This window comes from Marmota marmota, unplaced genomic scaffold (assembly GCF_001458135.2).
Source record: "Marmota marmota marmota unplaced genomic scaffold, marMar, whole genome shotgun sequence".
Taxonomy (NCBI): Eukaryota; Metazoa; Chordata; class Mammalia; order Rodentia; family Sciuridae; genus Marmota; species Marmota marmota.
Window position 1 is genome coordinate 7261029 of NW_025999983.1, and position 70223 is coordinate 7331251.

At 51.8% G+C, this 70223-nt stretch overlaps 2 protein-coding genes across 4 annotated transcripts in view; both read right to left on the reverse strand.

Annotated features, from left to right (window-relative positions):
• Positions 1–21672: 21672 nt before the first annotated feature.
• LOC107153111 (solute carrier family 22 member 1-like) lies at positions 21673–46385 on the reverse strand. Of its 3 annotated transcripts, XM_015498618.2 has the most exons (11): positions 45774–46381; positions 40824–40927; positions 40280–40434; positions 37821–37989; positions 36425–36539; positions 36179–36285; positions 33580–33794; positions 31854–31962; positions 27122–27234; positions 25660–25759; positions 21673–23023 (listed from the first exon to the last, which is right to left on the reverse strand). In XM_015498618.2, the coding sequence occupies exons 1-11, from the start codon at positions 46182–46184 to the stop codon at positions 22957–22959; spliced, it is 1665 nt and encodes a 554-aa protein (XP_015354104.1). In that variant the 5' UTR covers positions 46185–46381; the 3' UTR covers positions 21673–22956. The 3 variants fall into 3 exon arrangements, 2 of the variants coding, with proteins under 2 accessions (XP_015354104.1, XP_015354105.1); XR_007348684.1 differs by lacking the exons at positions 21673–23023; positions 25660–25759; positions 27122–27234 and adding exons at positions 28506–29396; positions 29526–29785 and having other exon boundaries at positions 45774–46385; XM_015498619.2 differs by lacking the exons at positions 21673–23023; positions 25660–25759; positions 27122–27234 and adding an exon at positions 28506–29785 and having other exon boundaries at positions 45774–46385.
• A 10404-nt stretch (positions 46386–56789) lies between these two features.
• The window catches only part of Igf2r (insulin like growth factor 2 receptor), a 96185-nt gene continuing 82751 nt past the window's right edge, over positions 56790–70223 (reverse strand). The window contains exons 42-48 of the mRNA XM_015498684.2: positions 68405–68519; positions 67155–67301; positions 66304–66491; positions 63900–64086; positions 60063–60215; positions 59244–59313; positions 56790–58508 (exon numbers count right to left, since the gene is read on the reverse strand). Coding sequence (XP_015354170.2) covers positions 58092–58508; positions 59244–59313; positions 60063–60215; positions 63900–64086; positions 66304–66491; positions 67155–67301; positions 68405–68519 — 1277 coding nt within the window. The 3' untranslated portion in view covers positions 56790–58091. The remainder of the gene's footprint in view (positions 58509–59243; positions 59314–60062; positions 60216–63899; positions 64087–66303; positions 66492–67154; positions 67302–68404; positions 68520–70223) is intronic.

Consider the following 70223-nt stretch of genomic DNA (forward strand, 5'->3'; position numbering starts at 1 on the left):
AGGGCGTATCCTGCTGCCTGAGTTCCCCTTGAGTTCTCACGGGATTCGGACAGTATTTTTTGGGAGATAGAAGCCCAGTGGAGGTGGATTTGGGCAGAGAACGTGGATTTGGGCAGAGAACGTGGATTTCCCCAGAACGTGTTGGTAGACGGCTGGTGTGAGTTCTGGAATAAAGAGTTGCTGTTTGAATCTACAAGCTGTGTGGTGGCTCGTGATTGTGTGCCCAGCCAGACTGTGGCAGCTTAACACCAGCATCCAGGAGGAGAAGCAATGTCACTCAGACCTGAGCTTGTAGAGGAGCCATTCAGGAGGACTTCCTGGAGGAAGCTGTGTCTCTGCAGATACGTGCAGGATGAACACAAGTTCACCAGCTGGAAGTCAGGTATTTGGAAAACAACCTGTCTTGCCTATTATTTCAGATTATTTTGCCAGGTATGGAGAAAACTCACCAGAGCCCAGGGTGGCATTTAGCTCATACTTTTTAAAATTGCCAACACACCATAACATTGGCCACCTTAACCATTTTGAAGTGCACAGTTCCGTAGCATTGAGTACGTTCAGACTCTCGTGCAATGGTCCTTGTCATCCGTCTCCAGAGCTCTCTTCAGCTTGCAAAGCTGAAACTCTGCCCATTAAGTCCTATCTCTCCATCCTCCCCTCTCCTGCCCACCTGGCACACACCACTGATGTCACAGCTCTGTAAATCTGTCAACACTAGGAACCTCTTGGAAGTGAACTCATACAGTATGGGTGTCTTTGTGGCTGGCTTATTTCACTGTGATGTCCCCGAGGTCCATCCATGATGTCAGAGTCTCCCTCCTTTCTCAGGCAACGGTCCACCATGTGGATGGACCGTGCTTCCTTCCTCACTCACCGTCTGGGCTGCTTCCAGCCTCTGGCTCTTGTGAACAGTGCTGCTGTGATCACGGGTGTGCACATGTCTCTTTGAGACCCACCTCCCATTCTTCAGGGTATGTACCCGAAGCTGAACTACTATATCACACAGTAGTTTTATTTTTATTTTTCTGAGGTGTCTCTCTGCTGTTTTCTGCAGTGACGGCTACGCTCGAACAGTAGCACAAGAGGATTCCAGTTTCTAGCTGGACCATTTGTGTATATGTGACTATATCGGTGGCCTTTCCAGGAAAGAGCCCCAGGCCTCCCAGAAAACCGCCATGTCTCCTCAAGAATCACACTCCAGAAAAAGCAGAGACTTTCATTTTTAAAAATTTAATAAATCACATTTTCTTCGGTTTCCTATTCATACCCATCGAAGCCACAAACATGTTTTCTCCGATTTTGTTTGACAATATTCATTTGTGCAAATTGTATTTCACAATGACTCATGCACAGAAGCCATTTAGTCTCTGACCACCAACCATGGGACATGACTATGATATTGACTTGTCTCAGAGGTGGCTGTCACCAGGGGAGATTCCCCATGTCCCAGTATGCCTGGCTGGGGTCCTCCAGCCAGGACCAACCTGGCAAGACAGAGTTCCAGCAGACCTGCCGCCTCCACAGGCTCTTCCTTGAGAGCCCTTAAGAACACAGGTGGGTACAAAGTGCACAGAGATGTGTTCTCACCACCAGAAACACGGACAAGTGTGGTTTGGGGCCATAGAGAAGAAGGTTCAGTTTTCTGAATGTCTGTGTCGCCCTCAAATTCATGTGCTGACACCTTAGGAGGCAGGCCTTTGAGAGGTGATCAGGCCGAGGGGGAGCCTCCTGAATGGGGCTAGGGCCCTGGCAAAGAGGCCAGGGGGCCTTTGTCCTGCCATCCTGTGAGCCGAGAGCCCTCGCCTGCCAGGGCCGCGTCTGCTGGTGCCTTGATCTTAGACTTCCCAGTCTCCAGACCTTGAGCAATACATATCTGATGTTTACGAAATTAACTGGTATTTTGTTTTAGCCGCTTTAAGGGAATAAGGCAGAAGGTCGGGGAAATGTCCATGTCTGGCTTTTCAAGGAAAACCAACCACTGGTGCCTCCAGGGGACTCCTCCAAAGCCTAAGCTGGCTGTTTCTGTCTTTCCTCATTGGGAAATGAGCCGGCCAAGGTCAGACTCCACCACGTCATGATCTCAGCTCAAGCACCTCTTAAAATAAAGTGCCTCTGCTCTAGGCACTGCTCTCTGTGGAGTGACCCAGGGAGTAATTCCCTTGAAAGGGACACTCCAGAGAAGGGCTCCTCTCTGCCTCCTTTGAAGCTGGGCCTCAGGGAACCCTGCCAACCTCCACCAGTAGAGCCACTCTGCTAGGCAGCCCAGGAGAGGGGGAGTTGAGAAAAGCTGGGCCCTAATTAAATGCAGCCCCAGGCATGGTGGAGCAAGGGCCCTGAAGCAGAACTAACAAAAGTCACTGTGTTTTGTGAATAAGGAAGAGGGACTTGAGTGGCCCTTGGCTCCAGCTTTGTACCTTCCCTTGCACCCACTGTTGAGCAGTAGAGAGAGGTGCTCAGAGCACAGTGTTGTGGAAATTAGAGGCTGTCCCTCCCACTAGCTGTGTCTGCACATTTTAAGGCTTTTGCTGTGTACACCAGATTGTCCTTCAGAGTGTGCTGCCAACTAATTGCACTGTGGAGAGCAGGCTGGGCAGTCCCCACGTCACTCCATGTGGCGTAGTACAGCGGAGCCCAGAGTCACTCCGTTTTGAAAAGCAGCTGTTTGCCATGAGCTACTGCATTTTGAATGCAAGTACTGAGGCAGAATGACTTGGGAACTTATCTGGGCAGGAAGATAATCACCAGATGTTGGATGTACAAAGAACTTATCCAAAAGAATAATCCAGGCAGGCCCGGTGAGGCACACCGGTAATTCTATGTCTCAGGACGCTGAGCAGGAGGACATGAGTTCAAAACCAGCCTCAGCAAAAGCAAGGCACTGAGCAACTCAGTGAGATCTGTCTCTAAATAAAATGCAAAAAAAAAAAAAAAAAGTAGTGCTGGGAATGTGGCTCAGTGGTCAAGTACCCCTGAGTTCAAACCCCAGTACCAAAAAAAGAATAACCCCCTGCTGTGCAGCATAATCATGTGGAACAAAGTACGCTAATCGTGTTACTAATCAAAGATTGCCAGCTATAGAATTATTGGATTAAGTCAGAAGCACATGAACATATGGGCATATCGACTCCATATCAAGAACATGAGGCTGGTGAGCTTATCAGACACATCAGGCCACCAAATGATGCAAAGCCCTCACCTGCAACATGCAGCGGTATGGTGGCACACACAGGCCCATCATCTCATCAGAATCCCTGGGAAATGCAGCTCACTCCCAACTCTGTCCCCGGGCTTCAGTTCAGCTCCATCTCTCTGCTCTGCGAGGCCCTCCTTGTAACTGCCTGCCGTCTGGACCCTCTCCCGGGACAAGCCTCTTGACTCTTGAAACCCTGTGACTACCCTAACACCTCTTAGCTGTTCTGTGGCCTATCCATCATTGGGTAAATTGTGACTTGAGTGTTACCGAGATTAGTAATTGAGACTGGAATGGAATAAAAGAAAATGGTGTCTTACTCATGGCTACCAAGTGAACCATGAGTACTTGGTGAATTAAAACAATGAAAGTTATGCAACTTGTGGATTTGTTGTTATTCAATAAATTCTGACATGGTGGAAGGACACAAACATGTCCCAGCCATGTCAATGGCAAGACTCACTCATAACCTCCACCAGAGAAGGTGGCTTTTCCATACTGTCATCTCCATGCAGAGTGCATGCTGTCCTGACCCCCTTCTCTCTCTCTCTCTCTCTCCCCCACACACCCACACAAGCACACGTACACACAAACACAAAATCAAAATTAGCATCTCATAGCTGTCTCGTCTGCATTTCTGAGTAGGGATGTTGAACACACTTCTGTGTTTATTGCTAATTTCCTTTTTATTATGGAGTGACCTCTGTCCCCTTCCTTTGGGGATATTCCATTTTCTTTATTAATAGGTAAGAGTCTTTTGCGTATTATTAACTCTTGGAATGACATGTTATCTTCAAATTATTTATTGAAGTTGGTCAATGGCCTTTTTGAGTTTTGTTGGGTATTTTTTAATGTATAGAAATGTAAAAAATAATTAAGTGGACAAATCTAAACTTCTTTTCATAAAGAGTTTCCTAATGCATCTTAGGCTTAGAAGGATTTGCCCAAACTGAATGATGTGCATTGGACCTCTGTGGAATTCTAGTGTTCAAGTGGTTCTATTTTCCATGAATGATTCAGATGCATTTTGATGCTGACTGGAAGGTACTGATGGAATACTTCAGTCTCTGGGGGGTGCCCAAGTCTGCCCCCAGGCTTGAGGGTAACTTTGGTTAAATTAGGTGTCGTGGGTCTTGAACTCTGGAGATCAGCATGGATGCGTCCCCCTGTGCCCGGCCCCTTCCCTCCCAGCCTCCCTGGGACCACCCTGCTCCTGTGGGGTCGGGCTCCATCTGGAGCATGGGGACAAATCAGACGGAAGCGCAGTTCCACGTTTCCCTCCTCCGTCTGTGCACTGGTGCCTACTGCTTCTGCTCTCCCCCATCCATCCATCTTTGCCTCCTTCCTCCGAGTTCTAGCAGAACTCCTCGAGCTTATCTCCCAAGTCCATAATTTTGTTTCCATTATTTTCAGCCCATTCTTTTTTCCTCTGTTGCCTTTCCAGATTTTTTTCCTCTAAAAGCAGTATATTCATCAGCAAATTCGTCTCTTTCTATGACTTCCTTGTCTTCTAGAATCTTGGTGAAAACATGAGTTAGAGATTTTTCTAAGGATTTCTCCTCTCTTCCATTTTTAGAAGGAACCACTTGCTATGACATCTCAGGTTTGTCACTTTGTCTTGAACCCTTGAAATTTTATTAATATTTGATTATTTTTTCTCTGCTTATTTCCTTTTTTGCAGGTATGTGGATGGATGGATAGATAAACAGATAGATGGATATCTATTATTTCAGAATTAGGAGATGCGATGGTTTTCTGGAGCATTTCTTGATGACACACAATGCTGCCATACAAGACTCATGGGCTATTAAGTGGACGACCTTTTGGACACAGACCTGAGGCCAATAGAAAAGTTTAGATCTGCTGCAGTTTTCCTTTCCCACGTGTTTTGAGGCCCACTACTAGTTGGGCTTGACACCCATCTCTGGGCCAGAGAGCTCTTTGACTCTCTTGCTCACAATAAATGGAAATATCAGCTGAGCACAGTGGCTCATGCCTGTAATCCCAGCATCTCAGGAGACTGAAGCAGGAAGATCACAAGTTCAAACCATCCTCAGCAAAAGCCAGGTGCTAAGCAACTCAGTGAGACCCTGTCTCTAAGTAAAGTATAAAACAGGGCTGGGGATGTGGCTCAGTGGTTGAATGCCCCTGGGTTCAATCCCCAGTCCAAAAAAAAAAAAAAAAAGATGGAGATGTCATGGTATCAAGAGGCTGATCCTGATTAAAGAATTCCATTTGCTTGGGTTTTTTTTTTTTTTTTTCCAGATTAAATGAAATGCCCAAACAATATCTCCATGTGACTTGCTCTTCTTTCAGCCTTTGCTTGGGGATTGGAACCTCTGAGCAGGTCTGAGTGCCGTTTCTGCTAGAGACAAAAAAAATGAAAAAGGTCGATATTTAAGAATTCAGGACCCACTCCAGCAGCTGAGATTACAGAGGCATAAACTCTGGCTTGATACAGAAATTAACTCACAGACTCCCTAAGATTTGATGTCAGTGAACCTCACTAGGCAAGGGCTGAGGCTTACAGTCACTAACCTCTCCCTAAACAGTTTGGGGAATCAGAGCGGTCCCTAAGAAAAAAACTTCAAATTAATGATTAGAAAGTTCCTTCCTTCCTCATTAGAAAAGGGGCATCGTGTATTTGTTCATGAGATAAACGTATCAATATTCTCTATTAAAGGAAAAGAGGGACATGGTTACACCATTACTTTAAATTAGCCACTGGGGGTGGACGTGGGGGGGAGGTGGTCAATTGTTTGTCTCCTGTCAACACGTGGCCTGGGGTGCCAGCCTTTGTCTCCTTTGTCCTAGAAATCTCCCTTCCAAAGAGAGCAGCCTGAGGTTTGGGCCCTGGAATGCCAGAGGCCTTGTGGTACCCAGAGGTCCCAGAACCAATTCTCCGTGGCTGTTGTGGGACCACTGGAATTACGGTTGGGAGTGTGATCCAGAGGGTGATGAGTTGAGATGTCTAGTAAATCCCAAGCTTTCAGAATGGGCTAAGCAGTTGTATCACTTTAAATACTATTTCCAAACTTCTAGAGTAATAAACAGCTCTGTGACTATTTCTGCCCAAGGCACAATTTGGTGACTGGCTGGGCAACAGCTGAATGTGGACATGAGAGTCATCGTTGGGTGACACTCGGGGCTCTGGGACCCCTCTCTCTGCCATCTCCCCTTCCCCCATGTGGACCCAGCAGATCTGTGTTCCAAATTCTAATCTGTCATCTTCCATTCAGACTGAGTTCCTGAAAGATTTGGCCTTGGTTTCTAGTTCATCTTAATTCTGGTGGCTGATATATTTTCATGTGAAATGATCAAGCCATAGACATTGATATTTGAAGTTCTCATCATTTTCTCTCTTCATCTGTTTGCTCTGGATGACGATCAACTTTGGTTTTAAGCTGCTCTTGAGCGGAGAACTCACTGCGTTGTGTTGAATTAACAAAACGGCTCATAAACTTTACTGCAACCCCTTGTGTGCTTTTCCTTGGCACACATGCTGTTCCTTATTCCTTTGAGTATTGTGGACTTGTGACCCTTTTTATAGGCTCGGCTTGTTCCAAATGGCCATTATTATTTCTTTATGATGTGGAATGGTCTCTGCTCAGCTGCCAGGAACCCGCCAACCTCCTCCATATTTATGCATCGGTGTCGTCTCAACACCACCCTGGACATCTAGGCGTTCGCTCTGCCAAAACATTTGCTTGCCTTCCTGAACTTTGCCTTTTCTCTTCCCAAGGCCTAATCACAGCTTCGCTTCTTGTCATCTTAATTTTTCTTTCTTTTTCTTTTTCAGTAAACTATGCATTAGAAACTTAAATCTGGGAGCACACAGGCTCTGGAGTAGAAAGAGCCTTATCAGAGGCAGCCACAGCTGGGTGGGAGGGTGCTGGGAATCTTCAAAGTCATGAGCACGGCCGGCATATCCATTAGATCCAGTTACCTGAACTGTCAACTTTTCTTCTCATCCAAGTCATTCTCTTATACAAAAGAGCCCTTTTTATTAATTTTGTTTCATTTCCTACCACCAATCCACGTCTGACTTAAAATATTATCAAAAGCTTTATAAATCTTCATTTTAAATTTATTTTTTAATAAAAGGCTATCATTCAGCAATCTTAAAACATCCAAGGAAGACAAAGACCATGTATAAAGTCCTTGCTTAGCATCTGGATGGCCATCTTAAGTGACAGCCACCATTTTAAGGAAAAAGTTTCAGTTTCTTGCCCAAGGGAAAACTCACCACTCCCTCATACCAACCCAACCCCTAATCGCCTGCTTTAGGACCCACCCAGCTCTGATTCATGAGCCTGCCCCATAAAAGTCCCAGAACCCAAGCCTGTGTTGCCTCTCTCTCCTATAGAGAGATGGCCTTTATTTGTCACCTCTGACAAACTCTCGTGTGTATCTCTCCCTGGTCTCCATCTTTCATTTCTTGCTCACTCGTCTCTCGTTCCTTGCTTTCCCTTCATTTTGGTGCTGAAACCCGGGGTTGGGTTCCCTGGTGTGCCCACTCCACTCTTCAAGGGTCACTGAGCATCCCGGAGCCCCCATCTGAATTCCATCGAGGAACCAGGCCCTCCATTCTGCCTAAAGCCCTCTCTGCACCGACCCCCAGACATTCCAGGTAAGACCCCTGTCTCTGGTTGACCTAAACGACCTAGAGGTCCCAGAAAGTGACCGTCAATCGTCCAGTACTCCCAGGGTTACCGTGTGGTCACAGCTTTCACAGCTACAGCTGATCACTATTATCGACCAGGTCTATAGGGGGTCTTTTATTTGGGTCCTGGGTTTTGAGAAAAGCCACTGAGGGTGATGGGGAGTTATTCCTGGTGAGACCTCTTGGCCTTGGCTAATCCCTACAGCTTCTGCTCCTACATAGTCCTGACTGGGTGCCCAAGTGCCTCTGTGGGCCCTGCCCCCAAAGCTTACCCAGCGGTTGTGACAAGCCCCTGAGCGTAACCGTCCTCTGGACTAGGTGATACCAGAAACTGGGGGATGCCCCACCTCTAAACTCACCTCCCATGTCTCACCATGGGCGATTCCTCATCCATTCCCTCCCATAGTCCCCTAGGCTGCCTCCTGGCTAAACCAGGGTCTCTCTCTCACACCCCAGACCTAAATCCTCAAAAACTTATTCACTTATACAATCAGTTCTGGCCTCAATATCCTTTGGATAATGACTCCAAATGTCCACTTAATGGCACTCTGAATCCCAATGTTATCAGGGATTTTTTCAACTATTGTGAGCGTTCAGAAAAATGAGATATCATACATTCGGGATTTCTCCTCCTCTCCATGTTCTAAGCCCTCTCTCTGCAACTCTTGCTCTCCTGTACAGGTCTCTTAGCTCTCGCCTCCCCTATGCCTGCTTCCAAAGGGACAGAAGCTCCTACCCAGGACTCCTCCTCCTTCCACCCAGCGGATGAGCCCCCACCATACCACGATTCTCTTTTTGATGAAGCTGCCACAGCAACTGTCCCCTTGGCCCCTCTGCCCTTCTCTCCTCCCACCACACGCTCAAGGGCTGCTGCTGCCCAGCCCACAACTCTTGTCCTCTATGCGAGGTGGCTGGGGTAGATGGTGTAATCCGGGTTCATGTGCCTTTCTCTTTGTCAGATCTTTCACAGATAGAAAAGTGGCTTGGGTCCTGTACTTCAAGTCCCACCACATTTATCAAAGAGTTTCAATATCTGACTCAATCGTATGATTTGACCTTCCACGATGTCCATATGATCATGTCTAACACCCTCCTGCCCGAGGAGTGCAGGCGAGTTTGGGAGCAAGCTAGAAATTATGCTGATGAGGTTCACCAGACCTCTCCTGCCCATCCGATTGGCACGGAAGTGGTCCCTGATTGGGACCCCAATTGGGGTTATAATTCGCCTAGAAGAGTAACTAGTAGAAACCAATTTACTTACTTCATGGCAGGACTTAGACAGGCAGCCCATAAGGCTATCAATTATGAAAGGCTCCAGGAAATCTTCCAAGTTAAGAATGACAACGCTTCGACACTTTAGACCACCTGACCAAGGCTTTATTACAGTATACTGATCTGGACCCTGAGACTCCAGGTGGGAGGCAAATACTAACAACCTACTTTTTCTCCCATTGTTTCCCCAATATTAAGTCCAAATTAAGGTGCCTCGAGAGGGGACCCCTAATTCCCCAAGTTGAGGTTCTGGGAGTGGCCTTTAAGGTGTATGACGAGAAGGCCTTGAAGCAGAAATATCAGATGCTCGCTCAAGCCATCTGTCTGGCCTCAGCATCTAGCCCTGTTTCCACTGGCCGCAGAAGGGTCCCTCAGGACTTCCCGGACCCTATTTTAAATGTGGTCAGACGGGTCACTGAGCTCATACATGTCCCAAGCCTCACAAGTCTCTGAGCCTTTGTCCTAAATGCCATCAGGAGGGACACTGGGCGGTTGACTGTCCCCAAGCCCATAGTGGCCCTGGCCGTCTGGCCCTTCTGGTTCCCCTTTCTAACTCTTAGGACTGGCTGCAGAGGACTGACGCGGCCCAGGTCCCCTTCACCCGACCACTACCATCACTTACCCATCAGTTACCCGGGGTAACTCTGCGTATTTCAGGTAGGCCTGTCTCCTTCCTCCTAGACACTGGGGCTACGTACTCAGTCCTCCAGGAGTTCTGAGGGCTACCACTGGTTCTGTGACCTCTGTTGTGGGGTAGAGGGCAAACCTCTACCAACCCTTACAGACATCTAGCCTTCTTTGCGCTTTTGGCTCTCTAATTTTTACTCTTCTATTCTGGTCATTCCACAGTGCCCTGGTCCCCTATGAGAAGGACGTCCTCACAAAGTTGGAGGCTACCCTTTCCTCCTCCCCTCATATACACTTCCATCCAGACTTACCTGCCCCTCCCCTGATCCTCACCCCAACCTTAGGACCATCTCCTATTCCACCTGCCAGTGCCTCCCATTTCCCCCTTCCAAGGTGGACCCTACTGTCTGGGATGTTCCAAGTCCTCTATCGTCTCACACCACGAGCCCATTCACATCCATCTCAAAGACCCCCTCCATTTTCTGGCCCAATCACAATACCCGCTCTCCTGACAAAAACCCCCGGGCTTGCAGCCTATCATCCAAGACCTCTTGCAAAAGGGATTCCTTAGGCCTACTCACTCCCCTTATAAACCCTCATTTTGGCAGTAAAAAAGCCTAATGGTTCCTATGGCTTGGTCCAAGACCACCATTCCGTCGACTCTGCAGTCATCCCAAGCCATCCCCGTGGTAACCAACCCTTATACCCCTCTCTCCACCATTCCTTCTGGGACCTCTTATTTCTCAGTACTAGACCTGAAAGATGCCTTCTTCTCTACTCCCCTTCATTCTGATTCTAAAGACATTTTTACCTTCCCATGGACAGACCCTGAGTCTTATAACTCCACTCAGCTGACGGGGACAGTTCCCCCCCAGGGTTTCCCAGCAGCCCTCATACCTTCAGACAGGCCTTGGCTAAGGACCTAGCGTCCACACATCTCACTCAGCCTGTGGTGCTACAGTATGTTGATGACCTCCTTCTTTGCAGTCCCTCCCTTGAGGTCAGCCATCAGGACACCTGTAAACTTCTTCACTTCCTTTCTGCCCATGGCTATAGGGTTTCTCCATCCTAGATACAGCTTTCCTTGGCAACGGTAACAGACCTAGACCTCCTCCTGACCCTACACACAGCCATGACGGTTGACAGAAAGGGCCTCATCACTAATATACCAACGCCCTCTACTAAGGAAGAAATTCTCTCCTTTCTGGGTGAGGCAGGATTCCTCAGAACTTGGATTCCTAACTACTCTCTATTGGCTATGCCTCTATATGATGTGGCCCAGGGCCCCTCTCTGAACCCCTATTGTCTCTGTTACAGAGCCCCTCACCAGGCTCCAGCAGACCCTCCTCCAGGCCCTGCCCTCCCTCTCCCTGAGCTCACATGCCCATTTCACCTTTAGGTGGCTGAAAAGCAGGGATTTGCTCTAGGGGTCCTTGGACACACGCTGGGGCCAACCTTTGCCCCTGTGGCTTATCTATTGAAGGGTCTTGACCCTACTCTTCAGGGATGGGCCCCTTGCCTATGAACGTTGCCACAGCCTCTCTACTCATTAACAAGCCAAAGAAACTCACCTTTGGGGCCCACTCACCATCCTGGCTCCCCATCACCTAAAGGATCTCCTCACCTACAGGGGCTTACATTCCTTACCCACTGTGGCCTTTTATCTCTACAGGTTCCTCTGGTGGAAGACCATTACCAGGAGTTACCATTCCAATTTCTAGAAGATTTACAGCAACTTGCACAAGCCATACTAATCATATAGTCCCAGCTTGATTCTTTAGCAGAATCGAAGGGGCCATCTTTTTATGGCTGAAAAAGGTGGACTTTGTCTGTCCCTACAGGAGGAATGCTATTTTTATGTCAATCAATCTGGTATACTAAAGGACAAGATAAAACAACTCCAACAGGACCCGGAACATCAGAAACAACAGCTCTCCTCTGCTGAAGGATGGCAGCTAAGTCACCCCCTTCTCCAGTGGCCACTTCCTTTCCTGACCCCGCTCCTTGTCATAGCCTTCTGTTAATGATTGCCCCCTGCTTCATTAGATTGGTTCAAAACCAGATCCAAAAATCCTCTAATCAAACTATAAACCAGCTCTCTAGTCCAGAACCCACGCCTGTGTTGCCTCTCTCTCCTATAGAGAGACGGCCTTTATCTGTCAGCTCTGACAAATAGACTCTCGTGTGTGTCTCTGCCTGGTCTCTGCCTTTCATTTCTCACTTACCTGTCTCTCATGCCTCGCTTCCTTTCACCATGAACAATTTGACGAGTACAGGGGCGTCACCTCACTAAGTACTGGCCATCGTGCAGAGGAATAGGAGAGCAATTTTAAAGACATTCTATATTTCTATCAGGATATTATTTAAACTGACAGCACGCTTGGCACACAAATATGAGAAAGTGAGGAGGTCAAGAAACACTAGCTGTAACTGTTTCAAAATTTTCCTCTCTTGGGAGTGAAGTAGAAATTCCCTTTTTTGTATATAAACATGAGAAGTAAAAGAAAATAAATATCCCCTGCCCCATCTCCCCCAAAGAGACAAGAGACCTGCCAGGGTGTGCTGCAATCCCTGACCTGCTGATCAGAACTGAGCCTTCCCAAGAGCCAGGCGCATTTTCTACTAGATTTTCCGGTTGGAATGGGGCAGTGAATACCTCTTTTTTCCAGTAGCCACCAAGTGAGCACTGCCGGCTCTGGAGGGTTCCCAGATCTTCTTTATGAAGGTCCCTATTCTTTCTCCCATGCTGGGATTTTTCTGAACCCTAATCTCTTCTCCTTCCTGGTGGCTCCTCCTCCTCCTGTCTCCTGTGGCCATCTAATGCTGCTCCCCGACCCAGAGCTGATCTCCGAGGCTGCAGAGCCAACTTCCCACTGTTCATCCCTACCCAGGCAGCTTGGGAGTGGCTCAGACTCAGGAGCTCCCGACAAAACACAGCACTCTTCCTCCCCAGACCTAGCAACAGCACTGTGAAGCTCCCCTCTTTTATTCTTGTCCCCAAGGCCTGTCATTTTCTAAAGACAATGTCATTTACATACTGTGCTCTTATCTGTCTCCCCACTAGAGAGGCAGAAGTGTGTGTTTGCCTTGGTTTTAAATTCATGGTTGCATCCCCATTAGCTAAGAAACGCCTGGCACAAGCAGAGGGGTTTCATGCTTGGGTTTAGGGAGAGAGTTTGGAATAGCTGTTTGTGAGGCGTAAACTGCCAGGGACCCCTGAGGGTCACAGACACAAGCAAAAACAAGGCTCCTCTCCCTCCTGTGCTGGAAGGGTCCCCTCCAGTCCACATTCCTCTGGTCTTTAAGGGACCAGATGGGGGTGAATTGAGCATCCCCGGTCTGAAATACTCAGGATCAGAAATATAGTTTTTATGTTTCATCTTCTTTTTTTGGATTTGGGAATATTTGCATATATGTAATGAGCTGTCTTGGAAATCTTCCACTGTGGCATGATGTTTGCACTACAAAAGTTTCTGGTTTGGAGCATTTCCGACTTGGGAATTTCAGATTAGAGATATCCAACTTATAGTTTGAAGACATTTGGCTAAAAGCTCTACTAAGGACTGAGACTAAAATGAAGTCACAGAGCCTTAGAGTCCACTTTCAAAAGTTTGAAGAGCTTCTTTTACTGAAGAGCCATTCTAGATTTTACTAATAACAGTAATGGCTGGGACTATAAGAACAGATAGAAACAAAACATTCTTTGACAGTTTGACAAGCTGTCACTCGATGGCAGAGGCTGGTTTTGAGAGAGCTCCGTGTTTAGGGTCAGAAAGGAAGTACCATCAGCTCTTGACAGAGAAGTGGTGGGGACGGGAAATGAGGGGCATCAAGTGACATTCTAGATCAGGAAGGGGGACAGGCTTAGTCCCAGTATCACAGCTAGAGGGTTCCTTCAGGATAGATAAAAACTGAAAGGGCCTCTCTAAACCAGCAAAGCTGCCTGACCAAGCACAATCCTCTGGATAGTCCAGACCCTCCGTCCAGGGCCAGATGGGGACACAAAGAGAATCCCTCATGAAGAGGAGGGGACTGGGCCTCCCACTACCAACTTCTTGTCTCAGCTGCTCTTCCACAAACGTGGAACATCCATCATTCCTCCTTCTGGGATGAAGCAAAGACTCAGTACGATGTCACCTGCCAGGAGTTGTGACAGCCACGAAAACAAGCTGTAAATTTCTTTTGCACCATTTGACCTTGAAATCTCTTGTTTGCCAAGGACATCTAGACCCTGAGATCAACTATGTGCCTTCCAAGCGGACAGCAGCAACGGAGGCAGTAAGGGTCCCCACCAGTCCACATTCCTCAAGGACTGGAAGGTAAAAGGAGAGTGCTTGCCTGAGAGGACTCACTCTTGGAGTTTGTTTGGACAGAGGACCTGTTGAATGATTTAAAATGCAGTCTTGCCTGTTCAGGATCATGTTACATACAGTGCAGTATGCCGTGTAACACGGAACGTGTAATAGGTTTGCATGGTGAGATAGCAGGATTGGGTAGAACAAGAAAAATGTACTTTGTGCACAAAATATTTGGAGGCACGGAGGAAGATTCTCTACAATTTTGACTTTGATGAACACAAGAAAGCACAAGGTGCTAAGATGGAGAATGGAAGGGTCTGGTGGAGGGGGACACACTTAGGGACATCCTGGGCCACCAAACAGTGCCCCAGTGGTGGTCTCTGCAGTGGGGCCAGCACCATAAGCATGTACCACACCTGGGATCCTTGCCCGTCTGCCCTCGTCCTGTTGGAGTGAGGAGGGCGCTGCCGCAGGAAGGAAAGCCCAGGCTGGGAGGTGGTGCATACCCTGTCTTGGTGCAGCAGAACTGGACAGTGAGTAAGGGGATGGCCACATCCCTGGCTGTCCCTAAGTCTGCCGCGCGACCAGCACGCTAGCTTCATACTAGAGGTCCTAAGCATAGAAGTTAACTAGTGAGATCAAAATAAAGACACATAACTCAATTTACCTTTTTTCTTGACCAGTTCAGAGACGGCCCTTCCCGGCTCCTGCCTCGAGCCACCTGGTGGGGTAGCGAGATTTACACAAGAGACCAGCAGGAGAGAGGAAGGAGCACGCCAGAGAGTGGTCTTTTATTGGGGAACAAGAAATTCAGGGAAAAATTCCATCCAATGAAGGTCGAGGGGGACAGCATTCCAAGGTCAGGGTCAGTGATTGGTCTCAAGGTCAATGGTCAGTCACACCCCCACACGGACGGGCTCTCGCACCTAAAAAGGGTGGGGATAAGTTCGGACACAGCCTGGCCAGAGTGCCTCACACCCAGTCAGGGAGGTGCCCAATCACGTGTGAGAACAGCTTCCCACACCTAAGGAGGAACGATGTGGCAAACAGAAGTGGGAGGGTCAAGCAAACCCATCGTCTATGTTCAAGTGAAGGAGGACACGTTCCAGGAAGAGAGAATAGGAAGAGTTAAATGAGCACTGGCACTTAATGTGTTTCTCTGTGGTCACAGCAAACAATCAGATCCTCGCACACTGAGACGGAAAGAACAACAACAAAAAAAAAACTAAATAAAAAACAGGCAGAGGAATATGCATGGCACAGCTCCTTGAATTCTCAGACTGCAAAATTAAATGTGCAAAAGATGTAACCTCGTAAAAAAATGTTTAATTGACACATAATAATCGCACATACTCCTGGGATACACCTTGATATTTTGATCCTTGTATATAATGTGTAATGATCAAATCAAAGTAATTAACATCTTCGTCATCTCAAACATTTGTTTCTTCATGTTCAAAACCCTCCCTTCTAGCTATTTCTAAATATACAATAAATTATTCACCACAGTCACCCTGCTGTGCCATAGAACGTTAGAACGTACCTACCCACAGCACTTCTCTGCCCCGCCCCCCGCCCCTGCGGCTCTGGTAACCACTGCCCCACTCTCTACTTCCATGAGACCAACATTGCCAGCTTCCACACGGGCATGGGATCAGGCAGTATTTGTCTTTCAGTACCTGGCCTACTTCACTTTATGTTCTCCAGTTCCGCGCATGATGCTGTAAATGACAGGATTTCATTCTTTTTATGTCTGGATACATTCCACTGTGTATATACACCCCATTGTGTTTGTGCGCTCATCCATCAGGGACACCCAGGTTGATTCCACACCTTGCTATGGTGAGCAGTGCCATGATAAACGTGGGAGTGTGGACATCTTTCAGCCTACCAGTGTCAGTCCTTTGGAGGAATACCCAGTAGTGGGGTTTCTGGGTCAGATAGTACTTCCACTTTTAGTTTTTTGTGGAACTACCATATTTCTGTCTATAATGGCTAAACTAAGTGATATTCCCACCAACAGAGTTAGGAATTCTCTATTTTCTGCATCCTCATCACGTTTGTTAATTTTTTTTTGTCTTATGGTGATAGATATTCTAATAGGAGGGAGATGATGTCTCATGGTGGTTTTGATTTGCATTTCCCTGATGAAGATGTTCAGCTCCTTTCATAAACCATTGGCCATCTGTGCATCTTCTTTTGAGAAAGTTCAATCAGATGATTTGCTGATGTTATTGGATTCTTTTCTGGTGAGTGGTTTGAGTTTCTTGTATGTTGTGAATATTAACCCCTGGTCATAGAGTTTTCAAATGCTTTCTCCTGTTTTGCAGGTTGTCACTCAGTCTGTTGATTGATCTCTTCACTGTGCAGAAACTTTGTATTTTACTTAAGTTCTGTTTGTCTATTCTTGCAACGTAGGTTGTCTATGCTTTTGAGATCTTATCCAAAAACCTTTTCTCAGAACAATGTCCTGAGGTGTTTTGTCTATATTTTCTTCTGGTAGTTTCATGGTTTTAGTCTTACATTTGAGTTGATTTTTGTATATGGTGTGTGAGAGAGGTATACAGCTTCATTCTTTTGCATGTGGATATCCAGTTTTCCCAATACTGTTTATTGAAGAGATTATATTTTCTCCAACGTATGTTATTGGCACTTTTGTTGAAAATTAATTAGCTGTAAATATGTGGATTTGTTTCCTAGTTCTCTGTGCTGTTCCATTGATCTTTGTGTCTGTTTTTATGCCAGTACCATACAGTTTGGGTTACTATTGTTTTGTAATAGGTTTTGAAGTCAGGTGTTGTGATGCCTCTAACTTTGTTCTTTTGCTCAAGATTCCTTTGACTATTTGTGGTTCCATATGAATTTTGGGATTAGATCTTTCTATTTATTTGGAGAATGCAATTGGAATTTTGATAGGGATTGCATTGGATCTGTGGATCACTTAGGGGTAGTTTGTACATTTTACCAACATTAAATCTTCCAACCCATGGACATGGGATGTCTTTTGTGTGTGTGTGTGTGTGTGTGTGTGTGTGCCTGTGTGTGTGTGTTCTTTGTGATCATCACTTTCTTTCATCAGAATTTCTATGTTTTCATCTCTTTGGTTAAATTTATTCCTATGTGTTTTCTTCTATTTAATTTTTGTAGTTATGTAAATGGGATTCCTCTCTTCTTCAGCTAGTTCAATATTGGTGATAGAAATGCTACTCGTTTTTTAGCTGATTTTGCATCTTGCAATTTGACTGAATTTATCAGTTGTAACAGTTTGTTGGTGGGGTCTTTAGGTTTCTCTGCATATAAGATCAATTTAGCCAGAACAAGTTGACTTTCTCCTTTCAAATTGGTTACCCATTATTTTTTTTCCTCTTGTTGAATTGCTTGCCTTGAATTTGCAGTACAAAGTTAAATAAAAGTGAAAGTGTGCATCCTTGTCTTGTTCCAGATCTTAGAGGAAAAACTTTCTACTTTTCCCTGTTCTGTATGATATTAACTGTGGTTTTCTCATATATAATTGTCATTGTGTTGAGGTACATTCCTTCAATGATTAATTTTTCAGAGTTTTTAATCTTGAAGGGATGGAAAATTTTATCAAATGCTTTTTCTGTGTCTATTGAGATGATCATGTGGTTTTGCCCTTCATTCTCTTGATGTCATGTAGTGTGGTTATCGACTTGCATAGGTTGAACCATTCTTGCAGCTCTTGGAAAAATCCCATTCTTTTTGAGGTGCTGTTGGATTTGGTTTACTAGTAATTTGCTGAGAATTTTTGCATCTATATTTATCAAGGATATTGGCCTATAGTTTTCTTTTCTGCTTTCTTGCTTTCTCTTCCCTCCCTCCCTCCCACCCTCCCTCCCTCTCTCCCTCCCTCCCTCCCTCTCTCCCTCCCTCCCTCCACCCCTCCCCTCCTTCCTGTTTCTTCCTTGTCTGTTTTAGTATCAGGGTAATGTCAGCCCATAGAATGAGTTTGGGAGAGTTTCTTCCTTTCCATCTTTTAGAGTGATTTTTAAAGAATTAGTATTAGTTCTTTGAATACAGCAGTGAAGTCAGTTAATCTAAACTTTTCTTTGAAGGGAACTTTTTATTACTCAATCTCTTTAGTCATTATTGGTCTGTTTAGATTTCTATTTCTTCTTGATTTAGTCTTGCTAGGTTGTATGCATCTAGGAATTTCTCCATTTCTTCTAGGCTTTCCAAATTGTTGGCATATAATTGCTCAGTAGTTTCTAGAGGTCTTTCACACTCAAAATTCCACATTCGTATTTTGTGGTATCCCTCGTAATCTCTCCTTTCTCATCTTTGATTTTATCTGAGTCTTTCTGTTTTTCTTAGCCTCGCAAACGTTTTGTTGATATTTTTCAAAGAAACAACTTTTCATTTCATTCATCTTCTGGTTTTTGTTTTGTCTCTCATTTGTTTCCATTCTGGTCTTTATTTCTTTCCTTTTATGAATTTTAGGTTTAGCTTTTTCTTGCTTTTGTAGTTCCTCGAGGTAGATCATTCTGGAGAGTTTGATTATTCTTAGGCAAATTTAACCCAGAGTCCCACCCCCTTGGGCGCTGGTGCTGGGTCAAGGGTCAGCAGAGCTGAGAGCCGACCAGTTCCACTGGTCTCTTTCTCAGAGACCAGCACCGAGTCCTCAGTCCCTCTCTCCAGGCTTCTGCTGTCTTCCCACCCAGAGCAGCTGGTCTCCTCCTGTTCTGAACCTCTGTCGGGCCCCAACTGCAACCTTGCCAGGAGTCTGCCCGCATTGTTCTCTGGTTCTCCTGTGACAGCTCAGCTCCAAGCCACGGCTGCTGGTGTAGTGGCCAGAGGTGGCAGGGGACAGTGTGGGGACTACACACATCCCTGGTGTCCCCAAACTCCATCCCACATGCTCCACCTGGACAGAGGGAGGGGCAGCTCCCGCACTGTCCATGCGACTCCCTGGGGGCCAGGCTTAGGGCAGTGCGGTGACTCTCATTCTCCTATAGGACCTTCCTAGGTGCTACTTTTACTTTTTTGTATGTTTCTTGGAATTTTTAACTTTTTAAAAAGAAGTAGGAATCAAAAAACTGCCATTTAAGAATAATCGTGGAGAACTCTGCACAGTGCCAGTTTCAGAGAGCCGCCTGATGACCACGGCTCTGAAGAGAACAGGCCTCCAAGATCACCCACAGCCACCTCAGAACCTCCCGCTCGGGCCAGCCCTGAGAGGGCTTTCTGGTTCTCGGGAGAAGAGTGCTTTGGTTTGGACTTGTTTTTTGGCTATTGCTCATAAGGCTGCTTGCTTGGACCTCAGGAGGAAGCACAGCTTCTTGGCTAAAAATGGACTTGGAGGGCACACAGGTCTCCTGCTTACTACCTGGTGACACGGGGTGAGCCACGTGGCCTCTGCACCTCAGGTGCCTTTTCTCTCCAATTAGGTGATGCTACCAACATCACCAGGGGGGTGGAATAAGGCGCTTAGGACGGCCTCCTGTTCTGAGTGAATCTGCACGGTTATGGTTTTAGGTTGCTGTCTTGCCATTTCTCCACTCCCCGGCAACCAGAGTCTCAGATTTATTTTAATTAAACTGTGAGGTGAGTCGAGAAAGCAGGCTTTGCCCTCTCGGGAGGAGTGTGGGGTTAATTCAATACCTGCATCAACAGTGAAGGGAGTTATAACCTTCTCTTTCCAGAGGTCTGGTAATGTGAGTCTCTAGAATTAACTGGCAATGGACAGATTAACTGGCGGAAAGGGATAGGACGTCACTACGCGCACACTCACGGGAGCCTCACAAGGAGGACTTGAAGAAGGGCCAGATGGTCCGAGTTTTACAGTGCCCTAAGCAAAGGAACAGAATCGGGGAAATGCCTGGACATGGAAGGTGGGGACAAAGACTGTCTTGTTAGGCAGATAGTCCCCCAGGGGAACCCTTAGAGAGGGAGGTAGGGGCTGAGCTCAAGTCTCCTTTCCTGTGATTCCAGTTACTCTTCTCTGTCGATGGGATTCCAGGGAGGGGTTCGTGATGTTGCCCTCCACGGCAACATCAAGGGTCAGATGAGGGAAAGTCAGAGAAAGCCCCTTCATGCTCCAGGGGAGAAGCGCTGAGAGGCAGAAAGGCAGGAGAAGGTCAGAGAGAACTCGGTTTTTCTTTAAAACAAAACCAAAGAAAACACTATGCTTTGGGGTACTCTTTTCTGAGCCCTGACACCACCAGCCTTATGCATGTGGCTGCGTATGGTCTGTGGCATGTGTGGATGTGTAGGTAGCTCAAAAGTACACGCACGTCCCTTTAAGAATGGCACAGAAAGTTCAAATACTTATTTCTCAGACATGAGCCTAAAATAGGACAGGCGCCTCCCTTCCAGGCTGAAGAGCACGCTTTGCAAGCCAGCACAGGGTGCCCAGACGCCAGGGCTCAGGATGGAATCTCTGAACACCACCCAGGTGATTTAGATCCCGTCTGTCCTCCTCAGTGCCCACGGCCTGGGCAGGGGACACAGTCGGGAATGCTGGGAGCTGGGAACTCACTCTTGGAGCAGGTTCCTGCCCCCTCCTTCCTGTTTTGTTTCCAAACTTACATTTCTCCTGTGTTCTGGTCCAGGAGACCTAAATTTGAGGCCCATGATTGAGTCTGATCTCTACCTAGGACCGCAGGACAAGGCTGGAAGGACGGCTTCCTCTGTGGGCCACCGCCCCCCGGCATTAAGACATGTAGGCGTCCTGGACCTCCAGACTCCTGCTGAGGCCCTGTTCTGCCCTCAGCTGACCGGTGGTCCACAAACCCGTTGCTTGATGACCAAGGTAGGCTTGACTCTGTCCACCACAGTGGGGAGGCTTCGAGGCCCACAGAGAAACTGCTGAAGGCTGAGCTCCAGGCACTGAAGGAAAGGTCTGGGGCAGGACCGGGGAAGGGACAGTGGACCCTGCACTCCTTCCACCCACTTTTAGAGGTGGTTGTCTGCTCCTGGTGCTTGTCACCCCCATCCCTGGCTGCCCTCTGTGCCCCTCAGTGACTGTGACCTTGGCTGCCCTCTGGGCCCCTCAGTGACTATGAGGTCCCCCCCCACACACAGTTTGCCGCGCTTGCTGTAGATGGGCTTCTTGGAGACCAGGTGAGGAGCCCAGGCTGTTGGGTAACACGCTTACCAGGAGCTTTTGATGTCTCCTGGTGCCTGAGTCACAGAGCCAGGCTCTCCGAGTGTTCCACACCATCCGTCCCCCTGACCAACACTTTTGGGCCTCCAGATGACCCCTCTTCCACCCACCTTTATCTAGGTTGACTTTGGCCGGAGGGCAGTGACGGTGAGAAGGCAAGGAGAGGCGGGTCCCCAATGCCCTCTCTGTGCACAAGTCGGTCCCTGGAATGACCCTCTGTCCCCCCCTACCCCAGAGAGCATGGACAGAGACACCAGGAGGAAGTCACCTCCGCAGACACACTTCACTCTTCCGACAAATCTTGCCGTGCCCCAGCTGCCTGCCCTCTAAGTCGGTCCTGCTGGGCCTCATCTCCAAGAACAGCCCACGCCCTAGACAGTCCCACAGGTCTAGAGGGCAGCAGGAAGTCAGGGTGGGGGTGTGGGGGTGTCATTGTTTTTAATGAAGACACTTCTGTGTGTAAAGTCTTCCTCCAGGTGTTGCCAAGAGGATTCCAAGACACATTAGACGGATGCTTTTAATACACATTTGAAAAATATTATGAGAAGCCTACGATTTACACACTTGTTACCAGTGAACCACATCATCTTGAGGGTTGGAAAGTGCTGACACAGCGAGGCCTTGCTGGAGGGAGGCTGGGATGAAGCACTGTGTTCTGTACGTTCTCTTCACCCAAAACTAGGAAGACGGGCCTTTTTTGGCCAAGGGCAAAGCTGTAGATTTCCATTCTCCCCTCTATCCTACATACTTTTTCCCCTGCACCGAGGACAAGACCCAGGGCTCACCCACACCAGGCAAGTGCTCCACCACTGAGCTACGCCTCAGCCTTGTCCATCCTCAACAGCCAGCCAGCGTGCTCACGCTTGGTCCAGTTCCCCTGGTCTCTCGGCCTGCAGCCTGTGGCCATGGCTTATCTCAGCTGGATCAGACTGTGAATGTTTTTCATACAACCACCTGCATTTCTTCAGACCTCCAGGTCCCAGGAGGAACTTTCCTGGGGACTGGCTTATACGTTGTCTTTTGGGTTGTCTCACAGGTCAATAAAATTTAAATGGAAGTTTTTGTGTCCTCCACTCCAAGATCACTCACTGCACAGCATCGAGGAGCACAAAACCTGTGGTAAGGTGAGCTCTTTTTGGTGGGTTCACTAAGCTATCTCACAGAGGCAATTTGGTTCACCTTCTAGAATCACCAACAAAAACCCAAACCTAGAGTATCTTGGAGTCACGTGTTCCTGGAATACAGGAGACAGAAATGTCTTCCTAATGTGGTCACAGTGCTTCTGGACTCCACAAGACGATCATGTTCTCCTCCATCACACATATTTAAGCATAACTGGGATACAATTTGCTGGAAGAGCCGCCATGTTTAAAATCCAGTTCCTGCCAAATAATCTACACTGAAATGCTCTTGCCCACATGGAAACCCACAATTGCCAAGGCATTTTCTTCCAGAGTGTGAATAAAGCAATAGTTATTCTAGAAAAAAAATGCTACAGAGGTCTTTTAATAGCAATATTTAAATTCTCTTGGATCTTCAAATACTTTAGGTGATTAAGTGCTTGATACCCACTGAACCAGCAGTTCTCACTAGAAATGGATGAATAGGTAAAAGATAACCAGGGCTTCACAGGGTTAAAAAAGCAAGACAAAGTATGGCAGAGCCCACTCAGACCATTCTATAGGATTGATATTAATTGGGGGGCAGCAAGTCTGAGGGAAAATACAGAGAAGTCAAGACCTTTGAGACACGTCTGCCTTTTCTTCTCAGAGCCAGCTCCCTCTCAGGTGCCCTTGAGTTCCGACGCTTGGACCTGAAGGTAAATTGTGTTTTCTTTGGGTTTCGCTTTCCTGTGGCAACCAGAAATGAAAATTAAAAGTCAAAATTAAGAAGCAGTCAACATCTCCATTAGGGTTGCAAAGCTGTGTGCAGAGTATCTCAAACATACAGAGAGACCCAGGAGAGCAAGCGACGAGGAAAATGGGTTGACAAAGGAGCCAGGGCCAGGTCTGGCTTGTGGCCTGCTTGTGTCAGGTTTGTGAGTGGAGGTTTCTTATTATTATTATGTTTAAATTGGTGGAAAAAATCAAAATGAAAATATTTTGTGGCACTTGTAAATGAAATTCAAATTTCCACGTCCATAGATAAACCTGTATTAGAAACCAGACTCACCCACTTAGGTAGGTGTTGTCTAGGCTGCTTTCTGCTATGGGGACAGAACTGAGTCACAGCAATAGATGCCCAGGCCTGCGGGATTCACCTGCCCGTTCAGGGGAATTTGGCAGCCCCCTGGGGTGGACGCCCATGGAGCTGCTGCCTACCACAGGCACCTAATAGTCAACACTCCATCTTGGATCTGGAGGCTTTGGGTCGGGGGGGGCTGTCATTAATCCTTCATCTGTAGAAGGAGTCTGCAAAAAACAGCAGGTGCTGAGCAGGGCTTGGGAGGATGAGGAGGACGCACCAAGTGCTTCCACTGAGCTGGGCAGGCAGTAGCACTCCACAAAGGTCAGTTAGGGCCACCACTGCACTCATCCCTGATGTCTCCCCAAAGCAGGGACATAGGAGTCACAGAAGTGATCACTCTGCCAATGGATTGGAACTTCGTATGGAGTTATATAGAGGAGAAGACAAACAATGAAATGGGGTATTATGAAACGGGAAGAGCACTGTGGCGAGCAGAGGAGGTGTGGATGGGGGCTCGGGCCAGAGCACCTGGTCTCCCTGGAGGGCAGGTGTAACCATGGCAATGGAGTGAGTATTGAACACAGCACCCTAGGAGAGGACCAGGGGCCTGTCAACAAGATAGAAAGCAATACAGTAAACCCGACAATACAACATTCCTACCACCTGGACCCCAGAGAAGGACATCATCGGCCACTGGAGGAAGCGTGTGTTGGTTCAGAGAGCACCTGTCTGCGCGGGCATCACCGGCAGAGCTTATTCAAACAGCTGCCAGGGCCCCATTTTCATTACCTAAGTCAAGACCAAGGAATCTGCATGTTTGCAACTTCCCTTGTGATTCTTCTGCATCCAGAGTTTTGAGAATCATTGAAGAAATCATACAATTTGCAAGAAAAGTGGAGAAAATCTGAGATGTAATGAACATCCAGTAAGATAAGGCAATAGATCAATCACAGTCACTGACCTCAGCTACTGAATTTCCACAGCAGCCCTGTAAGTTAGGGACGGACGATGTGATATATTACAGGGAAGGAAATTCAGGCTCTGAAGGGCTCAGTGACATTCCCAAAGTCTCAGGACCATGTCGGATTTAGGCCCAGGTCCTTATGACTCCAGGGGCCACTCTCTACTGCACAGGGACCGTGTCTGGCTACAACATCCTTGGAACTGAGCCTGGAAATGGGCCTGAGAGATTGACTGCTTCACTGGGGACTTTTGCTTTCTTTTCCTTCTCTCCTTCCTTCTTTTCTTTCTTTCTTTTTTTGAAGAGCTTTAAGAATAGAATCTGAAACTCTACGAAAGCACACTCCATTACGAGAATCAAGACTTCAAGCCATTTTTTTGTATGAGAATTCACACCCTATATGAGTCAAATGTATGATATGTCAAGATCATTGTATTATCTTGAGCAACTAATGAAAAAAAAAAGAAAAATCACTAAAGAATCTGAACCAGATGCTGGGGTTGTGGCTCAGGGGTAGAGCACTCGCCTAGGACATGTGAGGCCCTGGGTTCGATCCTCAGCACCACATAAAAATAAATAAATTAAATAAAGGCATTGTGTCCATCTACAACTAAAAAAAATATTTAAAAAAAGAAAGAAAGAAAACTAGGGATGGAACCACCATTTGACCCAGCTATCTCTCTCCTCTGTCTATATCCAAAGGACTTAAAAACAGCATAGTATAGTAACGAAGCCACCTCAATTTCATAGCAGCTCAATTCATAGTAGCTAAACTGTGGAAGCAACTTAGATACCCTCCAATAGATGAATGGATAAAGAAACTGTGGTATATTTTCAGAATGGAATATTGCTTGGCATTAAAAGAGAATAAAATCATGGCATTTGCAGGTAAATGGATGAATATCATGCTGAGTGTATTAAGCTAATCCCCAAATCCAAAAGCCGAATGTTCTCTCTGACAAGTGGATGTGATCCATAATGGGGTGGGGGTGGGGAGAATGGAGGAATTTGATCCGGCCAAGGGGAGGGCGGGAAGGGGAGAGGGCACGGAGGTAGGAAAGACAGTGGAATGAGGCAGACATCATCACCCTAGGTCCATCTCTGACTGCACATGTGCTGCGATTCTACATGGTGTACAACCAGAGAAATGAATAGTTAGTTGTGCTCCGTTTGTGCACAGCAAATCAAAAAGCTTTCTGCTGTCATGTGTAACTGATTAGAGCTAATAAAAAATAAATTTTAAAGAAAAGATGGAAGAAAGAGAGTGTGTGGAGTGATACCGTGACCCTTCTAGAGGGCAGGGCTAACATCTCCCCACCCCAGCACCCCGGACTTCACCTCTGGAGGTTCTCAGCATCTTGGATGGTCTCAGGCAAAGCAACGCCCTTGGTCTCGGGAAGAAGCAGCGTCACGCCTCCGGCCGTCAGGCCCAACACCCCTTCAATGAGACAGATCGCAAGAGGAGGGTTAGAGCACAGACATCTCCACCTCCAGAAAGGTTCACAGCCAACCAAAGAGACGTCTAGGCAATGGGGAGAGGAGGGGAGAGACCCGGCTTATTGTCAAAACCTTGTCAGGGACATTTAGGAAAGAAAAGGATGGGGTAGTGGGGGAAGGCAAGAGGAAGGAAAGGAAAGGTGCCTGTGTACCTCCACAAAAGAGGGGAGCTCCATAGTAACTGATGTCAAGGGTTAGCGGGGAATGTTGAGCCGCGTGTCTCAAGAAGAATGTGAGACTCAATGCTGACGGCTGTGATAGAAGATAGAGAGATAGATAGATCTATAGATAGATAGATAGAGAAATAGATAGATCTACAGATATATAGATAGATCTATAGATAGAGAGATAGATAGATAGATAGATAGATAGATAGATCTATAGATAGAGAAATAGATCTATATATAGATAGATAGATCTATAGACAGATAGATCTATAGATAGATAGATCTATAGACAGATAGATCTATAGATAGATAGATCTATAGATAGATAGATAGATAGATAGATAGATAGATAGATAGACCTATAGATAGATAGATAGATAGATAGATAGATAGATACACCTATAGATAGATAGATAGATCTATAGATAGATAGAGAGATAGATAGATGATAGATAGATAGATAGATAGATAGATAGATCTGTAGATAGATAGGTATGGGTATAGAGCATAACACACATATGTATAATTACTTTCTCCTCCCTCCCCTCCTCTCTCCCCCTTCCTCTCCCTTCTATCCTCCCTCCCCCTCTCCTCCTCCCACCCCTCCTCTCCCCCTTGCTATCACCTGTGCATGGCAGGTCTCTGCCCAAGAACAGCCGTTTTGCTGTCTACCAACCAGGTAAGCAGGTCTTGGAGGGCCCAAGCTCAAGGCTGGGGGAAGAAGGAGTAGCTCCCTCCTCTTTCACTATCCAACTTTATCAGCAGTAAAGCCGATATGGCACTTTGATTCCCACTTGTCTCACGTCCTGTCTCCATTTCTTAGCTCCAGAAGGAGAAGGGGGTGAGTTCAGCACCTTCAGACCTCCCGCGCTCACAGTAAATGCAGCCAGTTAGCCACTGAAGGCACAGGAAGCAGGAGGCTGTTCAAAGGCCAGTTGAATCTTGCCCTGGAATGAATGACTGGATTTGGGAGCCATTGGATATAAATCTCTGGCCATTTCCTAGAAATTGTATCTTCTCTTTCCCCAGAGACAGCTGAAGAGGGTGCTCCATCCTCACAGGGTCAGGGAGCAGTCGAGGACCACACTGTGCCCCGCAGGCTGCAAAGGAGGGGGCGCAGGCTCATGAGGTCTTACCAAACAGAACAAGGGGCAGGGCTTGCCAAATCTCCATCAGCCTGAAGACCATGAAGGGGGTGAAGATCCCACCCACGTCACACAGGGCGGAGCACACCATCACCCCAAGGTTCCTGAGGAAGCAGAGAATCCAGAGATCACATCCTGTGATTTGGTTTTCCAAGATCCTGTCTTTCTTATCCTAGAGCCAACGGAAGTGCCAACTCCTGTGGCCGCCCGGACAGCGCGCAGCACACCTCGGGCCAACTGCGAGGACCAGGAGGAGCCTGTGGACCACCACGTCAGACTGAGGGGGGTGGGTGTCAGACCAGGGTGGAAAGGGGGAGGGCCATGCCCTGCCTGCCGGCCTCTTCTCAGTTCCACACCAGACACCAGCTCTCAGGCGCGTCACCCGTGAAGAATCGATCGAGGCCTGATGAAGGTCACGAGCCCATGTGCTCCCTGCTCCGACCCTCAGTTCGACACCCTCCTGTCCAGGACCAAGACCTGTTGTCACTGGGAGGTGAAGACACATCTGTGGGTGACTAGGTCTAAAGGATTTAGGCTCATGTCAGCCCTGGTGCCTGGGAGTGGCGCACATTGGTTAGGAGTGTGTGTGTGTGTGTGTGTGTGTGTGTCTGTGTGTGTGTGTGTGTCTGTGTGTGTGTCTGTGTGTGTCTGTGTCTGTGTGTGTCTGTGTGTGTGTGTGTCTGTGTGTCTGTGTGTCTGTCTGTGTGTGTGTGTCTGTGTGTGTCTGTGTGTGTGTGTCTGTGTGTGTGTCTGTGTGTCTGTGTGTGTGTGTGTCTGTGTGTGTGTGTGTCTGTGTGTCTGTCTGTGTGTGTGTGTCTGTGTGTGTGTGTCTGTGTGTGTTTGTGTGTCTGTGTGTGTGTTTGTGTGTCTGTGTGTGTGTGTCTGTGTCTGTGTGTGTGTGTGTCTCTGTGTCTGTGTGTGTGTGTGAACACATATTAACGTGTGTTAATATCAAAAACATTAACTTGTATAAGCACTAGGCCTTCTGAATTCTGCACGTTTTCATTGTATTCTGTAACTCTGCGTGCGTCTTGTCCTCCTGTATCTATTCTCCTTTGTGCTGCTGTCAAGCTGGCTTTCATTTATTAAATGCTCTAATTTTTTCATTTCTTTCCTCTCTGAGTGGCTTCAGTGTCTTCTGTTATCTTGCCATCTAATCTCCCAGGAATGTACACATTTGCTTTAAGCTCTTACTTTATAGAGATGACTGACTCATTATTATTTTGCATTTTATGGTAGCAGATCTGTTTACAATTTTCATCTGCTTTGTGACAATATTCTTTTGGCCACACTCTGGGATAGGAGAGATTTTCTTTTTGATCAGGCTTGTATCTGAAACCTCTGAAACTGTGAGCCAAATAAACCTTTTCTCTTATTAAGTTGATTATCTCAGGTATTTTATTACAGTAACACAAAGCTGACTGATACAGCATTTTTGACAGATTATATTCTGACTCAATCCCCTGGGACTGGTGGCCATAACAATGGAATTATTTGTCCCAAAGTTTTTAGACTCTGGACTCAGAACTGCCAGTGTGGGTTTTCTGTTTAGTTTGTCTTCATCTCTGTCCTCAGTCCAAGCAACACTATACAAATGAGAGTCTCGGACATGGCCTTTTGATACAGGAACAGGCAGAAAAAAGAATGACGAACTCAGAGTCATCACTCAAGGACTCAGAGAACTGTGAAGGTGTAAGATGAGGTTGGGATCTGGAATTTTCTTAGAAGCCACTGATATGTTCACAACGGGAAAGGAGCAATTTATGCAAAGGAAAAAAGCTCAAGATAATAAACTGAATTCTAACACAAGTCAGCTTAAGATAATGGCAGCTTTTAAAACATCAAATAAAATGGCTACTTTTACAATTAAAATGATCTTCATTTAAAACCAAGTCCTGTGAGATACAGACGGCAATAATTCCATGCAAAGGTGCTTGGCGTTACTAGGGAGTAGGAAAAAGGAGGGCCACAATAACACCCCACCTCCCAGAGTGGCTTAACACCGACTTGCCAAACACCCGTGAGGACGCAGAGCAACTGGACGTCTCACACGCGGCCTGCGGGAGTGCGAGCTGGGGCCCCCCCACAGATCACATGACCCAGCATCACACTCCTAAGTTTTACCCCACAGAAGTGAAAACATGTCCACCCAAACACCTGTGCACCGATATTCAGAGCAGCTGTATCATGATCACCCCAAACAGGAAGGAGTCCAAGTCCAACCATGACCAGGTGAATGAAGAGAGCAGGTCCAGGCACTGGTAAGCTACGCGGCAATAAAAAAGCCACAAGGCACGCGGATATTACTTTACAGTCTGGAAAAGGTGACATTAAAGGGACAGAAATCAGCTTAGCAGCTGCCAGGAGCTGGAGGTGGAGCGAGAAGGGAACTTACTGCAGAGGGGTGTGAAGAAACTCGGGGTATGCTGGAGATACTCTGTATTTTGTGGCAGTGTTTAAAAGATTAATTCTCTATGCCATCAAAACGTGCTTTCAGAAAACATAAATTTGAGTCTCTGTATGCCCGACTTTAAAAAAAAAAAGTTCTTCAGCACCAAAAGCGTAGGACCCAAAGTAAAAAGAGAGAAACTGGAGTTTATCCCATCCAGAGCTTCTGTTCATCAAAGGACACGATTAACTGAATAAAAAGGTGACCCAGAGAATGGAAGAAAATGTTTGGAAATCATACATTGGATCAGGCCCCAAGATCCAGAATATATAAAGAGCCACAATCAACAACGACAGCAAGACGGCCCCCGGGGCCCAGTCTGATAAGGGGGGATCACTGCATCAGACTTTTCTCCAGAGAAGACACACAAACGGGCTTCAAGTGGGTGAAGAGATGTCCCACACCACTGATGGCTGAGGAAATGGAGCGCACGGTGAGTCACCCCCTCAGCCCATCAGGGTGGCCTCTATAAAGAAAAAGAAGATAGGCATTGCTGGGACCAGGGAGAAACTGAAGACCTGGGCCCCCGTGGTGGGACGTAAAACAGGCCAGTTGTCGTGAAGACAGGAATGAGGTCACCCGAAAACTAAAAAATAGGATTACCATGGATCCGCAGCCGGCTTTCATCAAAAGACCTGACAAGGTCAACTTGGAGGAGGGAAAGTTTACCGGGCTCGCAGTTTCAGAGCTTCAGTCCGTGGCTGGCGGATTCCATGGCTCTGGGCCCGAGGAGGTAGCATCCCCTGGTAGAAGGGCGTGGCGGAGGAAAGCTGCTGAGCTCGGGCAGGCAGGAAGGAGGCCGAGAGGGAGGAGCTAGAACAAAACTCACCCCCTCCAAGGCATGCCCGCGTGACCTCCTTCTCCACCAGGCCCCACTGCCCACAGTTACCAACCCCCGTACGGTCATCCCTTCAAGTTATTAATCATTCACCAACTGGATTAACCCACCACCCAGGTTACAGCTCTTGTAATCTGATATTTCAGACCTTCATGAACACAGGAGTGTCCAGGGGACATCATAGCTATACCATAATACCAGTGATTTCGCATCTAGATAGGCATCCAAAAGAATTGAAAGTAGAGGGCTGGGACTGTGGCTCAGTGGTAGACCTGGGTCTATTCTCAGCACCACATAAAAATAAAGGCATTGTGTTGTGTCCATCTACAAAAAAGATTCATTCTCTCTCTCTCTCTCTCTCTCTCTCTCTCTCTCTCTCTCTCCTTTAAAAAAAAAAGAATTGAAAGTAGAGTCTCCAAGAGATATCTGTGCACTGATGTTCACACCAAACTGTGAGAGCAACCCAAGCTTCCACGGTCAGATGAATGGATGAACAAACATGTTCTGAACACAATGGAATATTACTCAGCCTTAAAAAGGAGAGAATTTGAGCGTGTGCTACAACATGGATGAGTCTCAAAGACATTATGCTAAGTAAAATAAGCCAGTCACAAAAAATATTGTACGATTCCACTTAGATGAAGTTCTTAGAGTAATCAAAATCGTAGAAAGAAAGAAGAATGGTGGCTGCTAGGGGCTGGGAGGGAGGAATGGGGTGCTGTTTAATGGTACAGAGTTACCGTTTTGCAAGGTGGAAAGAGCTCTGGAGATTGACCACACAATGTGAGTGCCCCCGACGGCACCCGCCTGAACACTTTAAAAGGTTTACCATGGTCAATTTCATATTTCACTACATTTCTTGGACATTCCTCGGTTTAGAGAGCAGTAACATGTCTGAGTGGAGAAAGCACACGTGTCCAGGTCAGAAAGGCGTGGCCCTGCACTCTCTAGCTGTGTGACCCTGGAAGTCCCTCTCCCTGTAAAACTGAGGAGGAGGATGTTCAATAACAACTGTAAAGGCAGCCTGGGTCATGGGTGTGGAAAGGCTTGTCACTATTAGTCCAGCGTGTAACAGAGCAGCTGACATCCGCACCACCGCCTAGTGCTAACGGGATACTTAAGCTCAGCAGCCCCGCGGCTTGCCCAGCGCTCCCTCCTCCATCCCAGAAGCCTGTTCTTGTGCCACCTGTTTACAGGGCCTGGCGTGCCCCCTGCCCTTAGTTGACTCCAGTGCCCACATTTCACATTCTCTCCCATAACCCGGAACCTTCTCTTTGACGCCCAACCCTACCTCTCTGAGCACCCATTCTTAGCAATACCCAATGTTCAACTTGACCGATCCTTGGGGGCGCTCGGGGAGACGTCCTGGAAACTTTGGTCCTCGTGAGCCTGGCTGGCAGGAGGTGTGACGATGTCCCCCCACCTTACGCACTCACCTGATGAAGGTGGGGTACAGCTCCGCGTTGACCAGACAGATCATCTGCAGCACAATGGTGATCCCCATTCGGCCCAGGCAAGCCACCACGATATTCAGCCAGTGCTGGTCTGCAGAGACAGAGGGACACCAGGGTGGCGCTCTCTTGCCACAGAGGGAAGGCGTGGAGGGCTGGGCCGGACTACTAGGGCATCCTCTCTGACCCTTTCATTTTCAGACAAGTGCGCTGAGCTCGGGAGACTTCAGGACTTGACGGTGACGCCTCTGGGAAGACTCCATTCGTCCCCAGAGACAGGAATGAGTTTGGGGGCTCCGCTGTGCCTCCCGTCAGCAGGCCGACCTAGACAAGCTGTTGGCGTCCTTGGGGTGGATGCTAGCTGCACAGCTCACGGGTGGTTATGAGTCTTACAGGTAACGTGTCAAATTCCCCCTGTGACTGCGGAATTTAAAGGCTGAGGTTTGTCGATCCTAGAACAGCGCTGCTGCTAGCCATCCTGAAACATCCCAGCAGGTGAGTTAGCTCCCTCCAGGCTCAGCCCTGATGGAGTCCTCTATCTAGTGTTGCTTCCAACCTAAACAGCTTCCTGCCAGTCACAGGGAGGGTGATTAGGGAGTGAGCCCCAGACAGCTGCTGGAATCCCCATTCCCATTGGGGGTGACCACAGTAATGGGCGTCCCTAATCACCACTGACATTGTCACCGACATTGCCCCCACACCAGAGTACATGTGGCCCTGAGAAATACTGGCTCATTACAAGTCCCCTGAGGTCACAGATATTGCACCACGCTGGCCCCTGGCCCCAGACACTGGTGACGTAGGGAAGGCTCGGTTGGTTTCACTCAGTTGGCGTGAGCTTCCCAAGGAGCACGGAGGCTGCTCACTGCACACACAGCTCAGGGGCACTCTCGGGCCTCTGCTGCTCTCTGCCCCCGAGAAGCCAGGCTGAGCCTTGGGAAAGTCCACACCCGACCCAGCTTCTACAAAACAAGAGAAGAAGGAGATGGTCCCGGGGGGTCGGAGCCAGGGCATACACAGCATCGCTGCCCTCAGAGAACAGCTGTGTCCACTCTGCCCTGCTGGCCGGGGCCACATGTTACAGCAGTCAGAGGGATACGTTTACATTGAGGTCAGACTGAGCGACTCCCACCCAAAGCCACCAGTGCTTTCCTGCTGTGCTTGGGGAACCGTCCAGGGTTGCTGTCTCCCGGCTCACAGGGGACCTCATCTGATGCTTGCCACCCAATGCCAGTCCAGCCGAGCTCCAGGCTGAGCCCTCTCCTCCCGTCCCCTTTCCTGCTGCTCCCTGCCTGAATCTCTCTCCTGGTGGGTCTACATTTCTCTCCTCTCCGTGTGCACGGAGGAGCCGCAGGGCAGACAGGAAAGGCAGCTTCCTGCAACATGGCTGGGCCGCTCCGGAACAGGAGGCCTGATCTGCGTCCACAGAGGCCAGGGCGGCCGGCGGGCGGGCGGGGCTGCAGGGATCTGGTGTGACGGAGCGGGAAGGACAGCCGAGGTGCTGGGGGAGGGCGCTCAGCCCATGCCGCCTGGGTGTCCACAAGTCCAGGTTCACCAAACCACACAGTTATAAAGTGCTCGTTATGTATTAGTCAGACCCCCATTTAAATTGTTAAAGAGAGATGGTGAATGAAGGTGACACCCTTTGTTCTTGATACAGGGGCTTATCAACGCCCAGTTCCCTGGAAGACAACGAACACAGGCCACTCACCTTGTGAGATAAACAGCATGACCAAGCAGGCTGCCCCGGCCACCAGACTGGACAAGGCTAACGGGTAGATGCGGCCAGCACGATCAATGGTGACGAGGATGATGAGAGCCGCAGGGAGTTCAACCAGCGCGGAGAAGAAGAAGTCTAGGTAGAGGTTCCTGCTGGTGGCCCCCATGTGCATGACCAGGCCCTGGTAGACCACAGCGCAGGAGAACCTGGGCGAGAGGAGAGCCCAGTCAAAGGCAAGCTCTGCAGGGGACCAGCAGCTCAGGGAGGGCGCCCCCACCCACTGGAGAGAATGTGTCACTGGCATAGAATGTTCTAGAGCAATGCAAAAAGAGGGCGATAGAAGGGCCCTTGAAGACAAATTCCTTTAATGATGTGAGAGGATGCCTTAGGCTTACGAGCTTTCGCTGTTACCATCGTCATCACCATGGTAACAAGGTCAAGGATCCTGGGCACAACAGAGCGGAGGTGCAGGCAGAGCCTCACCTGCACAGGGCGCTCCCTGAACCTCACAGCACCATCTTTAGCGGGCACTGATCGTTGCCCCATGCGCCTGCAGGGCCCTCTATCTGTAGGTCACAGGACACAGACACAGATGGAGGGGCCTTCCTAAACGGCCCGCTCTCCAGTCCAGTCGGAGGGTGCTGTGTGTCACTGGGGGGATATCATTTTGGAAACTAGAGCCTCTTAGATCATATCTGTGTCTACATTGTTCAACGAGACTTTGCTCAATAAGGAATCCAGATCTTGTCCCAGCATGCAAATTGCCTGTGTGCTCCGAAACTGAGATGGCAACTGATGTTCCTAATTAATGTGCCCCCCTTGTTTTATAAAAGCCTCAGCCAGAGGATACTTGTGGGGCTTTTGTTTCTTGTCATTGCTGATTGGACAAAAGGGTCAAAAGGAAAACAAACAAACAAAAATAATGCACACACACCTGTAGCTTAGTGAGTTTAGGGAACCGGAGCCACCCCCGCACCATTTGGCCAGTGAAGTGGAAACTGTCACACACTGCTGATGAGGAAGGAGATGGGCTCAAGAGAAAAGAACCTACAACTTGAATTTGCCTGTCCACACACCAGGTGATAAATGAGCAGGGCTGCCACCTTCAGGCAGAACCCATGAATTGCATGTACGTATTAAAATAACAACAACAACAACAACAAAAAACAAAAAACCTGTGCTCCCTGAGCATTTGCTGTATCTGTACCCCACACTGTTCCAAGCGCTCTACACAGATCATCTCTTTAATTCCCCTATGAGCTAGATACTGTTATTGCTTCCATTGCTGATGAGGACACTTAGTCACAGAGAGACTGAGGCTCTTTCTAAAGGAAACACAGCCAGGAAGTGGTGGGCAGATTCCCAGTTTGCAGAATGAAGAGAAGCAGGTGGCGCATAGGAGGGACAGTGGGAGAAGGTGTCAGGGGCCAGATCACATAAAGCCTTACTTGCGGGTCGGAAAAAGAAACCTGGCTCTATTCTCAGTGGATCAGGAAGTCTGCAGAGCGTGCCGGCAGCCAGTATCGAGATTTGCCTGGATGGGGGTGGCCGTAACAGAGGCGTCAAATGCCACCTTGAGAGGTATGTGCCTGGGGTGCAGGGGAAACTGAGCAGTCCGGGTGAGTGAGCAATCACTCCTGTCTGCAGGCTGCCCACAGAGGGGCTGCAGAATCAGGCACCACGGAAACCCGCCAGCTACACGGGGCTCTGCAAGGGCTCACTCTGTGGTTGGGTGCAGGACCCCAGGGCAAGCTCAGGGACAGGGCTGGTGAGTGCGAGGCAGGGGCAGGGCAGGGCGAGCCCAGTATCTAACACCCTGGGTGGATTCTGTGGAACAGCAGTTACTCATTCAACTTTCAGCAAATATTTACTGAGGGTCTACCATGCGCCAGGCACTGCCCTACTAGGTCGACTCCTTCTTCAAATAAAGCCTTCGGTGTTAGTGCCAGCAGCTGCTACTGGGAAGAGGAACTTCCCCCAGGGTCTGGCCGCTGAGGACCCTGTGTCAGAGAGCAACTTAAGAATCACTTTGTTCCGAGGGACGCCCATATGGAGGAGCCAATCCAACAGGCTGGGTCCCTTCCCATGCTAGCCACTGAGAGAGGAGCAGACCCCTGGCGTGGGCGAGGGGTATGGCGGGAGTGCACGGGAGTTCTAACCAATGGCTAATGAAGGCACAGAGAGACCCTCAAGAGGGTCCTTAGGTTTTTAGATGTGAGAAAAGAAAGGGGTCTCCCCTTTGAAGGGCTCAGCTTTCCTGACTGATGTCATCAATCCCTCCACCTTCCGACACGATGTCAAGACCTGCTGCTCCCCACAGAGGAGGCTTCGTAGAGTTGAGGCAGCTGCAGCTCCTCTCTGCCACTCCACGGCCCAGTAACTGTCCTTCCTGTCCAAACGGGCCTTCCCCATGACCCAGCCCCCCCCAGGGAGATAAGGCCCCTCGGAGCTCTCTGACTGCTGAGCACTGTTCTGAGATGGCCTCTCGCCCCGCTCTCTCTACACCTGAACTATGCTGGGGACTTTCTTTTGCACCCCGCGTTGGGGCAGCGCTGCAGGCCAGTCTGCGGGCAGCGGGGCAAGGCCTCACCATATGTACATCAGGATGCAGGTGTGCTTCCTCAGGTTGGGCGTGCGGAACAGGTCTATAAAGGAAGGGCTCCGCTTTTCGGTGTCGTCCTCTTCCAGAGAGAGGATCTAGGAGGGAGAAGATCGTCACCCACCCAAGCTGTGGTGGGGTGGTCCCCGGGGGCCACTGCCCCTGATGGCTACCGCACCCTGACCTCGAGCACAGCTGCACCACTTCCCCGGGCAGCCCCAGAGGCCCCAAGTCCACCTGTAGGTCAGCAGGAGGCGATTTCCCATTCTTCCGGGCGATGTGGTTCATTATCTTTATTGCTTCAGTGTCTCTCTTCTGTGACAGCAGCCATCGGGGCGACTCCGGCACACACCTAGGGACACAGTGCATCACCAGGTGGCATTCCCCAGAACTCACCTGACAAAACGCTGAGGAGAGGGTGCAGTTGTCAGAGACACCCCCTCCCCAGGTTGGAACTGTGATTCCTCAAACTGCTTGGGGATGAGGCCCAGGGCTATTGTGTGCTGGCCCGTGTGGCCCTGGCATGAGCTCTGAGGGTCACTCAGACTCAGGTCACCTGCTAACATTCACAGAAAGAAGGGACCACAGCCCCCCATTAGTCTTCTTTCTGTGGAGCAGGGCCCCATGTCTCCAGGAGCGGGCCCCCTCCGTCCATCACCAAGCAATGCTTGGGGGCCAGCTTTCACCCGGAGAGGATGGGTCTACTCCAGGTCCACCCTCAGCAGAACGGTGGCAGAAGGTGCACAGATATTTCCCTCTGCTGTTTCCTCTTCCCTCCACGATGACGCTTATCTGTGGAGCTGGTTTTCCTGCCAGACCCTACAAGGTGCTCACGGCTCTTAAGAACAACACCTCATTTGGACTAGTTCTGTTTCACAGTGACGCAGTGCACACGTTTCCCAGGGACACCCTACCCTGGGCAGCCTTTCAATCATTCATACATTCATTCATTCACAAATTGACTCAACCAAGATCAAATACCTACTATGTGGCTGGGTTAGAGGGGTGTCAGAGCCTTGTCAATGCCAGTATTACTTATAGACGGGGGGGTCGGGGGGAGCTCCAAGGGTGCTCCACGCCGGACCACGGGAGCCTCACAGGGCTGCAGGAGGCAGGACCCTGGTGGTAAAATGACCCTGTTCCTTGTACTAGACACTGTAGGCAGATCATCTCCAAGATTCCTCCGGGCTGCGGAGCGGCACCTGGAAACCTGCCCCCCTCACCCAGCCATGAGAAGGGACCACTGAGGGCATCTCACTGCGGGCAGCTGGGCTTCGTGTTTCTGGAAGGTGCTCATTGGAAGCCTCGGGCTGGGCAGGCAGCACTGTGCTCCTGGACTTTAGTCTGACTGTGGCATCGCTCCCGTCTATCTAGGGGGTGTGGATTTGGACCGGCTCTGTCTGAGGACAGCGCCCAATGCCATCGGGGTCATCTGGCAACATCAGGACAGCCTGAGGGCAGAAATGGCCCCCGGGCACAGTCTCCGGGAGCAGCTCTGCCTCACGCATATGGACACCATGGCCCCTTGGAAGGTGGCCCGTGTGACAGAGGGGCCCTCCGTCCCACGGAGCCTGGCCCCGGAGCGACAGGACTTAGAGCAGGAAGCTGTGCAGACTTGCGGGGGACACATTACCAGTAGTAGAGCAGGAAGAAGAAGGTGGGCAGGGACACGGCCAGCTGGAGCCAGCGCCAGTGGGGAATGGCATAGGCCAGCCAAGAGAGCCCCAACAGCCCCACGGTGAAGGCCACCTGGTACAGGATCGCCACTGTCCTTCTGTAGCCTGAGCCGACACACTCTGTAACTGAAACAAAGAAAGTCACCGCTGGACCCCGGGGGAGGCAGGTCTGAGAGGTCCACTCCCACTGGCCTCTTCTCCCAAGCCCCAGCCTGGCCCAGCCTGCTCCCAGCTCCTCTCTGTGTGGCCTTCATTTGGTCCCCAAACCACACCTGCTTGCCCAGCTTCTCTGCCTACCTCCACCAACTGGCCCAGCCCAGACTCCCGGGCAGCCGGGTTGCCCTGTGCCCTCCGACTGCTCTTTCTCGGGCTCCTCCTTCCATGTTTCTCTCCTGGGCTTCAGACTCAGGCTCTCTTCCCACATCTTCCCCTAGGAGCTCTAGGCTGAGCTGGACATTCTTGGGGACCATCAGCTGAGTGTCTACGGGGGATGGGGCTGTTCTCTCTGTTAGGATGCTCGAGGGCACGAGAGGTCTCCTGTTCTGGTGGCAGGCAACCCACGTGGTGTATATTCATATTAAATACTAGGTTGGAATGTGTCTGCACCGTGGGGGAACAAACAGCAAGAAGAAGGCAGATCAGGAACATGGTGGGAGGGAGGCCGTTTTACACAGGGCTGGTGGGACGGATGGACGGAATTGGAGCCGAGACACAGACGGGGTGGGAGAGGCAGCCACACAGATGACAGGGAGGCTCAGTCCAGTGGCAGGATGCCCACGGATTGGAGGGGAACTGTAAGGAGACTCTCAGGCTGCAGGGGTCAATGAGGAAAACAGGCGAATGGGGGCTGAGCCTGGGGGGAGGCGATTCTGGGGGGCCTGCGGGACATCACAGGAACGTTGCCTCTTACTGAGTGGAAGGGAAAGTCACCGTGGGAGAGCCACAAGCCACGGCCTGTCTCCAAAGGCTCACCCTGCAGCCCTGCTCACAGCTGGCCGTGGGTGCAGCCGGGAGGCCTGTTGGGAGATGGGGCAACGGTGGTGGTGTGGACCAGCAGAGGTCACGAGGTGGGCAGGGTTCTGTGTGCATTTTGGAAATAAAGCCAATACGAGGTTCACTGGTGGACTGGAGGCGTGGGAGCTGAAAAGGGGATGTGGTGTTGACTGCGAGGTGTTCACTGGGCACAGCTGGGGGTCTGGGATGGAGGACGACTACAGCCTGCTGCCTTGGGGTCCTGCCATGTTAATCAGGAGCCAAGACAAGAGATGAGAAGGAGCCACCAGTAAGCAAGAGGAGAGCCAGGTAGCGTGTGTCCTGAGCAACTGGAGAAGCGCATCGAGGGACAGAAGTCTCCGAGGGCTCTGGGCTAAATGCCCATTTTGGCACCTGCCCCTGGCCTTCCCATGAGCTCCCAAAGGAGGAGGACACCTTATCTATCTCAGCACCCCAGCCCCTACCATTGCCTGCCAAGCAGCACCAGTGACAATTAGAGAGGCGACGGCAGAGCGGGCATTGGTCTGACCCTACCCTACACCCAGGGCAAAGTACCGGCTCCTTACAGCAACCCCAGGAAAGAGGGCACCATCATATTCCCATTTTGAAGCTTCTGAGGCACAGAGAGATCATGGCCCTTGCCCCAGATCACACCGCTGCTCGGTGCTGGAGCATGGATCTACCCCAGCTGCTCCTCTCTCCATGCACCAAGCAGCGCCTGCGGAGCACACGGGACCTCAGCTGAACCACCAGACGTAACCAAGTGCTCGAGGTTCTCGAGGCAGGAACACGGTTTCTCCAGGCCCTCGTGAACTGCCCTCGGAAAGCCAAGCCATAGGACACCAGTTTTAGAGGAGCAGCCTGGCTATTTGTTTTTTTTCTTGAAAGAGCAGAAATGTGGCTTAGCTTCCCTGGGCCGCTGGGCCCCATCCCTGGGCTCAGGAGAGTTCAGGTGACTCTTTTATTTGCTTTCCTCCAAGGAGGGAATTCCTGTTTTCTGTTCTGACCCTTCGTAGAATAAAGAAAAGCTCATGTGCAGACTGCTCCTGGGTTTTTAAAAACCCATGGTGTCTGTCTCCTCTGTCCTTTCCTGCTAGCTCTGGACTGTCATTTAAGCCATCTGAGTTCTATTTCTTTTAAGGGGTTGCTGGCTCTTTCATACTTAAAACACTCTCCCCCCCACCCACCGGCTTGGCTTCCTGCAGCCCCCCCACAGCCACAGAGGAGAAAAGGAGGCCACACCTACCCACGCCTGCCCGGGCACAGGACACACAATTAACTACCACAATTCTCTACCCTGAAGACTCCCCTTCCCTCTGAACGCACCCCCCCCCAGCCCCCTTCCACCCNNNCCCCCCCCCAGCCCCCTTCCACCCACTGCCCCCTCCCTGGGCCCAGGGACACCTCAGCCCTGGGTGATTACTCAGGGTGTAGCCAGACATCCAGGTGCCCTTGCTGACCATCCCCTGCAGCAGGCGAAAGAGCAGCATGGACGTGTAGTCTGGGGACACGGCTGTCAGCACACCGGACAGGGCCATGACCAGCGAGGTCGCCAGGAGACACAGCTTACGGCCAAACCTGAAGAGACAAGAGGCGGGAGGAGGCTGAGGACCTGGGCCAGAGTCACCCCACCTGCCCAAGGACACCCCTCCTGGGCCTGGCAGGCCGTGCCCACACAGCTCCCAGTTCTGCACCTCAGGTGGAACTCCCGCCTCACCACGAGCCCTGTCCACCCATGGGCTGTGACACACCTTGACTCACTCCCCTTTCCCTGGGCCCCTGCCCCACCTCTGATCTGTACCTGGCTTCACCTTCCTCCCCCAGGCAGCCTCACAGCAGCTGGAAACTGCCACCACGTCCCATCTCTGCCACCTTCTGCAACGGGCTCCAACTGGCCATGTCCTCCACCCCTGCCCCAACCCTCTCTTGGCACGGCGGGGAAGTTGACAGGACCAGCCTTCACTCACCTGTCTGCGATGTAGCCGATGCCCAGGGACCCAAGGAAGAAGCCCAGGTTCACGCAGGACTGAAAGAGGTCCACCTTCCAGGCGTTGGCACACACCAGGTTAAACTGCCACCAGGGACCCAGAACAGAAGGGCACGTGAGCCAGAACCACACCTTCCACCCTCCCTCCAGACAAGGCCAGGCCCCTCGGAGAGCTTCAGGTTGTCCCTTGCACGGTTTCCTAAGACACAAGACAATGAGCATCAACACACTCCTCTAACACCCTCAAAGTGACATTCGCTAAAGCAGCTGTGGTCCTGTGCTTTGTCCTTCATAGTCGACTGTCAAAGGACAAAATGACTTTGGAAAAGGAGCAAGAACAGGTAGACCTCAGAGGAGACGGGGCTGCCAGGTCAGTTCTCTAGAAAAAAGTAGAGCCTCGTGCTTTCCCAAAAATAAATGTAGCAGAAGAAACATAGGATGTTTTCCAGAGTTAGTTGAGGATCCTCCATGTGTTTAATTGGATAAATTCCACCAGTGACAGTGGACATTCTGTCACAACTGAGTGGCACCTGAGGAGGGCAGAGGCAGGGGTGAGACATTCTGGCGTCTAGGGGCGGCCAGCACTGTAGTCTCATAGGGTGACATCTGACAGCTATTAGGAGACACAGAGGGCCCCACGTGACGCAAGCCATAGAAGAGTGGACTCCAGGGAGACCAGAGGCGGGGAGGCAGGAGCTGGGCTTTCTGCCCCCTCCCGCTGCCCTTCCTGGGCTTCCTGCCCTCCTGTCCCTCCTGTCCTCCTCTCTCCTTGCTTCCGATTCATGGCTCCATCAAACAAGCAGCACTGCGGAGCGTGATGGCAATAAGTCACCTGGCGACTTGGAGCCCCAGTCCCCATCTGAAACAGGCATGTGGACCTGTCCTGCCTCACCCTGTGAGCTCAAGGGCTTTGTCTGATTTTAAAAAGTGTTTCATTATCCCTCCCCACATGTCCAAAGTTGTCCCAGGGTCAGACATTCAGAGTCTCAGGCGGAACTCAGCCGGCCGGGTGTCATCGGCGGATGCGTTCCTCGGCATGAGCAACGTGTTTTCTGCAATGGAGTGAACACTCTGCATTATGCGGACTTTCAGGAACAAACATAAGCCTTGCCATCAGCCATCCTGTCCCATGGAGTGACAAGCTCAGTGTCACTCATTCTCTCCACCAATCCCAAGGTTCATTTCCTTTGAAATGTGACTGGAAGCACACCTTCCGGTGGAGCCTCTCTCAGGTGGCCCTCCCAGGCTGCCATTCTGCACAGCCGTGGACCCACAGGTTTTCCTGCGCCCTGGGCTCGGGCGTTGGAACACAGGAGGAGAGCTCATCCTGGGTTATCTGGCTGTCCCAGGGTGTGGCTCCAACTGCCAGGGTCTGCTTGAACGTCCCCCATATCAAGAGGGACAGTGCTCTACAGCACTGAAGTCACGGGGTGGAAAGGGACGTGGAACTGTGACCCCTGGCCTCACTCATCCCTTCCTGGCCGCTGCTCTGGTTTCATTCCATCTTTGCAAGTCTGTGCCTCTGTCAGTTGCCCCGTCCCCCTCCTGACAGGCTCTGGTGGCCACCTTGCCCGGGCTTCATGCACAGCCAGACCCTCCCTGGGGCTGGAGGAAGCCGGTCTCTTTCAGCCTCACTTCCAACCCCACTGCCCGCAAGGGTGGACACTGCCAAGCTGTGGGGATCAGTTCCTAGAGCCACCACACGCAGGCTCATGTGTGCACCCTGGGGACACAGGCCTGGCCCCACAGAGAGGCCGGTTGGCACAAAAGAGGGCCAGAGGAGGTGTCCTAGGCCCATCCACTGGGCCCTTTCCAGCACAGTAGAGGAAACAACAGTGATTGTTCTCCATTGCCTCACCACAAGAACCACCCGGGGTCCCCGTTAAAATCCCTATTCTCCGTGGTCACAAGTGGGAATGCAGGTGGCCACGCAGGACTAGGCAGGCTTGGGATGCAGCGGCCTGACCACCTCCCCCCACCTCTGCCCGGGGAATGGCCCCTCTCACTCTGTGCTCAGGCCTAGAGGAAGCAGTGGCCGCCTGGGCTGGTGTGGGGCTACGGCTGAAGCCAGGGCAGGCAGAGCAGACCCTCCTGATGGGGAGTCAAGAGCCAGGGACATCACATCCCTTCCCCAGGAGCCTAGTCCCCAAGCCTTGGAGAGGGAGTTGAACCTGGTGTTCAAACAGGGTCGTTCATCTTCCTCCTCCAGCAGTCAACCCTCGGTTAAAAATCAGTTCTACAGAAACGGATAACTACAGTCAATCCTCAAGAATAGTCTCCAGTTCAGGATAGGGAGGGAGGGGAGGGCAGCCTGAGAGCCGCTGAGGGGAGAATTAAAATGGGGCCGGTTTCCTCTGCCTCCTGCCTGACGTGCCCCACGCTGCTCTTGGCTTCTGCGCGAGTCCCAGCACCCGCAGACTCAGTCCAGCACCGTGGACACTCCTCCTGAAAGTGGCTCGCCCTCACTGTCCCTCCTGGTCACAGTCCCAGGACTCTCAAAGTCCTCACCAGAGCTCTCGCTTTGGGGCTCATTTGGAGCCCCTCTTCACTACACAGAGCCAATCGCTTCTGTGAACCTCTTCTGGCCTCCTGCCTCTGGCCCCTCCTCCCCGCTTCTGCAGCCTGCTCACCGCCTCTCCACGTGGCCGAGCTGCTGCTCCTGGTCCTCAGCCCAGGGCTCAGTGGCTCCCTTTGCCTGCTCCCCTCAGGCCAGAACCCGCAGCCCCCTCCTTCTCCCTGACCCGCAGCGACTTCCGTACCCTTGCAGCACGGAGGCATTTCATCGCCATGACAACCATGTGGATTGACATTTCTCATCTGGGCTCTTTTCTTGGCCGCTTCCTGCATCTCCCTATTTCAGAAGACTCCGATCCCACCACCAACCTGCTTCCAGCCCAGTCACTGGGTCTAGTTAGGATTGTCTTGTTCCTTTGCCCAAATAAGACCAAACCCCTTCATTTAGCCTTAAGGTAGGTTTGCCAGATGTAGCGAATAAAATTACAGAGTGCCTGTTAAATCTGAATTTCAGATAAGCAATAATCTTTTTAGCATAAATACATTCCATGCAACATCTGTATTCCCAACCCCAGTTATCAATATAAAATATTGTGCAATATCCAAAATATAACTATCCTAAAAAACAAAATAACATTATCTAGCCAGGTCCAGTGTCACGGGCCTGCAGTCCCAGCTCCTCAGTAGCCTGAGGCAGGAGGATCACTTGAATCCAGGACTTTGAGACCAGTTTGGGCAGCATAGCAAGAACCCAACTCAAAAATTCTAAAAATTCTATTATTTGAAATTCAAATTTAACAGGGTACCCTATATTTTATCTGGTAACCCTGAGGACTCCATAACTCCCCGAGGTGGCACAAGTTTGCTGACTCTTGAACTTGACTCACGCTGTTCCCTGGGCCTGGGATTTACTAACTGCCCTTGCCTACCCCCCCCCCCACACCACCACCGGCTCCCCTTGCTGGCCAAATCACCCTGAGGCTCAGCTCAGATGAGCGGCTGTGAGCAGCCGGCCTGAGCGCTCTCCTCCTCAGAGCCCCGGCCCCTCTGCCCTGCGCACAGCACCTCCCAGGCCCCACTGAGACTGTCACTAGTGGACCCACACCCTCCCTGAGACTGCAGACTCTATGAGGGAACTTCACACAACTCCTCTGTCCCCTTGCAGGGTCACCACCAGTGCTAGGACAGAGGGAGAACTCAGAACATGTTCATTGGAGATGGACAGATGGACGAGTGCCTGGGCAGTATCTGCACGGAGTCCTTTCCTGCACAGTGTGTCTTGGCCCAGAGAACAGCAGGTTCCCGTTTGGGTCCCACAGGGTGGAACACTCCTGGCAGGTGACCCAGGCAACTTAGCCACCACTGGAGGGTGCCTTGGGGACGGTGTCCACTCAACAGCATGTAAGGCAGTTGCCCCAGCACCTGCTCTCCCCAGGTGAGCAGGCTGAGTGTTGATCATGTCAGGGGAGGGGACACTGGCCTTTCCGCCAGGAAGAGCCCTAAACATGTTGGCACTGAAGCCACCGAGGAAAGGGGTGAAAGGAAGGAGACTTAGAAGCCCTGAGCAGGCCGGAGGGGCGATGGACAGTGGGGGGCGGGCGTGGGAGGGTGTCCTCCTGTTCTGGATGTATGATGTCCTCACCAAAGCCAAGCCATGGCTAACAGCCTCTGAATGGGTCTAGGCCTATGGCTTCTCCAGTTGGCCAAGTGCCCACAAAAGGTCCATAAAGGGAGAAAATATCGTGTCACTTTTTACTAAAAACTTCTCAAAGCAAATGTTCAAAGAACCAATTAAATCATCTAAGCAAGGCCCCTTGGACACCACTGCCCTGCCCCACAGGACACAAGCAGGACTACACAGCATAATGCCTTAATCACGGTTGTCAGCTGAATCCCAGAACACTGTGTGGCAAGGTCTTATGATCCCAGTTCAATGATGAAGACTCAGAGAGGCTGAGTAACTTACCCAGTGATGCTCAGCTAGTAAGGAGCATGTCTGGGATCAACCAAAGTCAAGGCGACTCCACACCACCTCAGTGACCGTCATTTAGGTCACCTGTCACCTCTGGGGGGGGGGGGAGTTTCATAATACCAACCATGGGGAAGCACAGACGTGAAGTTGTAGGCTCTGGGAAAAGCCAGTGGGGCAGGAGTAGAGAAGCCCTCAGACTCCCTGTAAATCCCAACAATGCAGTGCATCTGCGTTCTGTCCTCCCAGAGGCCCAGCCTCCTCCTACACCCAGAGTTTGTGACAAAGAATGCAGGAGGCCAGGACACAGCCCAACACCTCGACCTGCGCACGGACCAGGACCCTGCCCTCTTGTCTGTTGAGAAACTGAGCCAGACGGGCTTGCTGTACATCTCCTGCCTGTCCCTGAAGTCTCCACATTACCCTGAATACAGAACCTCTGCCTACCTCAGTGACGATGGAGGAGCCAGGAGTGTCGTACACCCAGCCATGCTGACAGGGGACAAGTGGCAGGTGGCTCCTGTTGACAGCCAGGCTGGCCAGAGGGTCCACGCAGCCGAGGGTGCTCTGATTCCAATCCACCTCATACTGCATGCACTGGCGGAGGAAGGCCTCATCCGCAGCCCCCAGACCTGGCACGGTATAGTTTAGCTCCTCGGCTGGGCTCCAGCCGCATCGCTGGCTTAGCTCAGATACCCCGGGGCTCCGGCAGTGGTGGGGGGGGCTGAAGCCCAAGAAGACGATGCCCAGGTAGATGGGGGCTAAGGCCGCCGAGGTGAGGCATAGTGTGAGGAAGACTCGCTTCTGGTACCAGCCAAACTCCCCAACCTGCTCTAAGACATCGTCCACGGTGGGCATGGCTGGTCAGCACCCCCGCCAATTTGGCCAGACCTGCTCCCGTCTGCAGTGGCAGCATTCAGTGTCTCTTAAAGTTCTTTGAAATGGGAGGTTTGAAATCCAGTTTCTGCCCAGGCATGATACATCTGGAAAGCCACCAACTAGCAACGACCTTTTACCCCCGGGCTGGTATGAGGGCAAGGGTAGAAAGCACGCAACGGCCACTCTCGGCCACTGTTTGCTCTGCTGGGAAACCAGTCAGCTCAGCACAGGCCCCGAGGGCACCGGAGTCCACCCAGAGCAGGAGGAGGGGCAGGCCGCAGGCCAGGAGCCCTCCTCCCCCAGGCCCCTCCAATGAGATTACCTATTAAAGAAATTCCTATAACCTGATAAGCCCTGGTGACGAGCTGCCTGCCCTTTCATCTCAGCCTGCAGGCCTAACGGGGGCCACAGGCCTGCACAGCCTCCTTCCCAGCCACCTCCGTAGAGCCTGCCCCACACACAGGTGCAGGCCCTCAGGCCTCTGCTCTGTTGGGCTCAGGGGATTTAGGACCAGAAACTCAGGGAAAAGGGGGTAATGAAGAACCACAGGCCACTCGGTGACCATCCAGGTCAGAAACACCAGCCTCAGGCCAAGACGAGTGCCGATACACTCCTTCTCGTGACAGCCTTGGGGTCGGTGCCATTGCCGGGCCCTCCCCACACCTGGAGAGCAAGGCAGGGGGACTCAAGAGCGCTGTCAGAGTTCTCAGTGGAGATCCAGGCTTTACGGTCCAGCGCTGCCCTGAGGACCTGTCACCAGCTGTTTGTTGGGTCCTGGGTTCATCCCACAACCCTAACCCTAACCCTAACATCATAGCATTTCCAATGCTATGATAGGCCATGGACCTCGGAGCTGGGACAGTTCCCAACTCTAAGCAGCTCACAATCTGTTGGGGAGACAGACCTGTAAAGGAACAATCACCAGAGCAGTGACCACAGCCAGCAGGGCCAGGGAGCCCCCTAACACTGCCCCTTTGCCCACATGGACCTTACCAGTTAGCAGACTGAGCAAGGGGAGAAGAAGGGAATCAGGCAGGGTGTGCCAGGCCCCTGCCAGGTGGCCCCAGACCCCGCCTCCCAGTGCTCACACCTTGAGTGTGCAGAACCTTTTCCACCAGATGAAAATAGCAAATGTCATGGTGACACCTCTGTGATTATGTCACATAAGGTTGCAGCATCCAGCCATCCCCGGTGGCACATGAACACCTGTAAATCCCAGCTATTCAGGAGGCTGAGACAGGAGGATCAAAAGTTCGAGTCCAGCCTGAGCAACATATGGAAACCTGACCTCAAATAAAAACCAAGGAGGGGTGTGGCTTAGTGGCAGAGCACCCCTGGGTCAATCCCCAGTAACGCACACACAGACACACACACACACACACACGCACACACACACACACAGGTTGCAATTGCATCTTCTGCAGCCTCTCTCCCCTTGGCTTGAGGAAGCAAGTGGCCCTGGCAAGGTCCTGAGGCACCCGGGCTGATAACCAGCGATAAACCAAGAGCCCGAGTCCTGTGATAATCACGTAGGCTGGGCAGTGCGTCTTCTCCAGGCAAGCCTTTGTGATGAGGCCACAGCCCTGGCTAGACCCTGGCTGCAGGGTGCAGCTGCCGGGTGGCCATGCTCTCCACCCACAGAAGCTGGCCCATGGCTGGCACTGAGAGCAGGTGGTTACACAGTGACAGACCGGCAGACCCTGGGTCCTGGGCACAGGTGCAGCCTGGAGGGGTGGGCTTGGCTGGGCTCCAGCTGTGCTGGTGCCACCGCCCTGTCTGCAGAGTCCACGCTGTGTGCTTACGCTCCACGTGCCCAGGCTTGTTTCCGAGGCCAGGGCCTCCACGGCAGGGCAGGGCTGGAGGCTGGCATGGACCAACCGACCCTCTGCTCTTTGGCCTGCTGGGGGTATATAGGCAGCCTCACTGGCTGGCCACCTCCAGCCAGGGTTCCAGCCCGGGCCGCCTGCTGTGCTCCAGGGAAATGCAGAGCATGTGACCGCGGGACAGAACAGAACCAGGCGGTCGAGTCCCCTGGCCTCCATCCTGGAATTCCCCCATCCCAGCTCATCAGTGCTCCCTGCCTTGGATGTGGGGGGGCCGACTGGGTCCTGAGGCCCCTCCACACTCCACACAGAGAAACCTGGTGGTCTCCACCAGACCTATGCCTTCTGGAGCCCACGTGGGGCCTCAGCAGATGCCGCTGCCTCCCCAGGGCAGGCTCCTGGGAGCCCGGTTTGTGAAACAGCCTGGGTTCCCAGAGAGACTAGGTTAGGGCCAGCTCTGCACTGGGCTTTGGCCTGCACTTGCTGGTGAGAGGTGATCTGCACCACCAGGCAGAGAACACGCCCTCCCCCTTCAGTCCTAGAGGCACCTGACATGGGCGAGGGTCCAGGAGCCACTGGGAGTGCCTTTCTCTTGTCTCTTTGCTCCGTGGGCGCCTCAGGCCCAGGGATCCACACTGGCTTGGTCAGAAGCGTGGCGTGGGCGGCAGCTCTGAAACCGCCCTCCCTGGGAGTCTTCCTCCTTGGAAGTGCTCAGCCTGTGGGCTGCTGCTGGGAGGGAGGAGGCACAGGCAAAGCCCTCCACAGAGACAGGCCGGGAATGCACACAGAGCTGGAGGCTCGCCCCCTCTGCCAAGCCCGAAGTGCCCACTCCCCTTAGAAGGGTGCCGCTGTGTGCTTGGGAAGCAGCCAGGCTGCAGGTCCCACTTTCAACCTACGGGGCAGGAACCCGGCCGCCCCATGGGCCAGGCCTGACGCTGCTTCTCCCTCACTCCCTGGGGAAGACCGCGGCCCAGCTCCGGGGCCTGTGTCATGATCCTGTCAGCTCCTGCTGAATACGCCACCCCGGACATGCCCCTTGGGCCTACTTTGGGATTACTTTGACCTGAAGGCCATTAAGAGTGATGTAAGGAACGCTCCCTGGCCTCCTCTTCCTCGTTGGCCCACAGGTAGGGCTCACGTTCTCCTCTCTTCTCCTTCTGTGGAAGGAGATGCTTCTCCCGCCAGCTCAGTGGGCTCAGACCCTTAGCTTTTGCGGGTCCCTGCAGGGTTCTCCCTTTTCCTGTCCAGGTCCACAGAAGGAGGGCTAGGCACCCCTGGCAAGTGACACTTCAAGGGAGATGAGTGGCGGGGGCTGTGGCCACCGAGAACTCACCGTTCCTGTGAGCATGCTGCCCCACGAGGGACAGAGAAGCAGTGAGTGGGCATGGCAGGGGCAGCCTGGACCAAGGGCCGCTGTGCTACACACGAGAAGCCGTGGCCAGGAGGGCAGGTGCTGTGCTTTGGCGGTGGGTGGCCCCTGCCAAGACACAGGCTGAAATCCCATACTAGAACAACGGTATGGAGAGGTGGCAGGGACGTTAAGAGGTACTTGGGTCATGGGGTTCCACCCTCACGAAGGGATTAACGTAGGTGCCTGGAGAACAGGTTAGTTACTGCAAGAGCATGTGGTTAGGTAGTGTCCAGCCCACTTTGTCCCCTCTCTTCTCCACATGTCCCCAATTATACTTTTGATGTCTGACCTGAGATACCACCAGGCCATCACCAGCACCATGCTCTTAGGCTCCCCAGCCTTCAGAACCATGAACCAAAATAAACCTCTTTTCTTTATAAATTACCCAATCTCAGATATTTTGTTGTAACAACCCAGAACAGACCAAGACAGCAGGTCACCTGCCCCATGTCATGTGGCAGGCTCAGGCCAAGTCTCAGTAATCAATTCACTCAAAGCCCGGTCACTTGGAAAGAGAGGAGGAAGCCAGGTCCAAGGGCAAGCCCAGATCTGTGGGGGGTGGCGGGGAGGCATGGGCCTCCTAGGCCACTCTAGGTGGTGCCTGGAATCCAGGGGGCCTTCCGGTGAAGTGGCCATCTGCACAAGGGGGCTGACCAGTCTCTGCCTGAAGGAGTGTTGCCGGGTGCCAGGAAACAGACAAGCAAGTTGGTCCCGGGAATTGGGCCCGCTGCCCAGCCAGCAATCCTGAGGGTGAGGGGGCAGCTGCCAGGGAACCGCCATGGTGGGCACATCCTTAAACCCCAGCACCTTCTAACACAGCATCTTCACCTCCAGCTCATCAGGGGACCCTTGTTACATGCCGCTGAGAAGCTGGGGAGCAGGGGTCTCAGCCAGGGCCTCAAAGGCACTGCCTTTCCCCAGCACACCTGTCCGCTCCCAGCTGCTCCAGGTCTCAGGCCTCAGTTTCCCCACTCCAATCCTGACAGTGACCCAGGCCTCCTTGTCCTGCAGGCCACTGCTGCCAGACCGCAGTCGTAAGTTGAGACAATTGGCGACCTCGGCGTCCCTTGCCTCTCTAGATCTACAGGCCTGAGTCTGTCTTGCGCTCCCAGGACACTCCTGTCCCCACTTGCTGAGCACACAGGTGATCCAGAGCCACGCGTTAAATCCCCGCTCCCCTCTCCGAGGCCCTCTGGCCACATCTCCAACACTCTGAGGCTGCGTATTCACATAGTTCATTGCTGGGTGGGGGTCCCAGAGAATAGTTCCAGAACCAAGAGAGTAAATGTCTGTGGGGGTAAGCCACCCAGCCGATGGCCTTGAGCTACTGCAGCCCAGGCAGACTAACACGGGCACAATAGGGGATCCGAACGCCAGTCACCAGGAGTTACATGGTACCCACGGCCTCAGCCCCCTGGAGAGCACATGTGACCCTGTATCATGAGTCTGTCAGCTCCTGCTGAATATGCCACCCTAAGACACGTCACTTGGGCCTAAGGATTCTTTTGACTTGAAAGCCATTAAGAAGTAGATGTAAGGAACGCTCCCTGGCCTCCTCTTCCTCATTGGCCTTCAAGTAGGTCATACATTTTCAAAGTTGTCCTTCTTCCTCTCTTCCCTAAGGTGGATAAAGGTTGACCACTAGAGACCACCCTCTTCATCTTGGTGAGGGCACCAGAGGTGTCTACACAGCACACGTGACTAACTAGCCTTCATCTGCCGTGAGTTTCCCATACAGTTGTCCCCATTATCAATGGAGGACACCTTCCAAGATGTTCTGGGATGCCTGAAAGCACAAATAGCACCAAACTCTTTAGGGACTCTGTTTTTTCCTGCATATACCTATAATAAAGTTTGGAATTATAAAAGAAAATCAGTAATAAAATAGAAAAATTATGGAAATATGCTGTTATAAACTTTTTTTAACTTAAGAATTATTTCTGGAAAAAAAATATTGAATTTCCATTTAGTATTTTTATCCCTCAGTTAACCTCAGGTAAACTGAAATCAGAAAGCAAAATCACAAATAAGAGGTATTGCTAGACATAGGTACTTCCTACAGTTTTCCACCCCGAGAAGCCCAAAACTATATTCCTTCATCCTGTCATTTCTCTACAGAGCTCCAAGCCACCTCTGTCACTCTGCCCCTGAGTTTCTCCCGTGTGTGTACAAGGTGCGTGTGTCCTAAACTGGTTTCTCTCACTAATCTGTGGTCTGCTAGGGGGGCTGCAGCAGAGAACTGAGGGTAGAAGGGAGATTTTTCACCTCCCAGAGCTTCAGGTGGGAAGGGATGGTCACAATTTCTCGTCCTGTCACAAGTCTAGCCTGCAACCTGGTAGATGAAAGATATTTGGGACCATCTTTTGGAATGGATAAGGAAATGATTTTATCTCATTTTCACTGAATCGTAATGAAATGGGCTGTAACAGGCCACAAGGGACAGAGAAGCAGTGAGTGGGCATGGCTGGGGCATCCTGGACCAAGGGCCACTGCCCCAGGCTCCTCACCCAGGGGCCATGGTGTGTGAGGCAGGCTGAGCTCTAGGGAGCCTGCCTCTTGGAACCTGCTTCCCCAGGCTGCCACAATGCAGTGCCACCCACTGGGGCTCAACAACAGGAATGGGCCGTCTCCCAGCTCTGGGGGCTGGAAGGCCAAAATGGAGGTGTCGGCAGGACTGGTATCTTTGGGGGCTGTGAGGCAGGACCTGCTCGGGCCTCTCTGCCTGGCCTGTGGGTGCCTGTCTTCTTCCTGGGCCCCTTCACATTACCTTCCCTCTACATCTGTCCCTCTTTCCACAAGGACAGCAGTCACAGTGGCCTAATGTCCTCACTTCAACTCGATCATCTCCGTACAGACCCTGATTCCAAATACGGTCACGCTCTGAGGTCCTAGAGGTTAGGACTTCAGTAGATAACTAGAGAAACACAATTGACCCGTAGCAATCTCTGTACCCGGCTCTCAGATGCAGGGGAACATGAAGGAGGGCTCAGAAGCACCAGTTGGACTTCAGCGTAGCTGCCAAGGTCGACTCTTGGGTAGCTTGACCCAGGGGACAGAACTCCCCAGGGGGAGCTTGGGGCAGAGGGCAGGCTTCTGGGGAAAGGGGGCTCTGAGGCAGCAGGCACTGATCTTCTCTCAGGCCTCAATATCTCTTGCTTTTCCAGCTTTACTGAGGCAGCCAGACAGATAAAAATCAGACACATTTATGGTGTCTAATGTGATGGTTCATATGTGTGTCCCTGTGAAACGAGTCCCCAGAGGAGCCAGTTAACACACCGGGCACCTAATCACCTCCTCGTGTGTGGGGAGGACGCAGGGTCTACCCTCTGGCAAACTTCAAGCGCACTATCAAGTATTAGTAACTACCGCTGCCACCCTTAGGGTGGCTGCCACAACCTGCACATCTCATAACAGGGGACGCTTGTGGCCTCTGACCACATCTCCCATTTCCTCCATCCTGCTCTCTGCCTCTGTGAGTTTTTAATATTCTGCGTACAGTGAGGTGGTGTGCATGGTCTTGAGTCTGGCTTGTTTCACCTAATGTAGTGTTCTCTAGATTCGTTCATTGCTGCAGATGGCAGAACCTCCTCTCTAAAGGCTGCATAGCACCTGCTGTAGGTGCGCACACGTTTTTTTTTTTTAACCCATTCCTTTGTCGATGGATACTGTGTGGATAGTGCTGCAGTGAACCTGGCCTGCAGGTCTCTACTGAGACACTGACTTCACTTCCTTTCTTTCTCTCCAAGTCAACAGGGCCCAGGAAGTAGCTCATTGTGGTTCTGATCTGCACTTCCTTCCTGGTCAGTGAGGTTGAGTGCTTCTCCTTATACCTGTTTGCCCTTATTTGTGAACCCACAGCGTGCTCTCCTGCGGACAGCCACAGACCCGCGGAGTCCCTTTGGCCCTCTGGGTGACAGCCAGCCCTGCCCAGGGGAGCATTTCCCAGCACTGCACATATCTACTCCTTCTGGGAGGCTCCCTGGACACATTTCTATTGAAGTTTCATGTGTACGCAGCAGGCGCTGCTTCTTAAAAGCTCTTGAAAGATCTCATAGCAAGAAAGGCTGTCACTTCCATTGAGCATTTTCCAAACTCATTTGAGCCCAGGTCCTTTCTGGTTTTTTTTTTTTTTGTTGTTGTTGTTGTTGTTTGTTTTCTGTACAACATCTGTTAAAATCATACAGATCAAGAGGTGTGTAGGGGGCACCCTTTGGGAGATGCTGTTACGCGAGCGCACACCTTCCGCCCACAAGACTTCCTATTCAAGTATGATTCTGCAGTTACCCAGGGGTCCTCTCCCTGACCCCTCCTGACCAACCAAGTCCCAAGGCCACCAGGTGGGGTGGAGACAGACAGGCTGCCTCCCAGTGGTGGCGGCGGGGCAGTGAGGAGGGTGCATATTGGGGTCACTAGAGCCTGAGTGGGATGGGCAAATGACCTGACAGGTCAAGGTCACAGAAATTAAGAGAGACACTTTCTAGACTGAAGGAGACTAGAGGACCACACTGACTGGATCCAGCAGTTGTCTCAGGCCCTTTTCTGAGACAGGCACTGTGACAGCTGGTGTCACCTGAGTGGGACCTGAGGCTTACTAGTAATGATGCAGCCATGCTCGTGTCTTGGCTTTGGTGCTGGCCCCGTGGCCATGTGGAGAGGCCCCGGTTTGTCAGGCGCCGTGCTCAAGTGTCTGGCGAGGGCACCACCAGGGTGAGTCAGGCATAAGGTGCTCTGTGCATCGGAACTGCCGACGCGCTCTGCCTCCAAATTGGAAAAAAGGAAAGAAACCTGGAGCCCAGGAAAATGTCCCAGGCCCCACCTGAAACGCCCCCGGCTTCCTCCAGCTCCTGCACCCACCTTCCTTTCCTTGGTTCAGAGTATCTGGGGGTTCCCAAGGCCATCTCTGGCTGGATGGGACCAGCTGGGCAGGCCCAGATTCCATCCTTGCCCACCCGGGATAACCGGGTGATCCTATTCCTTCTGACACCAGAACCGTCAAAGTAGCGTGGTAACATTTTCTTCTGAATCTGGCTGGTGCACGGTAAAAATGAGAGACAAACACCAACCCCCAAAGCCTAGCCTGGGCTTCTCCTCCATCTAAGGAGAACGTGCTCTTCCCTGGATCTCCTTCCAGCCCAAGCCTGAGCCTTCATCTCAGCGTCGGCACAGCCAGGGCCTCCCTGCCCGGCCCTGCCAGCGAGAGGCCAAGGGTCTCCATTCCCCTGCTTTCTCCACTTTGTTCAAAGCAAACCCCGGCCTCTCTGCAGCTTGGCCACACTCAGGGCAAGTCCAAACGCCTCCCTGTGACTCTATAAGGCTCCAAGTTCTGGGCTGGCTTCAGCTTTACCTCTGCTGCCCCTCTCAGTCATGTCCCCAAACTCAACGTGGCCATTGTGCCCCTGGGCCTCTGTTGGGCCAGCTTCCCCTGCCTGGCCCTGTTCCGCCCCTGCTGACCTCACAGCAGCTGGCTCCCTCTTGCTTGCCGTAGCTGTGCATGCACTGATCCTAGCGAACAGAGTCCAGGCACACAGCAAGCCTGGCACCAGGACAGGAGAAGCCAAGGGCACAGGAGACAGAGAAATACAAGACCCCAGGCTGCACCCACAGAGCCCAGGTATCCTTCAGGGGCAGACAAAGGGGATTCCAGAAATCTACTGTGTCCCCGTCATCTCCCCTGCACACACTGGCCCATTGTGGGCTGATTCCCAAGAAGAGTGGGGCACTCGTGGGCCCACCAGGTACAAAGCATCAGACTACCCCCAAACATCCAGATGATCGGGGACACTGACAGGTACCCTTGCTAAAGGACCCATCTTGTGTAAGGAGATGTCTCGGTGGCTGGTGAAGTTCGGGTTTCACATGTTTGTGAGCTCTTCAGTCACATTTCCTCTTCATTGCAGACTTCCTTCTCATGGGTTGCTTGAGCATCCATAGGCCACCCAAGCATCCTGTGGCCCTGCCCTTCAGTGGACAGGCTTGAAGTCGGGGCACAGAAAATCTCATTAGAAGAAAAGTGAATGATCATTTCTCTGAAACATTTGAATTCCTATTTGCTGTCAGGGCAGGTTTCCCCCAAAGCACCTGTAAGAGCAGCTGGCGAGGAAAGAAGTCCATGTGAACACACACTCCCTCGTCTCTGAGGGGCCTAGGAAGTGCTGCCCTGCAGCACCACCCCACCTGAGCCGGCCACCAAGCCTGCCGAGGGACGGCAGGTCCCTGCAAACCCCCTCCCTTTACCACCAGGACTTTCATGGTCTAGCGAGAAGTGGGAATGGCTTGGAGAAGAGCTCCCGGGACATGATGCCCGAGCGGCAGTGACCTGGATCATGACGTAAACCTTCACAAGACCCTGCGGCACCTGTCTCAGGAGAAATGTTGTAAATCACATGTGCACACAAAAGGTAAAACCAACGTGTGATTTAGCGATGAGATGGAGAAGCTGAGCATGTCAGCACACACCTGTAATCCCAGCTACGAAGAGGCTGAGGCAGGGCGATCACAACTTCAAGCCTAGCCTGGACAACTTGGAGAGACCTTCTCTCAAAAATTAGAAGTAAAAAGGATTGAGAATATAGCTAAGTGGTAGAGGACCTGCCTGCATGTGTGAAGCTGGGTTTAACCTCCAGTTACCTCCCAACACACACACACACACACACACACACACACACACACACACACAAAACCAAACATGGCCAGATCCACGATGATACCTAGTTAGTGACTAACAGGTGGACAGTATATATGAAGTGGATACACTGCACCAAGAGATGACGCACATGTACGCAGAGTGGGAAAACACAAAATTTCATCTGTTCATTAGAGTGCACAACCTGAAACTTATGAATTGTTTATTTCTGAAATCTTTCCTTTAATATTTTTCTATGACAGCTGACCAAGGGTACCTGAAACCTCGGAGAAGCTGGAAAACAGGAGACACTATAGTAATTTTCTGTTTTATGTCAACATGTAGGTAAACTCTCAACAACTAATCAGTAAGTTGAGAGGAGACCAGTGAATTTATTCAGGAGGAACACTCCCACGGTAGGTAGGGTTGCATACAAAGATGCTTTATTGTAGAACTGTAAAATGACCGTAGTCCTTGTTTTGGTCAACAAGAGACTAAGTTCCACTAGAAAGAATGAGGACATCAGATCTGGATAAAGCTGAGAGAAGGCACACAGGAACCAAAGGACCAAGCAACGGGGAACACACGGAGGGAAACTTCAGCACTGCTCAACAGGACACTGAAGTTAACACCCAAATGCAAACATGTTCTGAACAACAGAAGGCCAGACTGGCCACTAGCTCAGCAAGTTTTTCACTATCAAGGAGGAAAAAAGCGAGAACGCCCAATTAATAATTTATCTTTTATTGAAATTGCTGAATACTGTATTTTACAGTAAAGTTGATTGGGAAAAAAAAAAAGGAGAAAAAAATCAATTTTAAAAAATACACTCATGTTGAAATCAAACAAGCCAGCCAAACTGGGCACAAACCAAGAAATTCTGTAGGGTGGTTTGCTTTTCAGTATATGAATACCACTGAGTCTATGTACAATTCTACAATGCGAGAAAAGTCATTCATTGAACACTTTGAGAAAGGAGTCCACAGCAGAGAAGGAACACCGGCCGCCCTTCCATCCTGCAGCCCTGGGTGCCCCGGCTTCGGCTCCAGGAGCCGGATCCAAGCACAGCGCGGGGCGAGATGCTGGCCCACAGTCTCACATGATTTCTGTAAGTCACACACTGTGCATATTAAGGCTTTTTATAGGTCGAATGGTTGATAACCGTTTTTTTTTTCTTAAAAAAATAAGCACAGTAAAGGTGGTATATTATGAGACTCTGAAGAGATGAGACCTACAGCCCAAACCTGGAGAGAAGTTCCTTCCTGATATCTCAACTCCACTCACAGGCACAGAAAGACAAAAGAACAAAGCCAATCTTTGGGTGGGCTGTGGAGCTCGCCAGCCAGCGGAAGCAATACTGATGAATGTGCTGCGGCCACTGGGGTTGAAGGTGTCCTGCAGAGAGCCACAGGCATAGAACAGGCGAACCCCCAAACCCAGGCACTCGGGGACCCTGTGCACCGTGTGTGCCCTCGAGAAACGGAAGCAGAAAGGAAGAGACAGAATGGCGCTCGCTCGCCAGCTCTGCGCACGCTGCCGGCCAGCTCGAGCCCCCAAGTCCGCCCGCACAGCCGCCCTCTCGCCGCGGAGCCCACCTTGCCGGCAGGAAGAAACTGGAGCTATTTTCACTTTTTTGCAAACCTGAGTAATTGTCGAAGTCAATAAATAGGGGGAGAGAATTAAGATGCTAAGTAATGGTCAGATACCCTACAGGTCTGAAGCAGCAAGGGTCTCCCTCGACGCGGCCGCTGCTCCGGATGCCCGGCCCGGCACTGGCGCGGCGCTGAGCGGCGGAGCGTGGGAAGGACGAGGTACCGCCCGCCGGCCACTCGAGCAGGCCTGTCCCGAGGCCTGTAAACCAGCAGGAAGGAGTGGTGCGGCCTCCTTCACCCTCCCCCCGTCACAAAAACTCTTCCCTTTGGAGCAGTTTTTGTTAAAGGCAAACTATAGAAGCATCGAGTAGAAGTCTTATTTGGTTGGAGGTGCTTGGCTGTCCCACGGCTCCACGCGCTCCTGTAGGCACCACGGAGTTAGATGTGTAAAAGGTCCTCGTCACTGTCGTCGTGGAAGGACGCCAGCATGGCTGAGGTCCCCGTCTTCTGCTGTCCGGGCCTGGGCTTCCCTTTTCTGGCCTTCTCGCCTTGGACCAGCCCCACCCGATCGTCCTCCCTCTCCCGAAGGGCCCTCCGCGGTGCGTTCCTCACGGGCTGGGAGCTCTCGGCCCCGGCTCCTCTGCCTGAGTGAACTTTCACCTCTGGGATGGTCAGGACCTCATCCTCGCTGTCCTGGTCATCCCCGTGCAGGGAAGTGAGGGCCTCCGCTTTCACGGACTTGGTGGTGATGTGGCCGTTTTCCTGCCCCTCTCTGCCCAGCCTTGGGGCCGGCAGCTGGATCTCTTCCATCAGCCACTCCGTCTCGTTCTCGTCTGTCTCCTCCTCTTTGTTCACCTGCCAGGAAGCAAGAGCAGAGGGCACATGAGCCCCAGTAGACACCCTTCTCCCCTCTGCTGTTCTGCTTGCGCGTCCTCCCCACATCAGGGGCCACCCTGCTGCAGGAGCCAGGGAGAGAGTGAACACCTGCCCATCACTGTCCCTGTCCCCACCTGGGCCTCCAGGTCCCAGGCCCCAGCAGGGCTGGTGACAACTGCCCACTCACAGTAAGAGCAGGCCATGCCGGAGGGCTGCAGGAGCGTTAGAAGCACTGTGCGGACCCACCCCCCCTCAACAGTGCTGGGCAGGAGGCCTCTTCCAGGAGACCCACGGATGGCAAGGGGCCGACAGTGGCAGGGGTGGGGACACGTGGTGTGTGGAGAGCCACAGGGAGGACTCTGCCAGAGTCTGGTTTTAGAGGCGATCTGGCAATGCAAAGTGCAGGGGGAGCCGGATGTAGTACTACCCTAGGTGGGGCCTCCTCTGGGAGTTACCATTTCCACCACCACAGCGTCTTAAGAACAGCCCCAACACAGACAGCCCAAGCACCGAACACTCCTAAGAAAACCAGCTGCCCCCCCGGCGGGACAGACTTGAGGGGACAGCCAGCAACGGTGCTGGGTGAGGGCTGAGTGAAGGACAAGCCTCCTCCCCCACCCGTGTGGTCTTCCGGGCAGCACACGCCCTGGTGCTGACCATGGGCACTGACTGATGAGCGGGCAAGCAGGCCCCAGAGGCTCAGCTGACGAGTACCTTTGAGTATTTGTAGGACACATTTGAGCTTCTTCGACAGCAATTGCTTAGCTTGTTAATCACGGTTTCCCTGTTGAAAATGGAGACCATCATTGGTCCAGGGTAGAACAAGCCCCCTCCACACCCACCACAGCCCGCCTGCCCAGCGTCTGCAGCTGCTGAGGACTGGGTCACAAGGCTACATGCCCAGCACGTATCACCCTCCAGGGCACGGCATTCTGAGTGACCACCAATGATGACAGCCAGCCTGTAAACGGATGCTGTTCGTGGTTCGTGGGAAGAACACAGGCTTGGGAAGGAGACAGAGCAGGGCTCAGATCCTGCTTCACCTCTCAGTGGTCACAGTTCTACAAAGTGTCACTCACATCTGGTTTCTAATTTTTCATGTGTGACTACACCAGACCACTTTGCTGCGTCCCAGGGCTGCAGGATGAGAGGTAGATGCTGGGAGTACCCAGAGGCCGGCTCACACTGTCGCGCCTCGGAGCCCCGCTCCTGAACTTGAGACCCACCCCAACCACTTCTCCCTTTGTTGGGAGGGGACGGGCACATCAGGAGCTCAGTGTCCTGGCTCTGCATGGGCCGGGCCAGGAGCCAAGGTGTACGACATGGGTGAACCATGCCCGAGGATGGCGCCACAGCGCTGGGCGACCACTCGCCCGTGTCGCGGTGCGCAGACCTTTAGCACCACTGTGGAGCCTGCTCAGAGTTCCACGGAGCTCTGAACCAAGGACGTGGAGCGCTGTTGCAGTGGGACTCCCGAACCCTGACTCTGAACCGCCCCCGGCCCCCGCCGCCCCGTCAGGACGTGCTCCTCACCGCCTCTCCTTCTTGTGAAGCAGCAGGGCCAGCAGGCAGCCGATGAGCGCCACCAGGAGCAGACTGAGGACCGCCCCGACGGCCTGGCTCCGCTCCGAGAGCCCCTTGTGCCCCTGCCCGTCTGGTCCAGCACTCTCGCCGTCGAAGCCCACCCTGGAGGATGTCACAAGTTAGGAAGCCACAAAGTCACTCGATGGCGCAACCGCCACAGCAGCACTGAAGGGTTCCCAGGAAGGGGCCAGCCCTGGCTGGACAGACTCCAGCCAGTCTCCACCCGGCCAGTGAAAGCGGATCCAGTGGACACGAAAAACACCAACAAAAACTGGGCGGGGAGAACCTGGAAGAAGCTGGCCTGGGCACGGACGCCAGGCAGTGGCCTCTCAAGCCCCGCCCACCTGGAGGAGCACGGGTGAAGCACCCCAGGCCTTCCACCAACCCCACGCTCCGACATTCAGAACTGCAGGGACATCAGCGCACTTTCATGACATGAAGAGTTCAAGGGAGGGACACAAAGGAGGCAGCGTGGGGTGGGGGACGCCTGGCTAACTCCCCTTCTGCTCTGGGACGGCGGGGTTAGGCCTTGAGGCTGCTCATCTGCCGGCTTCCCGTCACTCAGGGTCACCACATGCAGACACAGAACGGCAGAACAGGGTCCTGGTCCTCCCCAGTGATGGAGGTACCTGGCCACTCGGGATGAGACACAGCCTCACGCACCACACACCGCTGGAACAGCTGCCCACAGTATGGCTGCTCCTTCAGAAACTGACTTAACCGTCACAAGTTTGGCTCCAAAATAACTGAGTCAGAGCAACTAAGCGATGGCTGAGCCACCAGGCTCAGAAGCTCAGCCTCCCCGAGCGGCCTCGTACAGCACCACAAAGGCAAGGAAGAGCAGGAGGGACTGGCATTCTGAGTGACTAGGCCCCTGGGCCTTACCCACTGGCCTCTGCGTGGATAGTGGTCTCAGTCCCAAAGGCCTCTCCCCTCAAAGCCGGAAGCAGACCAGCCAAACCAGTGCAGCTGCTCAGGAGCCCGGGACGGCCCAGCCCAGGTCCATCACCCAGGGTCCTCAGGCTGTGTCAAGGTCTTCCTCACGCTGGGCGGGGCGTCTGTTCCCAGCTGTACTTACTTCCTGGTTATCGGCTACCTTGGTGCCCGACTTAGCTGGGTCAGGTGTTGAGTCTGTACAGAGTCCATATGTAGCCACTCAGGGACCCGCCCTTCCGTGGTTGATCTGTGACAGTTTGCTAAGTGGGGCTGAGCTGGAGAATGTGCCTCCCAGCGGCTGGGAACAGGGTTCTCTGTCTGCCTGCTCAACTCGTCTTTTCACCGTGTTACTTTTTGCGAACTTGACCCAGCAAACACCAGCAAAGGAGGCCTCATTCCAAGTGTGGTTCTGTGGGTTTCTGCTTTCCTGGCCCAGGTGGGCTGAGTTCAGCTCTTCTGTATCTGCAAGGGAGCTGGCCCTTGCAAAACCAGCAGTCCTCCCTCTCCCGAGAGATTTTTCTCCACTGTTTCACGGTGTCCGACCACTGGTCTAGCCTCCCTTCCTACTGTGGTTGGCCTGGCCTGTTTTCTTAGCCTTTGACCTCTGGTCTTTTCAGGCTTCCTGCACTCCCTGCAAATTCAGATGCTCTTAAGAACCCCGCCACCACCACCACCACCACCACGTGTCTTGTAAGAGAAGGTCAGCCTGTGGACATCACCACCATGACTGACACTGACAACCATTCCCACCACCTTAGGTCATTTCTACTTGTCTCTCATTTTCTGTTTTGCTCCCGTTTTTGTCTTCCTGCAGAGACTTTAGTTTCTTTATTGCACCTTTTCTTCTCTACTGTTTGAGGTTATGTGCTTATTTCTATTACTGTGTTGGTTATTTCTGAAGTACTGGCATACATACCAGGATAAAAAGTCTAAAACTGGTCCTCCCAACTAACAAGAAACTCTACTGCTTACATACAGCTTACTGATATTGTTGTCCAATATCATAATCCTTCTTAAATTGTTCTTTAATCCGGGCTGGGCTGGGGCTCAGCAGTAGAGCACTTGCTTAGCAAGGCCCTGGGTTCGATCCTCAGCACCACATAAAAATAAATAAAATAAAGGTATGTGTCCAACTGTAACCAGAAATTAAATATTTTTAAAAAACAGTTTTTGAATTCAGTAAATGAGCTTCCCTACAGCTTCCAGTCTTCCTCACACCCACTGGTGTGGCACTTCCCAACCGTGGACCTCTCTGTGGCTGCTGCACCTGTGCGGGGCAAGTGGTGGGCCCCTCCATCTGCAGATGCAGGTTTTTAACTTTATGGAAGTTCTTTTCTTTATGTTGTAAAAGCATAAATACATCTGCACTGATTATTGCAAAACTGTGAACAGCCGTTTTGGGAAGGTAGGGGATGGTGAGAGAAAGCTTGAGAAAGCTGATTCTACCTGGCCTTGCAGGAGGTCAACAAAGCCTAAACACACTCCTTAGGAACACGGAGGTGAGTGCACAGGAGACAGCTGAGAGAACTAAGGGCCCTCGGTTAGGACAACCGCTACCCGTCTTCCACATTTATATCTGATTTTAAAAGGTGCAACTATAATTCGGCTGGGGTTGTGGCTCAGTGGTAGAGTGCTTGCCTAGCATGTGTGAGGCACTGGGTTCGATTCTCAGCACCACATAAAATAAAGATATCGTATCCATCTATAGCTAAAAATATTTATTATTTTTTTTTTTTTAAAAAAGGTACAACTATACTTGGATAAAATGTGAGGGGAGACTGCGGGGGAGCCACGCAGACACTGCTCTGCCTGACCGCCACGTGGCGGTCACAGCCACCACGCCCTGTCATCCATCGCAGCAGGAGCCAGGATAGCGGCCTCCAGCGGGCAGTGTGCCTGCTGTGGGTACTTCATGCTTTCCCTCCCCAGCGTTCACTGCGTTACCAACCTGCTAAGGGGCTTAAGCAACTCCACAGCCTCCCGTGGAAGCTCCTCTCTGGCTCTGACATGGATCCCTGAAGCCCTGTGGACTGTGCCCTCAGGGCGTGCCCCCATTTGCCAGTCACCGCAGGCCTGACTGAGGCTGTTCTCCTCCATGCAGAGGGTGGGGTAAAACAGTTTACCGCATCTCTGCCTCCACCAACAGTGCCGGAAGCTCATTTTTAAATTTTAACGTTTTTCTTGGTTCGCATTTTGCTTCTTTCACAATGAACTTCTAGTTTTAACCCTTGTATTTTGCCATGACCTCACCCAAACACCACACATATTCACAAGCTAAAGTGTCGTGAGTGAAACCTCAGCCCCAAGACCCCTCTGTGATGCTGCAGGCAAGAGTCCTTGTGTCCACGTGCCTGGGACAAATTAGGAAAAAGCCATCTTCTGCTGAGCTAGCCCCCAAGGGAAGTGAAAATGAAACGACAGGAGCTAAGAAGCGGGACCAGAAGTCCCCCGTCACCCCTGCCACTGCTGCCTGATGGCTGTGGCACCCTTCTTAGGTAATGACATGCTGAGGGTTCGTCTTCCTCCTGATCTCAAGGTCACAGGACAGAGGAAAGAAGGCTTATGGGATGGTGGCCGGGGAAAGCAGGAAGAGAGTGAACCAAGAAGAGACCATCCATTACAGGAGGTCCTCGGCAGAGGTGCCAGAGCTGTAGGTCATGAGAAGGACGTGCAGAGGCGCCTCCCGCCTCCTGACCACTGAAGCAGGGCGCTGGCTGCAGGAGGTCTGTCCTCTTCCACTTTGTGTGCGTGTCTGAGTACTCTGCACGGGGGAACACGCTCAGACTCACCCCTGAGCTGCACCTTGAGCAGAGAGGGGTATGCCTGCCAGGCACCCAGGACGCCACTTACCCCAAAGGACACACGGCCGAGGTGTACCAGGAGAAGAGGTACTGGCAGTCGGCGGTCTCGTGACTGAATTCTGGGATCCCATCCTTCACCAGAGGGTCGCAGTGGAAGAAGATGGTGGAAGAGACGGACTTCGTCTTATCCTTCCCACACTTGGAGGAAGAGGCAAACACCACATCCAGATCACCATCTGTCAAGGAGGAAAGGGCACTGTCACATCGGCCTCTCAGTAAGGGACTGAGTTGACACTTCACTGTCTGCAAAAAGCTGACACAGACTCATAATCACAGGTCAAGATATGTCATCAAATGTCCCACCCACCAACACTCTGCCTTCAGAGCTTAAAAAACAAACAACAAAAAAGTTTCCTGCTGCAGATTCACACAGCTCCTGTCCTAAACAATAAGCATGCACTAAAGACTTGACCTCCCCCTGAAGAGGTCTGGCCTCCAGCCTTGGCTAATGGCAGGGTCTGGAGTGGGACTGGTCAGGCCCCACCTGTCCACCTGGTGACTGAGACCAACCAATCAATCATGCCTATCCCCAGGAGCCCCACAGAGGTTCTGGATACCAGGGTGCCACGCATTAGTGTGGGGATCGCAGCAAAGGCCCAGGCCTCTGACCCCCGTGGACTGGATGATGCCTGTGGGGTCTTCTCATGGTGGCTTGCCATCCTTGTGGTTCTGCTGAAACGCCGTGAGCACGAGGCCAATGTGCCCAGTGAGTGCTGTGAGCTCTTGTGTCAAATCACAAAATGGGAGGGCAGGTCTGGGAGCCCCTGAGCTTGCCAATGGCGTCAGCACAAGGGGAACCCTATGTGGCTGGTGGCCATGTCCCCACGCAGGGTGGCTGAAGCAGGAACTGAACAGATGGTCCTGCCTGTCCAACCAGACAGGGACAGGGCTCCGCAGGCTCCCTTTCCTGCTGCAGTGAATGAGCAGATTTCACATGCATTTCTTCAAGAACCAGGAATCCAACGCCACTTTCTGGTGCAGGAAAGGGGAACACTGAGGAGTCTGAAAGAGACTGTGTCAACACACAGCACGTGGCACACAGAACCCCGAGGGCTGGGATTCCAGAGCAGACCCTGTGGGGAGCGAGGGACTGCACTCCTCACCAGCACAGCACTCCCCCAGACCCACCAGGAGGCGGGAACCCTGGCTCGTGAAGGGCGGCTTCCTAAGGAGGAGGCATGGAGGTGGCTCTGGCAGAGGAGTAACAAAGGAGCTGCCCAGATCAAGCCACCAGGCTTCAGAAGGACACGGAGCTCATGGAGGACAGATGGCTGGAGCCATGAGCTGGGGGACCAGAGGCCTGCAGGATGGAGGTCCTTTGAGCCATACAGGAAGGGGACTTGGCCTCTCCTCCTCTGCCTAAGGGGGCACCTCAAAGGCTTGCAATGCAATCCCACAGCTGGCAACCAACATTAACCCAGCTCTTCCTACGCCGAGGATGTGGGACAGCAAGAGGCACACCCAGACAGTGTGACCTTCACTTTTGACCCCAAATTACTGGAGGAGTCACTGAAGTATAAGAAAGGAGAAGGAGGTGTTCACTCTACACTGTGGGATGATGAGGGAGGGACGGAGCTGGCTGAGCACCAGCCCACACAGCAGCATGTGCACCCTTCCCTTTCCCCAGGGACTGCAGCTGCTGCGAGCAGACACACAGCATGGCTCCTGATGCCCGAGGCCTGTCACACTCTGTAACCAGTGCCAGTATCGCCCGGCCATCTAGGGCGCCCGGGTTATGCACTGCACCAGCGACATGCTTAGCACTGGGGCACTGGACAGGTGCTTCCTTTAGGACCGACCTGGCAGGCGGCCTCCCCCTGGCAGGGCTCTCTCAGCCTTACCCCAGAGCAGGCTGGGCTTTCCAACATACTTTGAAAGTTAAGACATCCAGATGGTTCAAAAGTCAAATAGAAAAGGTATAGAGCAAAACATGAATTGTTTAAACAAAATCACACACACTGCCCTCCAGAACACTCTCTCATGATCAGCCAGGACAAGGCCTCTCCTCACGCTCATTCTCACGCTCAGGCTGGCGGCACCTCCCGCTGTTCCCTGGGATGCTTCTGGTGCTGTGTGCGGCCCCCCGCTCCCCTCTAATGTCCTCATATTACTTAAGAAGGCAGTGCCAGGCCTACAACCAAGTCAAAGGCGATGCTGCTGCCTCCGGCCGCCCCTCCGGCTGCCCTGGTTCCCACTGTGTTAGCTGAGCTGAGCTTCACCCACACAGGATGCCCAGGTCCTGCGGGGACCCTGGGATCTGTGTTGAAAACCGCAGCACCCAACCGGGTTTCTATCATAGCCCTGATCTGAGACTCCACTGGAGGCGGTTTCGGGATGAACGTTTGGGCCCTCCCGGGACGTCGGCATGGAGCCCAACAGGAGCGCAGCGGTACCTTGCACGTAGTACTTGGTTCTGTCGGAGGTGCCCACTTTCCTACTGAAGCGCTCATCATTGGGCTTGACCTGGCAGATGCTGGCTCCGGAGCACGCGGGGTTAGTGGAGCCGGTGATGGAAGAGAGCTGGATCTCATACAGGTAGTTGTCCCCGTTGCTTCTCATGTCCCCAGAGGCACTGAACAACCTGCGAAGACACACAGTGACTCAGAAATCCCTCAGGGAGGACACTTAAACATGACCACACGACCCCCAGTCCCCAGAGGAGCTGCAGGGTCCAGGATGCCTCCTGTCTCCTTGTTCCAAACCAGGGCAGCAATTCCGTGACCCCGCAGCGACTAGGGCACCAACTTCCATCTGCCATCTAACTGTCCTGCCCCGCTGGGTCCACACTCTGGCAGAAGCCACTTCTCCAATGCCACCTCCAGTGCCACACACACTTCACGCTGCCCTGTACAGCCAGTGGGCATGGCTGGTCACCAGGGCCAGTGCACCCCACGGCAGCCCAGGGACACTGCTGAACAGACCTCCATCCCCACGTACTGGTAAGCCCAGACGACTCCTGCTCAGCCATGCTTCCAGACAGCTTTGGCTTCGACCCCAGGCTTCCCAGGAAGTGAGGAAGGAGGGGGACCTTATTTTTACACTCATGAGAATTCACCATCTTTGGCGCTAAACCTTAATAGTTGAGTAATGCTTCCCTTTGGTTTAAGCAAAATAATGATGACCACTTCAGCAACCGTAACTCAGACACACAGACCTATTTATCTTACAGGGCTCCCGTTAGGTAGGGAACTGCTGGCTTAGCTTGAGTACATTTTAATGCTCAGAAGGGAAAGGTTTCACTTACTTAAAATAAATATCCCCAAGGCTGAAGCTCTTGCCATTCACAGGGTTGGTGAGGGTCCCGTTCACCATCTGCACCTCCTGCGGCCTCACAGCGCAGGCAGCCCGCGAGTCCCAGCGGAAGTAGTAGGTGCAGCTATCGATATCAAACCTAAAGGGAGAAAACCAACGCCGGTCACCCTCTGGCCAGACACGCAAACAACTACCAGAAACCTGCTGAGGCCCTGAAGGAGCCCTGGACCCAGAGGCTCCCTGACTGCAGCTGGGCCTCCCAGGACACCTGCTGGCCCCACACGGAGCAATCCTGGGGTCAGAACGGGGCCAGGAAGGTTGTTGATTCACCTTTTCCCAGCACCATAATAAGGAGGATGACTGCACAGCATATCAGTGATGTGAAACTCAGGTACGCATTCCATACAAATGCTTTAAAATTTAGACCCTGTTCAACATTTAAAATCTGCTCCTAGACTTTAGAATTTCTAATTCACAAACTTCTCAGATTTACATATTGAAAAGTCCTTTGATGCTGGGTACCGAGGTGCATGTCTGTATCCCAGGTATTCACGAGGCTGAGGCAGGAGGATCACAAGTTCAAGACGGACCTTAGTACTTAGTGAGACCCTCAGCAACTTAGCAAGACCCTGTCTCAAAATAAAAAATAAAAGGACTGGGGATGTAGCTCAGTTAAGAGCCCTGGGGGCAGTCCCCTCTACCAAAAAGGAGAAGTCCTTCTACAGTTTCTGGGACTCCCCTTTTCCAAGCCCAGATTCCAGAAGTTGCAGGCCTCTTCCCAGACAGCAGCTCACTTGCTCCCCCTGTTGGCCAAACTCCTAGCACCACACACTGCTTCCTGGAGAATTCCAAGACAGCCTAAGAACACCCCAGGTGCTTGCTGGTCCCACTGCTTGAGCAGCTGAGTGGTACCATCAAGGCCCTTGGTTCTACTTTGACATTTAAAGACAGTGGCCAGTTACACACTGCTCAGCTGGCTCACAGAGCAATAAACCCAGAGCAGGAGCATATTTTCTAAGGACAGTGAGGCCAGGGAAATCGCACTGGTCGGTAACTGTGTGTCAGCATTCCACCTGGGACTCCCTCCCATGGAGGGCAGCCCTGGTCCCTTGGCCCCTAGTCTCAAGAGCCAGCCCCTCCCCACACTGACAACCCGAATCCTCTGGCCCGAGGGCGTACGCCAAACCCCCACATGGAAACCAGAGAGCAGTCTGCAGAGCCCGCCGAGCCCCCTCTCCTTACCTCTTGAATGCAGGCCTGCCCACTGTCTTTGCACAGGTCAGCTCTATCACAGAGGACGCAGTCTTATTTTCACCACAGCGATAGCCTTTTGTGTAAGTGACAACAACTTTGTCATCTGAAACAGGAAAATGACATTAGTTGAGTGCACTGGAAAAGCCTCAATGTCAGAGATCACACCTACTTTCGGGGCAACAACAAAACACGTGTGCAGCTCCACGGAGGGTTATCCACCTGCTCTCAGCACTGTCATGCAGGGCGGCCGCCTGGCCTGCACCACCATCACCACGGCCACAGGCCTGGCCTCCAACTCACGTCCTTCACTCACAGGCTCCATGTGTTGGAATGCTGACCTCAGAATGGAAACACTCTCCCAACCCATGTGATTCAGGAATCTGGGTGCAGGGCAAGCGCTCCACCATGGGAATCCCATGCAAGACCTTAGGTAACGGCAGTGACCATTGCTACCCACACAAGTTCAGTGCCACTCTAGAGCCTTCCTGCCTGGCCCCTCATCTGAGCGTCTTCACAACAACAGAGCAAGGGTCAGAGGGAGAAACCTAACCCAGAGAGCAACTCTTGGGTTTTGTGGATTAAGTCAAGCTCTACCTTTGAACGTGGCATTAGAGGGAAAATTAATCAATAAGCCTTGTAACTTCCAGAATCAAAGAGAAAAATGGGCATATACTCTTAAGTGGCAAAGATCCTGGGTGGCGTGGCAACCAAGTGCCAACCCACGTGCTGTGGCCAGGTCACTGCAGCAGTACCACTGCTGTTGTCCTGCAAGCAGCCAGGGCCTGGCCTGGCTCAGCAGACACACGCCACCACAGGGCAGGAGTACGTCTTACGGAGGGCCGTGTCTGAGAGCCACAGACCCCACACGCACAGGAGCACACGGGCGAAATGACCTGGCCCCCAAAAGACAGAGGCCAAGGCAGCAGGGACGAATTGCGGATGGGAGGTGAGATGGCTCAGTTCTCAGCCATGCACCAAATTCAGAGGTGCTCCAGTTCAGTTTGTTTTAAATATTGGGTTTCTGAATAAAAAATTTTGGTAGAAAATTTCCACTGCTCTAAGGAAAAACTCAGGAGTCCCAGGAAATGGGCGTTCTCTATTTCCGGTGAGCGAAACGATGTGAAGACAGAGTTGAGAGAGAAACAGAACAAGCACAGGCTTGAGTCACACAGTACAGATGCCGCACGCTACCCGGTGACACACGCAACCTTCACCCAGGTCTTCCCTGTGACCTGGTTTATGCTCCATCCCACACAGTGGAGAACTGCTATGTGGACGTGACCCCAAAGCTCGTGTGTTGGAAGCTTAGCCCCAGTGTGGCAGTGCCAAGAGGCGGAGCGTTCAACAGGCGACGAGGCCGTTGTCATGGGAGAGGGGTCCCGAGGAAGGAGGAGCTCGGACCCTACCCCTTCCTCCCACCTCTTCTGCCCTTTTCCCTCCGGATGGTGTCGCAGGAAGGCCCCCCCCCCAGATGCCAGCTCCCTGACTTTGGACTTCCAGTTATCGGAACTGTGAAAAACAAATCCCTGCTTATTAAAAATCACCTCAATCCAGGTGTTCTGTGATAGCAGCACAAATGGCCTGGCAGAACACTGGTCCTGAGAGCAGGGGTGCTACCGTCATGCACCTGGGCCGCGTGACCCGGGGAGGCTGGGAGAATGTGCAGGAGCAGGCTGGGAAACCCCTGGGTGACTGGGAGGCAGGGGGCAGGACAGCACAGCCCCCGGCCCCAGGGACTGAGGGACAGGGGCCGGGCACCAAGGGGTGCGGCAGCAGGAAGCCACCCTTGGGGCAAGGCCATCCTTGT

Bases quoted from the DNA above. Each gene is read 5' to 3' on its own strand.
- LOC107153111 (XM_015498618.2), bottom strand. From the start codon at position 46,184: ATGCCCACCGTGGACGATGTCTTAGAGCAGGTTGGGGAGTTTGGCTGG. The intron at 40,928-45,773 runs GTAGGCAGAGGT...CCCTGGTGGCAG, and splicing joins GCTCCTCCATCGTCACTGAG to TTTAACCTGGTGTGTGCCAA. The intron at 40,435-40,823 runs GTGAGTGAAGGC...TTGTCTCTTCAG, and splicing joins ATCGGCTACATCGCAGACAG to GTTTGGCCGTAAGCTGTGTC.